We start from the raw sequence: 72,089 nt of genomic DNA, 5'->3' as shown, positions 1-72,089 counted from the left end.
GTACAAAGGTTCAGTAAGAGGCAAATTCATTCAATAAGTTTACAAAATTTAATGTGAGGTGTTGTTTTCCATTCAGCAAGTCTCTACATTTGTTGCTAAAAAAGTTGGGGGTCGGAATCCCAAGACCCCCCTCTGGGTCCACCACTGATGATAAAGTGAGAAAGTGACTAAATGTGTAACGCACGTCCCGTATATGATGGAAATTTATTGTTATTATTATTATTATTATTATTATTATTATTATTATTATTTGCCAGTTTGCTTTCTTGTGAGTAGAGGAAAATTATGCATATTGTGAGTGTCCTTTTTTTTGCTGTAATCTACCGGAGCATAATTAGCCTTTGAGGATTTATAATTACTGCACCGGTAACCGTGGAGATTCTGCATTATTTTTTTTTCCATAAGATATTCATATTTTAGTGTATTTTAGGTCTTACTATTGCCTTAATTACGTACGTCTGGGTGTCCATTTATCTGTGTTTATAATCTCTTCTTGATTTATCGGTCTGCCTATCTGTCCTTGTGTGTGTGTGTGTGTGTGTGTGTGTGTGTGTGTGTGTGTGTGTGTGTGTGTGTGTGTGTTCTTTTAATAGACCTTGTGATATTGTTAAGAAAGAAGAAAATAAAGTAGGAGTTTACTGATGAGGAGTAGTAAGGAGAGGGAAAGAAGGAGGAGAAAAGAAAAACTAATAAAGAGATGGAAAGGAAAGAAGAAGGTGAAAGGTTGAAGGATGGGGTGAGAAGATGAAGGGAGGGGAGAAAAATGAGGAGAGGATGGAGAGAGAAGGAAGGGAAGGAGGAAGAAGATGAAGGGAGGGGAGAAAAATGAGAGGATGGAGAGAGAAGGAAGGGAAGGAGGAAGAAGGTGAAGGAAAAGAAAGACGAAGGAAGAGAAAAGTAAGGAAAGGAAGAAGAAAATGAAGAGAATGTTAGAAGATGAAGGTGAAAAGGATGGAGGGAGAAGGAATGGAAGGAGGAAGAAGATGGAGGAAAGTATAGGGAGGGAAGGAAAGGAAGGAGGAAGAAGATAAAGGAAAGAATGAGGAGAGGAAGGAAGGAGGATGAAATTATGCGGTGGGAAGAAATGAATGGAGGAAAATGAAGGAAAAGAAGGAAGATTATGAAGGATGGAGAGGGAGGGAGAGAGAGAGAGAGAGAGAGAGAGAGAGAGAGAGAGAGAGAGTGAGAGAGAACTATAGGAGATAAAAAGAACAGAGGAGAAAGAAAGAGTAGGTGAAAGGAAGAAAAAGGGAAAGGGGAAGATGTGAATAGAAAGATTTGAAGGGATAAAGAAAACTGAATATAAAGAGGAATAAAGAAAGCCACGATGACCTAGCCGCGGACCCCTACGCCTCTTTATTTATTCATTTATTTTTTTATTTATTGTCTTGTTTATTTCCGGATCCTACCCATTTTCTTTCGCTCCCTGTTTTTTTTTTTTTCTTTTTCCTATCTCCTGACGAGTTTATATAGATTTTTTTGAGGGGGGGGGAGACATCTAGCCAAAAAAAAAAAAATATATGAGATAGCAAGAAGATATAGAATTGACGTACTTGGAGAGAGAGAGAGAGAGAGAGAGAGAGAGAGAGAGAGAGAGAGAGAGTTGGAGGGAGGGTAGCCAAATGGTATGGAGGACAGGTCGACGTGGAGGCGATTTCCTTGTGGTCACCCGTTTATGGGATTAAGGCGGCTGGTGATAGATATAGATAGATAGATACATAGATAGGTATAGCTAGATAGATATGTAGATAGATAGACACACTGTATATAGATAGGTAGGTAGAGATAGACAGATAGGCATGTAGGTAGATGGATAGAGAGAGAGATGGATAGGTAGGTAGATATATAGATAGATGTGTAGATAGGGTTAGATAGATAGATGGAGAGATAGATATATAGTCTGGGGAGTTAGATATATCCCTCAACCCCTTCAGTACGAGAAGTCTGTCCTACGCTAAAATCGTCTGAAGGCAGCGAGAGTACCCCCCAAAAAATCCCCTTTGTGGATTGAAGGGATTTATGGCGGAAAAGACGACGATTAATCCCCCCCTTCAAGACGGATTTATCGCCTTGTTCAGAGAGAGAGAGAGAGAGAGAGAGAGAGTCATCAACGTGAAGAGGTTCTGTGATGATGATGATGATGATGACGGGGAGTAGATTTTAATAAGTTCCCTATCTTAACCCTCTCACGGTCGTGCCAACTCTAGTACTCTACTCCAGACGATTTTATTCAGCTGAGAGTGGGTCACAGGAGCTTCAGAGTTAAATGGCACTTAGTATACTTTGAGGTGTATTTCTTGTTAACTTGATTGATTGATTGGTTGGTTGATTGATTGGTTGGTTGATTGATTGGTTGGTTGATTGACTGGTTGGTTGATTGACTGGTTGGTTGATTGATTGGATGGTTGATTGATTGGTTGGTTGATTGATTGACTGGTTGATTGATTGGTTGGTTGATTGATTGGTTGGTTGATTGATTGGATGGTTGGTTGATTGATTGGTTGGTTGATTGACTGGTTGATTGATTGGTTGGTTGATTGATTGGTTGGTTGGTTGGTTGATTGACTGGTTGATTGATTGGTTGGTTGATTGATTGGTTGGTTGATTGGTTGGTTGGTTGGTTGATTGATTGGTTGGTTGATTGGTTGGTTGATTGATTGGTTGGTTGATTGATTGATTGATTTTTATGTGATTTCCCCCCTCATTTTTCGCCATTTATTATTTTCGTTTTTCTTTGCTCTTAATTTCTTTGTTTTGTTTCTTTTCTTTATCACAACATATCTCTTCACATTGTTTACTTTGAGCACTGACACGCCGCCTTGTTTACTGTTACTTTGTCTTTATTTCAGTCCTTTCGTCTCTTATTTCTTCACTTATTTCCTTTACTGTTTTCTTACTGCATTTACTACATCATTATTTCCATTATTTTATTTATTTTATTGACTTTTCTCCCACTTACGTAATCTTTAATTCTTGATATTCCGTTTTCTTTGTATTATTTTATCTTTTACTGTGCCTGTATCTCTCACTTAAATTTTCTTATTCCTATAATTATTTACTTATTAGACGTTATTTTTATGTATTTTTATATTTTTCGGCCTGACCACTGCCTGGCATGGTGGTCAGGTCACGGGCCACTTATGACTAAATAAGGTGTTGACGGGCCTCTCCGCCTCAGTGCCTCTCTGTCAGCGGGGGGTGGTGCACGTGGCCCCTCCCCGCTAATTGTTTTGCCCCCCCCCCTCTCTCTCTCTCTCTCTCTCTCTCTCATGGTATATCCGCAATTCTGTGTTTTTTCCGTTACTGGTTTCTTTATTATTATTATTATTATTATTATTTAGTGATTTAAGGACACCGGTCGAGGTAGGAATCACGTGTACACTTAGGTTCGAATCACCAAAAAGTGTGTGTGTGTGTGTGTGTGTGTGTGTGTGTGTGTGTGTGTGTGTGTGTGTGTGCTCTAAGTGTGTTTTTAGTGTGCGTGAGTGTCTGCGTGTGTGTGTTTGCTTTTGTGTTTACGTGTGCGTTTTTTACGAGTGTCTGCTCTCGCGTGTGTGTTTATATTGTGTTTGAGCGTGTTTGTGTACGTATTTTTTAGTGTGTGCGTGTGTATGTTTTTGTGTTTACTTGTGTCTGAGTACCGGTATGTGTGTGTGCGTGTGTATCTCTCTCTCTCTCTCCGTTCACCCCTCCTTTCCTCACCTTTCCCTTCTTCCTCCTTTCTCTTTCCTTCACGGTATTGAGTTACAAGGAGAGAGAGAGAGAGAGGAATAAAATGCTTCACTGATAAAGTTGACCTCCATACTGTACAACCTCACTATTATTATTATCATTATTACTATGGTTGAAGCTGTTATTATTATCAGTAGCAGTAGTAGTAGTAGTAGTAGTAGCAGCAGTAGTAGCAGCAGCATTATCAGTATCACTAAATTTGGCTTCAAACGCTAATCCTTCATTTCCCTCTCAGTGCGTAGGGTCCTGAGGCTAGGCTATCTTACACTAGTGCACCTAAGAGCTGGATACCGACTTGCCTTTTCCTTAGAACGGTACTATTGCAAACTCTAATATCAGTCCTCTGCCGAACGATAAATTGCAGGACAGTGAACGATAATTTTGGAAACTTAGTGGTCTTATATTTGAAACCTGTCATTCTTTCCAGAGTATTGTGTAAGAGTATCGTAATTCATCGACCAGAAAGCGAGCGATAGTACTCGTTGGGGGAGTTTGACCGTTGCGAGTATGCCAGGGTCCTTACTCAGACCTCAATTTTCAACCACTAAGTCACTAGATGTTGTAATATAACAGTTTATATTTTATATACTGCGATTATACTGGGTATATTATAAGAATGTTTGCTAAAAAAAATATATATATATATAGACTCATGTAGATAGATAAATAACTTGGCTTTCTCTGTATTTATCTTTCTCATAACTTATTTATCCTCAGCTCAACGCCCTGCCACCTTACCACTTGACCCCTGACCCCTCCGTGACCCCCTTTGACCCCAGTTCCCGCCATACGAGAAAGACAGACGATACGCGCGCGCTTTTCCTCATGTGCCGTACAGGAGACTTCGTTGCACATGTTCACTAGCGATTTTCTTTGCGTTTTTCGCATTAATATTCTTTCGTATGTTATAAATATCGCATACATATCGACATAATTTCTTTCAGTATCATAAAGCAAGATATGAAGGTAGAATTTACACTATATAACGCCGAAAAAGAACTGGCTCGAAATCTCCAAAACCAACAAGAATCCGACCCAATGTAAACAAACACTTTCGCACCGGCTCTGGAAAAGGCGGGAAATTCGAGTTGATGATATAATTGTCGGATTTTTTTGTTTGTTTGTTTCTTGTTCATATTCCTGTTCTCTCACTTGTTTTCTTTATTTCTCCTTTATTCTCTTCCTCTTTCCCCTTTTTTTGTTTCTCGTTCCTGTGTCACTATTTTTCAGCCATTAACATTTTTACTTGCCTCTCCCTTTGTATATTTCTAACTTCTTTTTCTCATTTTCTCTCTCATTCTATATATCAGTCCATTTATCTATGTCTGTGCCTATGTCATTCCATATTTCTCTTTATTATCCCATTTTCCTTCCCTCTCACTCTGTCTTCGTTCCTTTTGTTTCCGTCCTTCCCTCTCTGTCTTATGTCCTTCATATGTTCTCCATTCCCCCCCCCCATTCTCTTTCTCCCTCCATCTCTCCATGACCTCTCTCCATCCACCTCATTTATTTTTTTCTCACTACCTCTCATATTCTATCCTTTTCTCTCTCTGTCTTTTCCTCTCTTTCTTTCGCCCTTCCTCGCTCCTTTCCTGGCTTCTTTTCTCTCCTTCGATTCTTCTCCCCTCTGCTTCGCCACCTTTCTCCCCTCAATCCATCCCTCCTTCCCTCTCTCATCTCTCCTCCCCCTCGCTCCTTCTTTTCCTCCCTCTCTCCTTCTCTTCTCTTTTCCCTCCCTCCCTCCCTCCCTTCTTCCCTCCCTCTCTCAGACACATTTAAACTCCCACGACAAAGCGGAAGAAAAACCATTAAATAAACAAACTTCTTTTATGTAGGGAGGGAGGAGGGGAGGAAAAGAAGGGAAGGAGGGAGAAAAGGGAGATAAGAAAAGGAGAGAGAGAGAGAGAGAGAGAGAGAGAGAGAGAGAGAGAGAGAGAGAGAGGGAGGGAAAGAAGGGAAAGATGGAAGAAGAATAAAGGGGGAAGGAAGAAGGAAAAGATATAGGGAGAAAGGAAAACAAAGAAATGAGGGAAGGAAATGATGGAGAGAGGAAAGAAGGAAAAGGGAGAGAGAGAGAGAGAGAGAGTTGAAGAGAGGGAAGGAAGGAGGAGAAAGGAAGGAAGAGGGAAAGGAGTAGTAGTAGAGAGGAAGGGAAAGGAAGGAAAGGAGAGAAGAGAGAGAAGGAAGGAAAACCAGAGAAGGGAAGGAGGAGGAACGGATGGAAAAGTAAATGGAGGAGGAAGATAAAGGTAAGGGAATGGAAGAGGAAGAAGAGGAGGAGGAAAGACAAGGGTGTGAGGGAGGAAAGATTTGGGAAAGAGAGGAGGTAGGGAGGAAGAGAAATGGAAGAATGATGGAAGGTTAGAGGAAAAGGATACACAGAAGGAAATAAAGAAGAAAAATATGAGGAAGATATAAAGAGAAATTAGGAAGAAATAGAAGGAGTGGATGAAGGAATTAAAGATGAAGGTGAGAGAGAGAGAGAGAGAGAGAGAGAGAGAGAGAGACCCTTCCTGTACCTAACACAACCCACCTGGAAGACAGACAGACAGACAGACAGACGGAAGGAGAGCAAAGATGGAGAAACAAGTAGGGAGGAAGGTGTTGAAAAGCAGAGAGAGAGAGAGCGAAAAAAAAAAAAACGTTATTATATTTATTTTCAGGGGAGACGTTATCAAACTGGGTAGGTTCGATACAGCCTTCATTAACCCTTTCACTACTGAGGGAAATATCAACCTCAGTACCCCTCTCATTGTAGGAACGACTCTAGTATTCTTCCTCCTAACACCAGACGATTTTATTCAGCTGAGAGTGAGTCACAGGAGCCGAATAAAAAAAAAAAAATCCTCAGGCAGTAAGCAGAGTAGGATAAAATGACGTTCCCAGGCTGAAGGGGTTGTTCTATCCCCCCTCCCCTCCCCTCCCCTCCCCTTCCCTCTTCCCTCACCTCAACCCCCCTCTGTGCTTAAATTCTTACCCCTGCCAGACGATTTTACTCAGCTTAGGAGAGAGGCTTAGTAGTGCAGAGAGAGAGAGAGAGAGAGAGAGAGAGAGAGAGAGAGAGAGAGAGATTAAAAAGAGTACGATGTTTTTTTTCTTTTTTCATTTTTAGTTACTTTTTTCATTTTATTTTTGTTCATGTAACCTCCAAACGATTTTTTTTTCAATTTAGGGGAAACTCTTCAAAATCGAGTTCATTTACCTTCACTAGAGTCTCTTCACTTCATATACGTTTTGCATTTTAATTTGGCCCAGATTTTTTTTTTCTTATTTATTTATTTACCCGTATTTATTTTTGCAGCTTATTTCAGTTATCCCAATGACAGAATACAGTAGTGCTGGCCTACATCCTTTCCATCGCACTTCTTCGTGACTAGCATCATATTCTAGGGTTAATCTTCTGCTGCACCTCTGCGTTCTGCATCCTTTCCATCGCACTTCTTCGTGACTAGCATCATATTCTAGGGTTAATCTCTTGTTACACCTCTGCGTTCTACATCCTTTCCATCGCACTTCTTCGTGACTAGCATCATATTCTACGGTAAATCTTGTTATAACTGCATTCTACATCTGTTCCATCACACTTCTTCGTGACTAGCATCATTCTCTTGTAGTGTTAATCGTTACAACTCAGCATTTAAGATGGAGAGATGGCAGTTTTAGGCCAAGTCAGAGTAAAAAGAGTAAAAATTGTCATCTCTGGAATTTGTGTTGAGCTTAACAGTAGATTGAAGAGTAGAATATGGTGCTAGTCACGAAGAAGTGCGATGGAAAGGACGCTGGGCTGGAAAAAGCTGGAAAAGTACGAAATTTCCGCCAAGTTAGAGTAGACGAACCATAGGCGGGATAAAACACCACTACAGCTGTACACCCTTTCCACAGCACTTCTTCGTGACTGGCAACTTATTCTGGCGTTAATTTTTTCTTACACCTCCGCATTCAAGACGGAGAAATGCCAATATTATGCCTAGTTAATGTGAAGAGAGTATAGGTAGAGATTGGAGGTAAATTTCAGAGCATAAACAGACATTAGATAGATAGATAGATTAGATATAGATAGACAGATAAATTTTAGAGTATAGATAATAGAGATTAGATAGATAGAAAGATAGATATGTTGTGGAGTATAGATAGAGATGAAATAGATAGATATATAGATAGATATAAATTTTGGAGTATAGATAGAGGTTAGATGTATAGATAAAGATTAGAAATAGAGCATAGATAGAATAGATATAAATTTTAAAATATAGGTTAGATAGATATAAATTCCAGATTATAGATAGAGATACATAGACAGAGATTAGATTTAGAGTATAGATAGAAGTTATATATATATTTCTCTTATCTTCTTCAGTATGAGTTTTTCTGAATAAATATCGTATGGAGGTCGCAAGATTAAAATGATAAAGAGTAGAAGGGTCATATTCAGCCTCTTCTTCCTTTCTCTTCCTTCTCTCTTCCTCATCTTCTCCCTTTCATCCTCTTTTCCTCATTCCTCCTCCCTTCCTCATTTTCTCCCCTTCATCCTCTTTTCCTCCTTTCTTCTCTCTTCCACTTCTTCTCCCTTTCATCCTCTTTTCATCCTCACCTCTTAATTCTCCCTCTCATCCTCCATCCTTCTTCCCCTCATCCACCCCATTTCTCCCTCCTTCTCCATCTCTTTTCTTTCTCCCCCTCATTCCCTTCCTTCTCTCCCCTATCCTCCCCCCTTCGTCCCGTATTCTTTTCTCCCTCTCATTCCTTTTCTCTCCTTCATCCTCCTGTCATCCTCCCTTTTATTCCTTCTTCACCCTCACCCTTTCCCCTTCACCCTCACCTCCTCCCTTTCCCTCATCCCTGCATCCCCCCATCCACTTCCCGCTAAGGAGACAAAACAAATAACTCTCGATAAACAGGAAAAGCGGCAAGGAAAAGACAGAAGAGAAGGGAGGGGAAAAAAGGGGGAAATAAAAAAATGTTCACACGGGGTAAAGTGACATGGCGGGACCCTTTTGTTGAAGGCTTTGTTTACATTCGGATTTCGCGCGAGAAATCTGTGTCGCGGGTTATTTGGTGTGTGTGGATGCTGTGATCCCGACAACAACAACAACAACAGCAACAACAACAACAATAATAATAATAATAATAATTTATTATTATTGTTAAATTGATAATGGGAATAGCAATAATGGTGATGATACTACAACTACTACTACTACTACTACTACTACTGCTACTACTACTACTACTACTACATTATATTACATATCCTCGCTTCATTATGGCACATTACACCGTTATTAATTGCTTCTCTGATTTTCCTTTATATATATATATATATATATATATATATATATATATTCCTTTTATGATTATACAGCTGATACCATCTGAATTAATCAAAGAAAGTGGCCAGTTACTCCACCAGCTCCTCCATGATCTCATACTGACTATTGGGACCGAAGAACTAATTCCATCTGAATGGCTTATTTCCGATATTGTTACTATTTAGAAGAAAGGGGCCACTCAAATTAAAATTTATTACATGACCCCCCATTATAATAACGCCTTTTTTTTTTTATAGTTGTCCCTAAACTTTCGGCCCCTTTAGTGCCCATGGAAAGCTAACGTGTGTATATCCTTGTAATGTCCATCAAACCAGGCACCCTGTTAGGTCTTTGGTGCCGCAGATAAGCTATACCGACAACGGTCTGGGGACATTGCTCCTCATCCTCCAATTGTAGCGAGGCTGCAAACTCACTCTGTAGCTGTTGTGCAATAAAAATGTTGATTGGTTGAATGATCTGGATTTCACAGGTCCTCTGAATGGCTTTCGGGAACTTACTAACATGTGGGCGTCTGCCTGTGTTGATGCGGTAGGGTAGCCAAAACAGGAAGTAAACTGTTAGAAGGAAAAGTCACCTCACCCAGCACCTACCATATATTGAGAATATTAAGAGAGATGACTGTCACGTTAACATCCACTGGTATTTTATTTGTGCGGTTTGTGTTTGTTAATAATTGTTTGGCTTATAGTTGCATAAAAAGGCGTAATATGCCCAGAGAAATAGCTCTGAATGAGGTGTGAGAAACAAGGTTTCCATGTGGTATTTTTCATTACCAAATCTGGGCCAGTTTGGTAATGAATATGCATGATTCATTACCAAACGGATTTTTCATATGTATGAAAATACAGAGGATGGAAACGGTGGATTGTCTTCTCTCTTTGATTAATCTGCCAGCCTGCATTACGGGAAAATAATCAGCATGCCGCTAGTTAAAAGGTGAGTGATTATTTCCATCTGTGTATAATTAGTGAAGAATAAAATCTTGCTTTAAAATTTGGTAAGGAAATGTTAAATTTGGTAATGAAAACTGAGAAGTTTGGGAATGTGGCCGAGTTCAGATCTGGCAACCATGGATTAAGAAAACTAGAGCTTAGGCAACACTGCATTATCTGTATAAGCCATAAGGAAGGAGAAGACCATGGCCGCCTCGTGACTCCACTTAGCCAGAGGATTGTTTACATAATTAGTATCTTTTTAAACGGGTTATCCATTATTTAAGATGACCTTACCAACCAGAATGATGCCCAGCAAAAATGGAGTGGGGTCATGCTCAGGTAAGTCTTAAGGCTTCGCAAATATAGGCCATATAAAGAAGTTGGCTTAAGATGGCTGCAGGGACCACTTACGTTGTCTCAGACCAACTGGTAGAACCTGGTCTTCTGTTCAGCACCTTTTGTATATTATCACTCCAGATTTGCAGAGTATGGCCAAACTTAGCCTTGGAGTGGGTAATTAGATTATTTACTAAGTTTTAAAGAATACTGATAGGTCATGACGGCAATATTGCATTTTCGTAGTGGAGAAGTGTGAAAATTTTTGTTGCAGCATGCTTTTATGTATTTAATATTTGGGTGCCCGTTGGTCAGGTGAGGTGTTCCATTCACATATGACCCATGAAGGTAGATGTGATGGGTGGTTGGCATTTATTGCTCATGTAATGTTGCCAAAAGGTGAGCAACTGGTCTCTCACCATAAATATATCTCCCCTGAATAGTCTAGTCCTGGACACCAGTGCTCATGATAGGATAGCCCTGACCAGATTTGATATTTTAATGCTTGTGTATTTTTGGATCTTAAGCCACCCCATCCTTAAGTTGGGATAAAAGGTCAAGGATGATGTACTTATTTTATATTTTTTCCCCAGGAACTGTACTGTATGCTTCAAATGACAGGATCGAGACTCATGAACTACTGTTAGGTGACCAAGGATGACACAGGCATGTTGGAGTTTTTATTAACAAAACTTATTTGGAAGATGGGCATACCTGATGCTGCATTGATGACTGGTGACTGCATGACTCCTTCATGTATTATTTAAACAGGTGGTAAGGATATTATTTGATTTTTTCTGTTGCTTTTATAATTCAACCAGAAGTTTGGAATACCTGTATGGAAATATATCTCTAAAGTGCTTGTTCCCCTCCTTTTTTTATGTCTTCCTGAATATGTAATACTTTGAGGCTGAGTTGAAAGGATAAGCTCTCCTTGTGCAAATGCTGAGGGGCCCCCTGAAGTTCAAACTGCTCCTGGTTTACCATTGGGAGAACCCCCAGCATGCTGGGAGGAGAACCTTTGGGTTGTTTGGAAGAGTAAACCCAGGGTCTGCCTGACCACACACTGCTGCTTGTACGTGGCAGGATTCTTTCCCCCCCCCCCCCTCCCACCACCACCACCAGCGTGACAATGACGGTTGGAGCAACCTTACCACCTGTTTCCTTCTGCTGGTTGACAATGTCCTGAGCCACCCTGAGGGCATGGAGGACTGGGTGGATAATATAAAAAATGGTGTACCTGTCTTTGAACACAACGTTGCTCCGTCCAGCCATGGATCATGGCATCGTTGCAACATTCTGGGCCTACTGCCTCTGCTGCACCATGGAGCAGATGGTGAGGACAAGTATTTCAGGGACAAAACGCAGTGCAGCAGTTCTGGAGAAATTACATCAAGCACACCATCGATAACATCACAGTGGTGTGGAAGGAGGTACAGTCGAATACATCGTTTACCACCAGGTACAAAGTATGGCTGGAATACTTGCACTCCCTTACGAGGTTTCCGACAGTGAAGAACATCACCTAGATATCCTCGACCTCTCACACAAGGCAGGATTTTAGGAGGCCGATGAAGAAGATGTGCAAGAGGTCCTGGACGACCACACTGAGCACCATTCCACAGAGAAGCTCATTAAGCTAAGGGAATGAGTGGTAAAGGCACAGGACGGTGGTGAGGACAGCGGTGAGAACAGGCACCTTCATGTTCTCGATATAAATTCCTTGCATGAGTTCCCTGCGATGTTGGACAAGGATATTGCATTCATCCAGGATGAGGACCTGAACTCGGCAAGGAATGATGCATCAACGCATGGCATTGAACAACACTAGAAGGTATACAGGGAGCTCCTGGCAACTATGAAAAAGGCTGCATGGCGGACCACCATCGCCTTCTTTTCCCCTGCCAGCAGCACTGAGGAAGAGCCAAGGCCATCAACAAGTGGTGTGCAAATGCAACATTCTGCATCACCTGCCTCTGTCATGCCTGTCTCGTTTTCATCGCCGCCTGGCACCGGTAGGCCTTACCGCCATGATCGTCCTCACCCTCACCACTACACTCTCCATTGGCCTCACTGCATTGATCTCCATCAGCTTCGGCACATCACTCCCTTGGCCTCACCGCATCACTCTCCCCATCTCTCTTCACCTTCTGCTGAGGACCTGGAGCAATCATCTGGGGCCTGCAGCTGTCCCCCTGTCTTGGGGTGAAATGGGGCTGGGGACCATTGGTGACAACTTGGACTGGCCTAGGACTTCAGGTAGGTGGCAGATTTTTGTGTGTGTGTGTGGGGGGGGGGGGGGGATTTTTGGTTTTGTGGTCAAGGGCACCCTCCCGATCCCCAATCAGATCATGATAAATCATTGTGGTAGGTTTTCACTTGACGTAACCCAGTGGTATAACGAGTCGTGACTGTACAGTATATATTACGAATAGATAAACAGCATTATGTTATGTATATGTATAAAGTTAAGAGCTTGTGAAGTAGCAGATACTAGAGGGAATGTAAGTTGTGTGCTGTCTCCAAGAAGTTTAATTGAGAAGAGATAGGTAAAGAATAAATTTACTTCATAAACCACAACATCCAGTTGGAAGGAATCGTTTGACAGCAGAGAGTTACCTATAAGGGTCACTTGTTTGATGCTGGAGATTTCTTCTTCAGACCGGATGATAGGTTATGTGGCAAACTTTGTTAAGTCCATAGGCAGAACATAAGTGCAAAGTATCTGGTTGGGTATTTAAACTTGATTAAGTTAGGATAGTTGTGATGCATGTTGCTGGTGTTTAATTTCCTTGATAAATCCAGTTGTGGCCATGCTGACCACTAGGCTGATAATCCATGAGTGTGATCTGTTTTGTATTTGATTATGGTTCTCTAGTGCGAAGAGATTAATCCCTGTGGGTGACCACCCTGTTGACTCCAGTGGTGGTGGGTATACAGATGAATTTGAACTGGGACTGGAATGTAAAACTGGGACTTCTAGAGTGCATGCGTGTCAGTTGTGTTCTAGTAGCCACCATCTGTTGCCATAAATCCTGATGTGTGTCTTTTACCACCACAGATCTGCAAGTCCAGATCTTTGGGAGAATATACTGGCTGCTCTGAAGAGCTTCTCTTGACCACCCTAGTCTTCAGATCAGCTACCTTCCAGCTCCTGCAATTACAGCTCACCTTCACAACAACAAAACTACCACCACCACCACCACCACCCATCTGAGATATGTGAGTTGCAGATATGGTTCGTCCACCTTAACTTGGCTGAGATTTTGCCATTTGGCATCCAAATTCATGTAGCTCAGTTGCAGATTAAGACAATACTGTGACTCTGTATCCTTTCCATTGCACAATTAGGTCAAGTTGAGGTGGACAGAGTATGTTAACAGTTGCTCCCCTGCTCAGGAAGTTTAATCGAGAATTCCTCACCCCATCCTTGGGTGGGAAACAGAGGTCTCTCTGATGTTAATGTATAATTAGGAGATAGTTCCCATTTCCATAACTTAGATCTTTGACACTGTAGTAGATTATTTTGCCATTATGGTATTCAAGGCCACATCATCTTGGTCTCTAAAACTCAGGCCTTTGACTCCTATAGTGGATTATTTCACTACTAAGGTATACAGGGCAACAGCAACAAGGTTGTTTTTCTTTAAGGTACTCTTGTCTTACCTACAAATCCATGGAGGGAGAATAGACACAAGCCAAGTGGTGTCAGCTACCGGTACCAGATTCAGACCCTGGTTCTATCAGGCCGGCAGCTTCTAGCCACTTGACCAAATGATGATCTGTGATGTTAATCTCCATAAATTAGGCCTTTCATCCTGTGATGGATTATTCCACCACTGTGATATATAAGGCCATTGCATCTTGAGCTAATGATTGTAGTAATAAATATGATAAGTTGCTTATGAACCCAAAGTGTGGATGGACACTAGCCTAATCCTGCCAGCTGCCGGCACCAGATTCAAACTCTGGTACTATCAGGCCGGCAGCTTCTTCCAGCAATCAGCATTCCTAACCACTTGGCTAAACAAAAATTTAATAGGTATTGTTTAGATGACGACAGCGATGGTGATGCAGTTGGTGCTGTGCTGAGGAATCTACCCTCTTGACCTATAAAATCTTAGTCGGTAAATACACATGTAAACAAAAGTTCTCGACAGTTCTTAAGTGGGAGTGCAACTGTGTTTGTTCCAACTAACACCAGATGATATTCAGCTGAGAGTGAGTCATAGGAGCTTAGGGGTTTTTAAATGTTCCTAAAAGTTAGGCTAGTAATGAGGACCCCCCCCCCTTCCTCTGTCTGTCTGTCTGTCTGTCTCTCTTTTTCTCTCTCTCTCTCATTTTACACATCAGTTCGTTAGTGTATTTGGTAGCTTGGTAATAGAAAAATACTGTACTATAACTCTGCATCCGTTCCATTGCTCTTCTTTGTGGCTAGCATTTGTAAATACATGTCCTTGGTGTTACAGTTCTTTCACCGTACCTTTGCCCTGGTTTGTCCATTTTGGATCTAATTCATTCTACTCAGTGATAGAGTAACACAGTACCAGAGTTCTGCTCCCTTTCCATTGCACTTCTTCGTGACCAGCATCATATTCCAGTGCTAAGCCATTGTTCAAACTCAGCATTTGTGATATCGATGGAGTGATTTTGTCAGGTTAGAGTAACAAGAGAAGGCAAATTCCCATGTATACCTGTTGCAGATATAGAATTACTGCAGATAGTATTTTTGCCTCTGTTAGTATTTCTCTCAGATGTAGATGCCGGTAGATACACACAACATTAGCAGATAGATTGATACCGTAAGTGCTAGATAGATTTTTTTAAGTATATGGGTGGATAGGTTGATAGAGATAAGGAGATGGATTAATGCCATGGTAGACGGATAAATTAAGTAGACAAGTAGGCATATACATAGGTAGATAGTGATAAATGGCAGGCAGATTGGTATTTGTTGATTTATGGTGGCATTTAGAAAGATACACATAGTTAAGGAGACATATTTATTTAGGAGATAGGTGGATAGACAGATACACACAAGTAGATCAATTGATAAAGAGACAGACATCTGCACAGATGTAAGTAGATTGTCATTTTAGGTAGGTAGATATTTTAGGTTGAGTGGTATAGACAGAGACACAGATGTGGAGATAGGTAGATATAATAAGACAGATAAATGGATAGACAAATACATAGATGGCAGGTAGACATGTTGACCAAGTTTTAGATGAATATGTAGGCCAAGGTTTCTTGGGTTATTTATTTATTTATTATTACACTTCCTCTTCTATCTGTCTTTCATTCTTTCCTCTTCCTTCTGGCTGTGGGTGACTCTACATAATGGTTTCCTGTACACCAGGAAACCATTTACTATGCTGGGTGGTAACAGTATAACCAAATTATGGCGCCTGGTGGTTTAGTGGGTAATTACAGCACTCCAGTCGGATTGAGTTGGTGAAGGTTTATATCCAAGGGGTGGTTGGGGTGTATTGCTCACGTAATACCACTCAGGGATGAGAGGCTGGTCACTCACCTTAAATGTCAGGACCAACTTGCCTAGTCCCGGGCTCCCACGCTCCTCATGGGGAAAGGTAGGATTGGATGATGGATGGATGGATTTATTTTTATTTCTCAATTGAATAAAATCTAGTGTTTAGTTCAGTGAAAGTGGTGTGTATTCTTTGTCATTTTGGAGATTAAATAGCATCAACCCTAAGCAAGCCTCCTGTGCCACTTAAAAGACACCCAGTGAATTATGCATGTGTTTTGTTATTGTTATTATTATTATTATTGTTATTATTTTTAGTTTTATTGTTATTATTATTAAAAGATGTACAGTTAACAGGGGAAATATTATAGTATATGGCTTGTCAAATTCTTTCAAACACTCAGATTACAGTAAAATACCACATTTAGAAACCATAGGAAGAGTGAGGAAGACACAGGCAGAGAACCAGACAATAGGATGAAATTCGGAGATTTGATGGAATAGGATGGAATTGGCAAATAGTTGGTTGGTTAAAGTAGAAAAATTATGTAAAAAGATGGAAGAAGCCTTTGTCCCGTAGTGGACTCACACAGGCTGAAGATGATGATGATAACGATAATGATAATACATTCATTGGTTTTGAAAATGATGTCTATAATAAAGGAAACAGATGGGAGAAGCCTTTTTCCTGAAGTAGAATGAGGCTGATGGTGGTGATAAACTTTTCATTGGTTTTTATGATGATGATGGTTGGTTCTTTTAAAAACACTCATTTATTTTGACGATACGATGACAGTAAATCCTCTCAGTGGTTATGATGATGATTGACAATTATAATAATTGTTGTGATATTAAAAACACTTACTGATTTCGTAGAGTACATGAAGCCCAGTGGATTACCTAGCTTAGCCCCAGGTCCCTACTATTCTACCAATGGGGCAGTAAAGGACTGAAGGATGACTGGATGATCGTGTACAATCACATCACGTAACACGACCTTTCATTGTGTGCCATTCAAATATCGATTGCACCATGTGCAGGGGTGGTGCTGGAGGGCGGATGTATTACAAACATTCAAGTCCAAGGAGCCATTTTGCAAATTGATTTTCTCTTGGTACCTGAAATTGTTTAGTACCTAATTTCTTTCATATTCACAGATAAAATGATGATTTTTCTCAAAGTGAGCATTATCCTGGCTGTGGACCCAAGTGGGTTATACTGGATTCGCTGCTGCGAAGGTGTTAAATCTGCCCATGTAGGAACGATGAGTTGCACACGTGGAGGATGATCAATGTCTTACGTGCACTCAGTCACTTCATCATGCAACCACGTGCACTGATGTGTGCTGGTTGGTTGGACTCAGCTGGGTATGCTTTTGAGGCTTGGGGTACAACAGCAACAATAACAGTTATTTGGGCAGATGCGTAGCTTGATGAAGGGCTGACATGCCCATATCTGGATGCATGACTTGGGAAGCTGAACATGTAGTTGTTCATCCCTGGGATGTTGGATATCCATTTCACAGCCACCCATTCATTAAGCAATTCTATATTTCCCCTTAAACATTGGGGCCTGGGGATAGACTACTCAGTCCAGACATTTAAGGCAAGAATGACTTTAATAAACTCCAATCTCAGATATTAATCCCTCATGGGATATGTCTGATTGGAGTGCCTTAACCCACTAGACCACCAGTTGTCCACTTATTATCACCCAGCGTACTAAAGAATCTGCTACTCAATCCAGACACGTGCAGTACAGCTTATCCCTGAGTGACAGTATGATGTGTAAATTAACCCCAGCCTATATAATGTAATCTCTTATGGCCACATCTCGTTCGAGCACATTAACTTACAAATCAGGTGCGTGGATGTTAGGTAGTTACAAATCAGATGCGTGGATGTTAGGTAGTAGTAGTAGCACTGTAATAGTTACATACTACTGAATGCTGCCACAGACTATGATATTGATACCTAGACCCTTGTTTACATGAGCAAAACTCTGTAGACAATTCTGTGCCAGCTGTGATAATTTAAGTTGTTAAATGAATTAGAAGTATTAATAGTAGCAACCCTAAGCTTATCTGAACATGAACCTAATGAACAGACTTGTTACCCTTTTGCCATAGTCCACATCCTTGTTTGTGGGGACTGTAAGGGAATTTAAGGTCATTTGTATAACCTGGTGGCATTGTTACCCAGCCATAACGGAGCTGCCACATGGCAGTGTCCCTCTGTAGCACCAGCAAAAAGAGATGAGAAGGAATGTTACGCTCTGTCATATGGGGATGACTAGGAAAAAGAAAAATGAAAGGTAAGAATCAAAGCTGGCAGAGGATTGCTGGCAGACTTCTGCACATGCCTGTACATCACAACCAGATACAGTTGTCCTTGTTATATGTCACATGTATACAGGGTGGTCCATATGTTGTCTATTGTTATGTATTTTTTCCTTGTTTTCTGGATTTTATGCTTCACCCCATCCTTCGATGGGAAAGAGAGATTGGAATGATGATTATTGTGTCACCCTATCCTTAACCCTTTCATGCACAGACTCCAATCGAGTCATTAAATACCATCCTGTACAATGCACCATGATACAAATTGTGTCAAACAAAGGAGGACACAAGTTTCCTGCCAATGTGTGTCATATTTTGGTATGTTTTTTTTTTACCCGATTCGTGTCATGGTGCGTTTTACAGGTTGTTAAACAATCTAACGACTCAAAACACCTATGCCTGAGAGGGTTAAGTGGGAAGAATAAGTCTGAGTGATTACATTTGTGATTATATTTATGTTGTGTATAATGATTAATTCGATCATACTTATTATGATCATTATGACTGTGTGGAGAGTGGCTCAGTCAGCATTTACTTATCATTTTCTATTTCTCATTGTTTAAACAGTGTCCCTGCATCTCTTGATTGCATTGTTGATTTGCTATTTAATAAAGCAAAAGATCTTGCTGTTGCAGATCAATTACATATAGTTCTTTTATTTTAATTAAACATTTTCATCTTAGTGAAGATTATTTCCCATACCTCGTTGGCAGAGTAGGATAATAATGTATTGTGGCACAACATCCTATGTGTAGAACATAACGACTAGCTTTGTATTTCATTGTTGTTTCAACTCCTCATTTGCAAAGTGAGACGGTTATTTAATCCCCACTTAAAGTAAGCAAAGTACAGTATAGTTGATTAGCTTTTTGCCAAACTGTCAAAATACCAGCATTCCTCTCTAATGTAGACTGAGACATTCCCACAACAAACCATATATAAATGTATGGACAACCCTGTATTGCACATCAATAAATTTGGTTCTGTAAACTATGGGTTGCTGTTGCTGTGGTCCGGGACCCATGAAAGTAGTGCTGTAAACAAACCACTTCTCCAAACTTATATCATCAACCTCAGCAGTATTGCCGATATAATATTTGTACCCAAACTCAGCATATTGGATATAAGGAAACAGTGTCAGTATTCATTCGCTTTTACACTTGATCATTGTCTAGCTTATCTGTGTGTGTTGATGTTCATTACTCATGTACTTGTATCCCCTGTTGAGTAAGGTTTTCACAAATGAGCAGAAAAGTTTTTTTTTTTTTTTGAAGGATACATGTAATTTTTAAAAGTACAATGTTGATGATAAGATGCACACATGCCTGATACTTATTCTGATAAATGACAGTGTAGTAAAGGATAAACTATGCGATAATCTATGCTGTAAAAATAATTTTTGAGTGTATGATCTCAGCCATAAAAGCCCATACTGCTTGTCATCTTTTCACTAAATTCTGGTAATTAGTTTCTGTGCCATTCACAATGTTTCTCAGGAATAATTGATAAGATGAGCTGGGGGCCACAGCAAAAAAAAAGGGATTAGAAAAACCTTAAGGAGTTGGCAGCCCTGTAAAAATCATGTGGCATATAAAAGGACTTCGTAACAGTCATAGTGTCTATTTAGCCAACAATAAATGTACGTGTTTTACATTCTTATCCCAAGTTTTGTTACATTTTTATTCCTGTTCATTTGTAAAAGTGGATATTATTTTTACATTCATATTTTTCCCTTGTAATACAGAAGTACTGTTTGGTTTGCCACAGGAAAAAGTATACTTGTAGAGTCCTTGTTTAGATTTTATTTGGAGACTCTGCCTTTAACAGTACAGAGAAGCAAAATGATTAACATCCAGAGTTGTTTACCTTCATTAATTTTTTAATATGTGTCAGGAATATGTTTAATAGTTTTTTGTGTTTTTATATCATCCTGTGACTGACTTAAGATTTTCAACATTTTTATTTCCATTTTGTAATATGAATATAATTTTTACTTTTCTGTGTTATTAGTTTGTAATAGTGTGGGTTATTACTTAGTGTGGGAAAGTGTGCCCTTTTTGTCCTGACATGTTCAGCTTTGTTGTGAAAAAATCTTCAGGTGCCCCAATGGACTGAAATATTTTTATATACTGTATGAGTAAAAAGACACGTTAATCACAAACCGCAAATTCCTTTTAAGTTTGAAATTTACATTTTTTTTTTTTTTTTTTTAAAGCAATGAAAAGACTTAAATTGCCTGTCAAGTCCCTTCCTATCTTCGCTCAAGATAGCTCAGAAATCTTCGTTATTATATGTTAGGTAGATTATTTTGTATTCTGTATTACAGTTATGCTAGGCAGAACTTATTGTATGAAGTTGTTAAATCTGTATCATCATGGCCAGTTATTTAAGCATTTTAAGAGTAACTTCAGTACAGTCTCCCAGATCTGAACAGCCAGTTTCCAAAATCCTCCACTTTCAAAATATTTTTCGTACTGTGGGGGGCTTGTTGATATCTGTCCTCACACATTTAGTGCATATTTGAAGACAAAGTTTATTTGTGGACAAGCATAGCAACATTCATTCATTCATTGCCAGACGCCATGTATCCCAAACAGGGTGGCCAAGGGCTTAGAGTTAATTGTTTTACAGGGAGGGGCACTAATCCTCCACCAACCCCGCTTGACACGTAGGGAGATGCCGTCGGGTGAGAGTCGAACTCCCGTCATTGAGATTATTCTCATGCGCTGCCAACTGCGCTACCGAGGCGTTCCTAAATAGCTCACTTGCAATTTACGCATTTGCCCGCGGGCACAAGCGGTGAGCCCGTCAATAGGCAAACTGCTCGCTTGTGCCCGCGGGCATTGCCCGCTCGTATGGACAGGGCTTTAGGCTTGTAAGTGTACTCGTGTCTTTCCAAGTAGAGTTATTTCTAAGGGGTGAATGCCTGGTGATGGTTTATGAAGGATGCTGTTTTGCTTAGAGATTTTGGGTGGCAGTTTCTAGGTAGTTATTGGCTATGTGCAGTGTGGGGGGGGGGGGGAATGATGGCTGATCACCACAGCCATTGATGGATGATTGGGGCAAATGACCTGTGTTTTGATGTGATAGCTATGTTATTCATAACACATTTCCTTGGATGGTCATATATGTAGGGAAAAAATTGAGATGTGTTGGTGGAGGAGGCAGGATGTAGTTTAGGAACTTAGTAGAGTTAGTTGACTGTGATGGCTCACTTGGTAAGCTGCTGTACTCACGCAGTTGCTAGCGCTGGTTCGAAGAACTAAGTACATTAAGAAATATTTAATAAAAACGAAAAATATAATCCATAAAAAGAAAAAAGAAGTGGCCACTGCCATTGGCACGGTGAGGTCAATTGACTGTAGAGTGGAATTGTAATGCATTCATTTCACAACACAGTTCCATTCATGCTATATTCGTTATTTGCATCATATATATATATATATATATATATATATATATATATTTTAAGGTTCATTTGGAATAGTGCCCAATTATGTAGTGTGTGATGGTTTTTCTCTTTCTGTCTGGATTTTCTTTGAATATATGTGATACGTGAATGAGGCAGCGATTAGAATGCCATGTATTCCGAGGTTTTCACTTTGACATGGCTGAAATTTTAATCCCTTTGAAGCTTGTTTTCCATAGCTCCATGGCAGAATCTTCAAGTACTATTGCTCGATATCCTCTGTATAACATCGTAACTATCACACATTATCATCTCTGGTTTCAGCTTGGTATTAAAGAGGAAGAAAGAGCAATTTCAAGCCTAATTGAAAATGTTTCAGTGACTAGAAAAGAGGTACTTAATGTAAGGATGGGAGAGAACAGTCTCATTTAGTTGTGTGGAGGTCTTGTGGTGTGGTGGTGCTTTAGGATGTTAACAATTTTGGGTTGGTATGTAGAAGAGCCCTGCTTGTGTCAAAGGTTCATTCTGTCAACCAGAGGGTAGTGACTCTAAGTGTCTTTAAGGCATCAAGTTTATGAGTTGCCTTTACACTGATGCTTGTAGGTTAAAAAGTGTGGGTATCCAAAGTAAGTCCAGGATTTTGAGATGTCAAGTTTAGGAATGATTGAAAAGGAAGACTCTAGGTGCATTGAGATTTTTATCAGGAATGAAAATAGTGATTGCTGATTTAGTTGGTGCATCAGTCATTATCTCATATGTGTGCTAGTGAGTAACTGTTGATACCGTTTGACACGGGCTGCCGTTAAGTGTGTGCGTTGCAAAAGTGCCGCTTGGTCATCTGCATTGGACAGTACTGTTACTGAAGAAGGGAGGAAGAGGCAGGTTTGTGAAGAGTAAAAGTGATGGTGAGAGGAATTAGCAGCACAAAGACTGACTAAGTGAACAGCACTGGTGTGCGAGTAGGACCTTTGACCTGTCAAGTGTTGAACTGCTCTTGCAGTGTGATCATCCACTCTGAATTTCAAAGTCACTGGGGCACCTCAGAATACATACTTAGGATAAAATTGATTTGTTTAAAACTTAAAGGCACTTTCTGCACATTATTACAATTGTATTTTTAAAGTTATTTTTTACTCTTGTAAAATGCCAACAAAAAGTATCTTGACTTAGAAACAGTAATGCCTCATTTAACAATGAAGACATATGGCTAAAAACTATTGTATTAGGTGAAAATCGATCCAAGTGATGGTTAGGTTCCAGCAGTACAAGTTATTCCGTATTAAAAAATACCAGTGTATCTGCCTAATAAATTTTAATGCATAGACAAGGAGGTAAATTTTTATATAATTCAGCTAAAAGCTTTTGTTATATTGTACTAACCTCAATCCTTCACTGCACATCTTTACAGCATATTACGAAGTGTATATTATATGAAAATTGTTCATAATTTGGCCAGCAGTTTTGTTGTGAAAATATGTTAAGTGAAAGCTTGTTAAATGAGGAATTTACTGAGATCTGTAGTTTCACAAAATATGTGTTGTTTATGTATTTATTTATCTTTAACAGTTATGGACATAAGTTTCAGTATGATTCCACAGTTTACTCTTAGGGCAAGTTTCACGGTTTCCACCCCGACATCTTGCATGAAAAATAGGATAATTAGTAATAAACAACAACAGTTGCTTCACACTTTAATCATGTTTCCAAGTCTCTACACTGATGCATCACGGGAATCATTTACAGTAATAACATGAAGAGAATGATAGTGGTAGTATTGATAATATTGATTAAGATATGAAAGTTTAATTTATTTATAAAAAAAAAAAAAAAAAATTCTACCATTATGTTTAATATTAGTAGCCAGCAGGAAGTTAATGAACTTACCTAGTTAAATTTGTCCCTGACTTTCAAGTGTATTTTGTAATTCCATAATAATATAACAAAGCTAAGCACTTAGAGTATAATAATTTCACTTAAAAAAAAAAAAAAAAAAAAAAAAAAAAAAAAAAAAAATTTTGGGCATTGTACCTCGATTAACTCTTTGTGGGCATTGTACCTCAATTTAAGAGATTTTTGTTTGCATTTTATTTTTGTCCTATTTATTGTTATGTATTTGATCTATAATGCATGCTTCCTACCCTCATCCTCTCCTTCCATATCTTCCTCCCCCACCCCTCCCCTTCCTAACTTTTTATTTTTCCTCTTCATTTTCTACATCTTCCTTCTCTTTCTTCACCCATAGTCTCCACTTCACCTCCTCCTCTTTGTCTATCTCTCATAATTTTTCTTCTTTTCATCTTCTCCCTCTTTCTTTCCTAATACTATTTTCCAACTCATCTGTTTTCTTTCCTTCCTCACCCTTGGTCTCCACTTCACCTCCCCCTCTTTGTCTTCCTCTCCTAATTTCTCTTCTTTTGTTCACGTCCTTCCTCTCCTACTACTATTCTCCAATCAGTCTCCCTTCTCTTACTTTTTCTTCTTCCTCCTCCCCCCTTCCCCTCCCCAGTCTTCTTAACTCTCTTCCTCTCCCTCTCCCTTTCCTCTATGTTCTTTTCCTGCTTATCTTCTGCCACTCCTGTGTCTGCTCTTCTTCCTCCATCTCCTTCCCTTCCTGTCTTTCTTCCTCCTTGCTCTCTTCATTTCCTCTTCTACCCCTCCTTCCTTTTGGTCTTCATCTTTTCCTCCCCTTCTTCCTCTTTCTCATCTTTTTCTCCATCTTATCCTCCACATAACCCATTTTCTTCACCCTCTTCCTCTCCTTTCCTGCTTCTCTCCCTCTTCCGTTCCTCCAACTTTTCTCCTTCCAGCCCTCTCCTTTTCCTCCTGTCCCTCTCCCCCCTCCCGATCTCCTCCATCCTCTTTACTCTTTTCCTGTCATTTCCCATATTTCTCCTTCCCTCTGTTCTTCCATTACTCTCTCATCTGGATCTTCTCCTTTTCTTCTTCTACCCCTCCGTACTTTCTCCCTCTTTGTCTCCAATGTCCCTCTTCCTCTAATACTCTTCATCCCATCCCTCTCTGTTTCCTCTACCATTTCTCTTCCTCCCTTTATTCCTTTTCTCCTCCTCTCTCTCACCTTGTCTTCACCACCCCTATCTTCTTTTCCTTTTCCCTCCTCCATTCTTCATTCTCTTTTCTCCCATTTCTCCTTCTTTTTCTCTCTTCCCCCTCCTCTTTTTTCACCTCTCCGTCTTACTCCCTACTTTTCCTCTCTTCCCTTGCCTTTCCTTTTTCCCCTTGTCATCTTCCTCTCCTCTCGTCCTACCTCTGCCTCTACCCCTTCCACTTCCTTCTTTCCTCTTGCACCTCTCTTCTCTATACTATTCTTCCTTCCCTGTATTCTTTTCATTCTCCTGTCTCCTCTTCTGTCCTCCTTCCACATCCTCCTCCTCCCCCCTACTCTTCCTTTTCCTCTTTTCCCATCCTTTCCTTATCTCTTGCACCCCTCTTTCTCTTCCCCCTACTCATTCTTCTTCATTCTTTTCCTACCCTGGCTTTCCTATTCCATATTCCTCTTCCCCCCTTCCTTTCCTCTTCTAACCTCCCTTGCTCATCTCTTCTACCCCTCCCCACTGCTTCTTTTCCTCTTCTACCTCCTCTCCTCTTCTACCCCTCCTGCATTCCTCTTCTCCTAACCTCTTCACTTCCACCATTTTCTTCATGCTTTGCTCCTATAACTTCTCTTCCTCTCCTCTTCTACTTCCCCTTCCTGTCCACTTCCGCTACCCCTTCCTCCTTCCCCTGTCCTTTCTTCTACTTCTTGCCCTTTCTCCTCTTCTACCCCATTTCCACTCAATTTCTAACCCTCTTTCCTCTCCTATTCTACCCCCTCCCCTTTCTCTTTTACTCCTCCCTTTCTTCTACCCTCTTCCTCTCCACCTCTTCGCCCCCCCCCTCCTTCTACCTCCCCTTCCTCTCCTGTTCTACCCCCTCTTTTTCTTCCTCTTCTACCCCCCTTCCTGCCCTCCTCTTCTGTTTAACCCCCCATTCCTCTCCTCTTCTACTACTCCCTTTCCTCTCCTCCTCATCATCTTTTCTACTCCATGTCTTCTCCTCCTCCTCTTCTACCCCCCTTCCTCTCCTCCTCCTTTTCTACCTCCCTTCCTCTCCTCTTCTACCCCCCTTTCCTTTCCTCCTCTTCTACTGTACTCCCCTTCCTCTCCTCCTTTTCAACCCCCCCTTCTCTTCCTATTCTGCTCCTCTTTTTCTACTCCCCTCCTTGCCTCTTCTACCTCCCCTTCCTCCTTGCCTCTTCTACCTCCCCTTCCTCCTTGCCTCTTCTACCTCCCCTTCCTCCTTGCCTCTTCTACCTCCCTTCCTCCTCCTCTTTTACCCCCTTCCCCCTTCTACCTCCTCTTTTACCCCCCTTCCTCTCCTCTACCCCTCCCCACTTCTCTTCTACCCCTCCCAACCTCTTCTCTTCAATCCCCCCTTCCTCTCCTCGTCTTCTACCTCCCCCCATCCTCTCCTCCTCCTCTTCTACCCCCTCCCATCCTCTCCTCCTCCTCTTCTACCCCCCTTTCCTCTTTTATACCTCCTTACTTTTCCTCTCCTCTTCTACCCCCCCATCCTCTCCTCATCTTCTACCCCCCCTTTCCTTTTTTATGCCTCCCTAACTTTCCTCTCCTTTTTCTACCCCCCTCCCTTATTCTCCTTGTCTTACCCCCCTCCCTTCCTCTCCTTGTCTTACTCCACTCCCTTTCTCTTCTACCCCTTTGTTTTCCTCGTCTTCTACCCTCACCTTCCTCTCCCTTTTCTACTGCACTTCCCAGTTATTTTTTATCCAATTACTTTCATGTAGCTTGTGCTGTTTGTAGACAAAATAAAATGGTATAGACTTATTAATCCATTTTATTCTTGCCAGCACGATAATTTTATTTAATTCTTGCTGAGAGGAGAGAAGAAGAGGGAGGAGGGAAGAAGAGGAAGAGCAAGAGGGAGGAGAGGAAGGAATGGAAGGGGGAGGAGAAGAGGGAAGGAGAGGAGGAGGGGGGCAAGGAGGAGAGGAAGAGCAAGAGGGGAGAGAGAAGAGGGAAGGAGAGGAAGAGCAAGAGGGAGGAGGAGGAAGGGGGGGAAGGGGGAGGTGGGAAGGAAAGTAAGAGCAAGAGGGGGGAGAGAGAAGAGGGAAAAGGAGGAGGAAGGGGAGGGAAGAGGGAAGGAGAAGAAGAAGGAAGGAGAGGAAGAGCAAGGAGGAGGAGAAAGGAAAGAGAGGAGGAGGAAGGGAGGGAAGGGGGAGGTGGGAAGGAAAGTAAGAGCAAGAGGGGGGAGGGAAAAGGAGGAGGAAGAGAAGAAGAGGGAAGTAGAGGAGCACGAGGACAAGAGGGAAAGAGAGAAAGAACAAGAGGGTAGGAGGAGGGGGGGAGGGAAGGAGAGGAAGAGCAAGAGAGTGGAGGAGGGGGAAGAGGAAGGGAGGGAAGGAGGAGGAGGAGAGGAAGAGCAAGAGGGAGGGAAGGAGAGGAGAAGCAAGAGGGAGGAGGAGGGGGGAGAAAGGAAGGGAGAGAAGGAGAAGAGCAAAGAAGAGGAGTGGAAGAGCAAGAGGGAGGGAAGAAGAAAATCAAGAGGGAGGGGGAGGAGAGGAAGATGGAGGAGGGAAAGAGAGGAAAAGCAAGAGGGAGGGGGAGAAGAAGATGGAGGAGGAAGGGAAAAGAAGAGGAAAGGGAGGAGGAGAGGGGAGGAAAGGGAGGAGGAGAGGAAGAGGAAGGAGGGGGAGGAGAGGTAGAGGAAGGAGGAGGGAAGGGGAGAAGTAGAAGGATGGAGAGGAAGGAGGAGGGAAGGGGAGAAGTAGAAGGATGGGGAGGAAGGAGGAGGGAAGGGGAGGAAGGAGGAGAAGAAAGGAAGAGGGAGGAGGGGAGGGGCGGAAGGAGGAGGAGACAAAAAGAGAGGAGGAAGGAATGAGCAGAAAAGGGAGGAGAGGTGGAAGAATGGGAAGGAGGGGAGGAGAGGAAGATGGAAGAGGGGGAGAGGACAACAGGAAGAGGGAGAAGGGGAAGAAATAGGAGGAGGGGAGGAAAGGAAGAGGGAGAAGGGGAAGAAATAGGAGGAGGGGAGGAAAGGAAGAGGGAGGAGGGGAGGAAGAGAAAGGGGGAGGAGAGGAAGAGGAGGAGAAAGGAAAGAAAAGGAGGATAGGATGTAGTAAGAGGACAGGAAGAAGAGGACGAGGTAAGGAAGGGAAGAGAGGACGAGGTAAGGAAGGGAAGAGAGAAAAAAAGAGGAAGGGATGAGCGGAAGAGCAAGGAGAGATAGATGAATGGGACGGAGGGGAGGGGAGGAAGATGGAGAGAGAGAGCGAGAGGGGACAGGAGGAATGAGGAGGAGGGGACAACAGGAAGAAGGAGGAGAGGAAGGAGGAGGAGGAGAGGTAGAAGGATGGGAAGGAGAGATAGAAGGATGGGGAGGAGAGGAAGAGGGAGGAGGAGGGGAGGAAGAGGAAGGGGAGGGAGAGGAAGGGGGAGGAAGAGGAAGGAAAGAAAGGAAGAGGGAGGAGGAGGAAGGAAAGAAAGGAAGAGGGAGGAGGGGAAGAGAAGATGTAGCAGGAGGAGGGAAGAAGAAGGGTAAGAGTAAGACAGGAAGAAGAGGGAGAGTGAAGAGGAGGGGAAAGAGGGCAAAAGGTGGAGGGAGAAATTGACAAAGGCATTTTTAATACATCAAGAATTAATTTTCTTTAACAAAATCCATTCACAAATACTTGGAGGAAATAAAAATAATAAATAAATAATGCTTTCTCTACAACTATCAACCACCTGACTGATGATACTTTTTGAAGTTGGTGCACAATAATGTACAAATGCATAGTTTCCTTTTTTCTATTAAAAAAGCTGTCCTATACTGCATTATTGGCATTTGAAAGCCATTGCTGCATCATTATTACCTTAATTAGATCAGTATTTATGTCCGCGTATGTACAGACATTTGGCTATCATGGAAGGTGCGAGCCATAAACTGCATTAATAATCCAATGTGAAACTTACGTTACAACAAAAATGATATCTACATACCAGTGAACCATATTAGTTGAAAGATCAACTAAAACAATTTTTATTATAAATATTAACCCACTGAGCAAGATGATGTCATTTTCATGTTACAGTACTATTATCATTATTATTATTGTTATTATTAGTCTTTTATAAATCTTCGGATAAGCTCTTTAAATTGAAGGAGTTCAATGCAGCTTTGGTTAAAACTTTCATAATTAATCCTTTCCTAAGTTGAATAAAAACAATATGGTGTTGATAAAAACTTTCATAATTAAAAACATTCCTCAGTTGAATAAAACAATCTTGTTGCAGCAAGAACAAACTGAAAAGGATATTACCAAGACTCAAAAGACTGACACTCTAAAAAATTAATCATTGTTACTATCCCATACTCTTTTTTCCCACTTAAGGTTAGAGTACAGTGAGGTCCAGAGTGCAAGGACGGAAAACATAAAAGTGGAATAAATGATCAACAAAATTACTAACGAAGAGAGCCAGATACTAACACACTCACCATTCAAGCCCAAGAATCCTATATTAAGCTTCACAGGCAGATGAATACCATACATATATTTTTAAATAGATGCACTTCACGTTACGATGAAAACAACTCATTCGGATAACTAAAGTTTAATAAAGTCAAATATGGGACCTTAAACTTTAATCACATGCTCCTCCATTCATACTTCATCCAACCAACTCAACCCTGTCCATCCCCTAGCCCCACCATCTTTAACTGTTTTTGTAAACAGTGCTCGTTCATCGTATCCATCCGCATTCTTGACCTACAATACCTCCTCTCACTTTCACTCACTCGAGTATGTTTTTTCACCATCTAAAAAATAACGAAACAAAAAATAAATTGTCTCAGACATAAAGGATCCAACATGCTTGCATGTGTCACCCTTGGGCACCTAATGTCAGCTCTCCATGCTGCTTGATCTCTAGCAACTTCCCTATTCAGTCCCAGTAACCTAGCAACTGTTTAATAACACAAACTCAACAGTTAGCAGATAATCCCCTACAGTACCTATGGTACACTTATTTAACACACACTTACATAAAATGACTGTTACACTAACCAGATTAACCACCACTCTCCCAAATCCAGACAAACATCTCAAACACACCCTCATGTTACCCTACTCAAACAACCAATCCCAATGGAAAGACACCTAAAATTCTAAGATCTACTACGGGCACACGAGACCTTTTCTCAATACACAGATAACACCAGAGCAAATGCATATCATAAACTCAATGTCTTGAAAACAATAATAGGTACCACCTTCATACAACATAAATTCTATGAATAATTCCTTAGAACAGTAACTTACACTAGCACAAGATGAGCCCCCCATTTAACTGGCACAAAAATGGAAAAGCTTAAGACAACACAAAACAAAGCCTTTGGAATAAAATGGCCACAAATTCAGATCACATCTATCAAAAAACATAAGTCCTACCACACAAGGATCATAATTATGAGAGACACAGCTCATCACTTCAGGTTAACACTCTTCTCAACCCTGCAACTGTATGTTGCATCACCTTCCACCACAGAGAAACAAAGAGGAAAACCACCAGACACTATACAAACTGCTTCACCAACATTCCTCTTTCTCCACCCAGCACAATATTTCACACACACACACACACACACACACACATAAACACCCTTCACAAACCTCCACTAGACTACACCCCTAAGAAACTACCCAACCCAGAAAGACAGACTACACCTAACCAGAATGCAACAGTCACCACCTGTCCCTGCTACAATGCCAACACAAAATACAACTCAGAAAATTCAATATGCACAAAATGCAATGCAACCTCACACCACAACACACTTTCTCACATCAGGTACCACACACAACACAAGCAATCTTTAAACATAAAACTCAACAAAACATCTATGAGAATGGCTACAGTATGCATTTACAGGTTTTCTAAATTCTCCTCTCAATTAAGACATTCTGGCAGAGTTGCATCCTGTGTATTCCACAAGTCTGAATACTACTCTTAGCAAACACTTCAGACTTCAAAACAGCATAACCTACAGTGTCATAACAGCCAACCTACACAAAGCCAGAAATCAAGAGTTGCAATGCTGCAAGCACTGCAAATTTTGTCCGTAATACAGATAAATAATCCACACAGCTATGTTCATGAGACTGAATTCGTGGTATAACAGGAAATATATCAAAAGAAGCTATCTGAAATGAGACAAAATATATCTGAAAAATATAACATGCATAATGCCAGACTTGTATAAATGAAATATACTAAAAGAGGCAATATGAGGTATAAGACAAAATATGTGATAAATATAATAAGCATAATACTGGATTTGTGGTATAACGGGAAATATACAAAAATGTGCGATGAGGCATTAACAAGGCAACATTTATCAAAAAAAAATATAACGAGCATAATATCAGACTAGTGGCATAACATAACAGGAAATATACCAGAAACAAGTATGTGGTATAACAAGGGCAAAATATATATATCTGAAAAATATAACAAACATAATACTGGCCTTGCGGTATAACAAAAAATACCAAAAAGAAGCAATTTTTTGGTATAACAAGACAAATACTGTACCTTCATACTGCCCTAGAAAAGTCCATCTTAAACATGTACATATAAAATACATTATTATTACACTATGCATTGCTGAATGGTGGAGTGATTTTTTTTTTTAAAATATGAAACTTATTCGCTTTAGGATGTCACCATTATTTTTGGATGTCACCAAACCACAAAGTAATCCAAGTACAGTACCTCTTCATCATTAAACCTCTATGTCACAAAGTAATGTCACCAAGCATATATGTTAATGCCAACAACCAAATTTTAATGCCACTAAGTAACTGTGTGTTGCTAGACAAAGTTTGTCAATAAATTGCAGCTTTCAGCTAGAGTGATCTTCATTCATGTGCTTCTGGTAGCTCTAATACATGGTTGTGGAGAGGGATGAATTCATGTGGTGGCACTGACATACTGGGTGCTTCTACTGCCCACCTACACAAACATCCCTCGATTCATCTCCCAAACAAAGGTTGTGGGCTGCAGGAGGACAATTTAAACATCCCTCGACTCTTCTCTTCCAAATGGGAGTCGTGGATTGTAGGAGGACAATTTCAACATCCCTCAACTCTTCTCACCAAAAACAAGGGTTGTGGGCTGCAGGACAAACATCCCTCGATACGTCTCCCAAACAAGGGTTGTGAAATGCAGGAGGATCATTTCAGGCTGCACTCACAGGGTTCATATTTCCAATCAACCTGAAGCCAAAGCAACAATATATACATGAAGATCACTCTACCCAGGTCCACCACGAGGAGGTAAGCTGCTCGGACCCACACCATGCCCATCCCAACCACCCTACCATTGGACATGTTGCCATCATCATCACAGCAAAGGCCTTGCAGTTTTACATGTTAGTCTGTTGGTATGTTGACTGATGGCAGTACACGTTTGATTTTAGGAGAAACGTTTCAAACTGGAGGCATTAAATATAGCCTTCACTTTCTTCTTGACCTTTGTCTTGATCTCTAGAACACACCAAGAACAGGAACTGGTGTGTGTGAGGAGAAAACACACCCACAGGAACTGGTGTGTGAGGAGAAAACACACCCACAGGAACTGGTGTGTGAGGAGAAAACACACCCACAGGAACTGATGTATGTGAGAAGGAAAAAACACACCAACAGGAACTGGTGTGTGTGAGAAGGTGAAAACACACTAACACAGGAACTGGTGTGCCTGAGACGAAGAAAACACACCAAGAACTGGAACTGGTGTGCATGGAGAAAACACACCAACAGGAACTGGTGTGCCTGAGACAAAGAAAACACACCAAGAACAGGAACTGGTGTGCATGGAGAAAACACACCAACAGGAACTGGTGTGCGTGACAAAGAAAACACACCAAGAACAGGAGCTGGTGTGCACAGAATGGTGAGCTCACACCGCGAACAGGATCGAACGCCAGCCGCAAACAAATTTCTGGTCGTGCACGCGTAGCACCTTCCACCCAACTAATCTACATCGAGGGTTCTACTGAGCGAATCATGCCAGCCATATCACGGCCTTTGTGCAGATACTTTTGTATGGTGTAGCTTGGTGACATTTTGGTGACATCTTACTTTTCTAATACAGAAAAGTTTGTCCAATTTGGAAACCTACTTTTCTACTGTGGAAAAGTTCGTCCAATTTGGAAACCTTATAGTTTGGTGACACATATTAAGTAGGATGGAGGATGTTTTATATTATATATAATATAAAACAATTTCACCCATTAGAAACCTAAAAGAATGGAGGCACCCTAGGATTATTATGTCGAATATTCAGATGCTGCATGTACATGTGAACGAAACAGATCTAAATCATGACGGGTGGTTGGGTTTCTTGCCCAACTGTGTAAGGGAACGTGAAGACTGAGAGGATGTGCCTATGTATCAGCGTCCCACGTGTGACATTCAGATAAGTGCTGGTGCCCTGATTAACGAGCAACACATCGGCCCAGACTATACTCAATTCAACAAGTCCGACACCATCAGGAATGACATCAGTGCCTCAGATGTTGATGACCCCACAGATATGGTGCCAGGCAGGGTGAACATGGCATATAGCCCGATTGTTTGCTGTGCCCAGGGGTTATGGCCTCAAAAGCGTCCTCTCAGGTACATCCAACACCCACTCGGCATATAATAAACATTTTGGATAAAAATTATTAAAATCAAAATTGAAAAGACGTTATTCAATGGAAAAAAATAAAAAATAAGCAACCACGTGATTGTCACACGAAAGGGCCGAGTGCATGTGATGGCTGGAACGTCCCGCCTTTGTGACATCTCGCCGTTCACCTTACCTGCCTGTTGTGGGTTCGCGCAGTACATCCTAGGGCCAGGGCATCACGTTTAAGACCCCTTCTTAGCGACCCCCTCGTAAGAAGACCATCCCCACACAACAGACATGCATGGCGATACGACATCAATTTGACAGAAACTGGCGGGATATGTATGTGTGGACTATTCTAAGCGACCCAGCCACCCAGACTTCACAGGAAGAGACAGTCAGAGATATCAAGCAGGGAGGGAGGGGGAGACATTTACTCAATTTAGCCAGTGAAAACACCTGATATTCAGTACACTAAACGGTACGGTAATGAACCATACCGTGTCAGGGCTTGGCAAATTTTTACGGCCGAATGCCCAATCCTGACACCAACCCTCCCCTATTTATCCGGGCTTGGGACCGGCATTGAGTTGAGCTGGCTTCCTCCTGGGATCAAACGCAACTCAATGGCTGGGTTAAAATGTCATATGCTCATTTCAATCTAACTTGGTCTAAAACTGCACTTTTACTCCCATCCATCCATAAACAATAAGAGAACTAGGACATAACTTCGATAAATTAAAAAAGAGTACATGACGGAAAAAGAAGAAATGTACCATGAAATTTATGACAGAAATAAAAGGAGGGAAGAAATCCATGGAGAGGTTACCTAAATACCTCCATCTCCAAAGACTCTCACTCTGACGATGAGGAGTTAACTTAAAAGTCAACAATGCCAACAACATGGAGCTTGATCGCAGGAAGCAGAAGTTTGATCTCACTAATAACTATGGAGATTCTAAAGCATGACTGCAGAAAACAGAGGTTTGATTTGACTCGTAACCATGGAGATTCTATATTATGATTGCAGGAAAGAGCTTTGATTTGACTGGTAACCAAGGAACGTCTAAAACCTGACAGCAGGAAACAGAAGTTGGACTAGTAACATAGGAGATTCTAAAACCTGACTGCATGAAATAGAAGTTTGATTTGACTAGTAACCATGGAGATTCTAGAGTGTGATTGCAAGAGAGGTTGTGATCTGACTAGTAACCAAGGAGATTCTAAAGCTTGACTGCAAGAAACAGAGGTTTAATTTGACTAGTAACCAAGGAGATTCAAGAGTATGACAGCAGGAATGAGTTTGATTTGACTAGTAACCAAGGAAACCAAAGTATGATAGCAGGAAAGCGGTATGATATGACTAGTAACCAAGGAGATTCTTAGTGTTACCTAACTCTCCAGTACCTTCAGTTAGTATTCATCTGGCACTGCTTCTTTCTCAGCTTCTCCACTTGTTTCACTCAAAGTACTCCTCTCTGCCTATATTCACCACACTCCTCTCAGTTCTACAATGCATACCACAGTCATATAATCAGATAAACCTCTACATCCCTCTCTCTCTTTGCTCTTGTGTCAGGAAAATTAAGTAAACAGTACAGTGTACTACACTTCACAAACATAGCTACCAAAACATTTCAGTACCACAATTAACAACTATAAAGGTAATTAAACCTTACTCCATCCTTAGCTGGGAAAAAGCAATTCGGATGAAAAAAAGTTAACAGAAAATTATACATATAATACTGGAGTGCTATTACTCTAAGCAATGGTTTGTCTTCAACCTGGAAAAAAAAAAATGACCGAAAATGGATACTGCATGATTATACAAATGCCCTTCAACTCTCTACCAATCCCCAAAAAGAAGAATGGTGGACTGCAGAGGGGACCATTTCAACCAGCAATACACTGGGTTTATATCGAATGATGCTTAGGCCACAACACTAACAAATGGTTAGATGTCAGCTGTGCATAAAATGGAATTCAAGTGGAAATTAAAATGTAAAGCCATAAGTTTTCTATAATATGCAGCATTATTCACTTGAGCAATGGTATAATGTATGAGTATAACAAGCCAGCCAAGTGAAATCCAGTACTGATAACCACTGATTTCATACATCCCAGTCTTCATTCATGCCTTTCCATGATAATATACATTTTATGAAGATGAACAGATGCTTCAGAAATAATATACTGGGTACATACAAATGCTTACAGAACTCCTACACACAAAATATACATTTTATGATAATGATGCACTACAGAATCCTCTGAAATATACTGGGTTCATACAAATGCTTACCGACCTACACACATTGATGAATTTTTTTTAATATGTAGACAACTATTTTTTTTTTTAACATCCTGTACAGTAAGACCTCAATGCTCAATGGATACATTAACCAGGAGGCTCCACTGCCTGGTTATACTAACATCCCTCAACCACTTTCCTACACACATTGATGAATTTTTTTTAATATGTAGACAACTATTTTTTTTTTTAACATCCTGTACAGTAAGACCTCAATGCTCAATGGATACATTAACCAGGAGGCTCCACTGCCTGGTTATACTAACATCCCTCAACCACTTTCCTACACACATTGATGAATTTTTTTTAATATGTAGACAACTATTTTTTTTTTTAACATCCTGTACAGTAAGACCTCAATGCTCAATGGATACATTAACCAGGAGGCTCCACTGCCTGGTTATACTAACATCCCTCAACCACTTTCCTATCCCCAGAACGAGTTATGGTGGGCTGCAGTAGAAGAGCAATTTGAGCCTCCAGTCCACTACGTTTATCTTCCAAATGAACCTGGGGCCTCAACAATATGCCAACAATATGTATCAATATTTCACACCTTTTTCAGACATCTAGAACTGAAAACTTGGTGACACTGCCAATTCAGCATTTATATGCACCAAATTTGCTTAAATATCCAATTTTTCTGTAAAGAAAATAATTAAACAAATAAATAAATAAACATATGAACTTTCAGTATTACCTATGAAATGTCAATCATTTTCAACACCCTTTACCATCACTCAAAAATGCTTTAAGTTCCTCCACAACCAGCCCCTCCACCTATCAGCTGTGTTGGTCTGGGAAGTGTAAACCAGTGCTGGTGGGGGATGCCTTCATGTGGTGGTACTGATACAACAGGGAGGCTCCACAGCCACTGATCTAGGGGAAACAAGCTGCAAGACGAAAATCCCTTGCCAAGTAAAGGCGTACAAAGAACTGTTGGGTCCCAAGGTGTAACAGATCTGAGAAAAGTGTGCTGTGAGAGAACTGGCACAAGTTCCATTGGGGAAGAGATGTAAACTGGTATGTTTGGATATGATACAAGGAAGGGGGAGGGTGACTGGCTGAAGAGGGTTGCAGGTATGTATGCTGAGGGTAGTATACTAGTAGCAGTTACAACTCAAGGCTCATCTGAAATACGAACCTAGTAGACTGCAGGCTTAAGCTATCTTACTCTTGCAGTCCACCTTTCTCCCTTTATGGGGCAAAGAAATATATGTAGGATCTTTGTATACGTAAAACTGCTACTGCTTTCTCTAGCATACTGCCACTGTACACAGTACTACAGTGAGTGAGTGAGAGAGAGAGAGAGAGAGAGAGAGAGAGAGAGAGAGAGAGAGAGAGAGACCCAATGTTAAAAATAGCTCCAAGGAAGAATATAGGTCCATGAAAGATACAGTTGCCTCTCAATGGGGAGAATAGGTCTATGTGGAATGTAGGTCCAAGAAGGGAATATATGCGAGGATGAAGCAGGTCCATGGGTGACAATAAATCCATGAAATAAAATAGGTCCATGGGAGACAATAAATCCATGAAATAAAATAGGTCCATGGGTGACAATAAATCCATGAGTGAAAATAAAATAGGTCCACAGGTAACAGTAAAGACCCTGAGTGATAATAAAATAGGTCCATGGATGACAATAAAACCATCAGTGAACTAAAATAGGTCCATGGCAGACAGTAAAGACCTTGAGTGGAAAATAGGTCCATGGATGACAGCATGACCTTGGGTGACAATAAAATAGGTCCATGGATGACAGTATGACCTTGGGTGATAATAAAATAGGTCCATGGATGACAGTATGACCTTGGATGATAAAATAGGTCTTCGGATGACAGTATGACCTTGGGTAATAAAATAGGTCTACGGATGACAGTATGACCTTGGGTGATAACAAAATAGGTCCATGGATGACAGTATGACCTTGAGTGATAACAAAATAGGTCCATGGATGACAGTACGACCATGGGTGATAATAAAATAGGTCCATGGATGACAGTATGACCTTGGGTCATAATAAAATAGGTCCATGGATGACAGTAAGTCCTTGGGTGATAACAAAATAGGTCCATGGATGACAGCATGACCTTGGGTGACAATAAAATAGGTCTATGGATGACAGTATGGCCTTGGGTGGTAATAAAATAGGTCCATGGATGACAGTAAGTCCTTGGGTGGTAATAAAATAGGTCTACGGATGACAGTATGACCTTGGGTGGTAATAAAATAGGTCTACGGATGACAGTATGACCTTGGGTGATAATAAAATAGGTCCATGGATGACAGTATGACCTAGGGTGGTAATAAAATAGGTCCATAGATGACAGTATGACCTCGGGTGGTAATAAAATAGGTCCATAGATGACAATATGACCTTGGGTGGTAATAAAATAGGTCTACGGATGACAGTATGACCTTGGGTGGTAATAAAATAGGTCTACGGATGACAGTATGACCTTGGGTGGTAATAAAATAGGTCCATAGATGACAGTATGACCTTGGGTGGTAATAAAATAGGTCCATGGGTGACAGTATGACCTTGGGTGGTAATAAAATAGGTCCATGGGTGACAGTCAAGACCTTGAGTGGAAATAAAATAGGTCCATGGATGACAGTAAGTCCTTGGGTGGAAATAAAATAGGTCCATTGGGGTACAATAAACCACTGGGGGGGGGGATACAGAGGTATGGGGGAAAATGGATAAATGGGGAAAAAAATAGATCCACTGAGGGAAAATAGGTTTAACTCCATCTAAATCAAGGAAAAGGGGGATAAAAAGCAGGATAAATATCAACATTATCATTACTCTGACCTTTATTCCCACCTACATATGGAGATAGGTAGAAAGGAGAGAGATACTGGCTCATGAAACTGATCTGAAGCTTCAGGTAAAATGAATCCCTGTTCAGAGTGGCTATTTTATACGGGGATTATGCTTCACTGACATGGAACTAAGAATGAGTGAAGCATCAAACCTGAGTGCAACGAGGAAGGCAAACCATTTGGCTGTTGGCTCTCACAGAGTGAAGTGCTGGTGCGTGGGAAGCCTTTATCTATGCTCTCCCCTGTAACTGTGCCTAAAACTGCTATCTCTCCATCTTGAAAGGTAAGCTGTGACAACAGATTAACTCTAAGGTATGGTGAAAGTAATGAAAAAATGTCTTATTCTGCCAATGACCAGTAACATATGGTGCTAGTGACTACTGGAAGTGTTAAGGAATGAGATTTAACCTATAGTAACATGCACTCTTAATCTGGCACAACTTGTAACATATGGTGCTAGTGACTACTGGAAGTGCTATGGAATGAGATCAGATCCATAGTAAAATATATTTTTAATCTGACAATGACCTCTAACCAATGGTGTAAGTGACTCAGGGAAGTGTTACTGAATGAGGACAAACCTACAGTAAAATACAGTACTCTTGTTCTGGCAATTAGCTGTTACTGTGCAAGATATTAACACTAGTTTATGGTGCTAGTCACAAAAAGGATGTAGAGCCACAGCACTGTCTTAATCACAATTCACCCAGGGATAATATGCTGAAAATGGACAAAATAATGCTGTGAACTATAAATGAAAACTGCCATACAATTTCCTTCAAGCAATACTACAAAAAATGACTGAATGAAAGGGAAAGTCTAGTGAGTAGTCCTGTAAGTACAACCTAACCATGCACCTATGAGTCTTAAAATTCAATAACTAACAGCAATGTGCTATGTCTATTGTTGCAACAGGTACACCAAACAGACTGGGACAACATCAGTGTGACACCAGGGACAAGCAACTGATCAGAAAGGCTGCAAGAATTCAAGCAGCGCAGAGACTTGCCGTCAGGTGACCAAGGCCGACGCATGCATGATGAAGTTTTACAAGCAAACAGATATCAGCATAAGGAAACCATGACATTAAGATCTGTGCCCTTTAGGACAATACAACAACTTGAACTGCAACCCTATGAAGCCAACAAAAAGGTAGAGTACTGCTGAATTTTACACATTTACATTACCTAAACTCCTTTTATTTTTAATTGGCCTAAATCTGCCATCATTTCATGCTGAAAACAGTTGCAGTAACAGAATAAGACTACAATACAGTCAACCTTACCAAGTTCGAATTCCTTGGGTTGAAGCTATTTAAATTTCAGAAATAACTGAGAGCTTTAGAAGGGTGTACTCTAGTATGAATTGAGACAATGCATTTTTTTTTTTTTTTCAATCTATCGACCAGCATGGACAGCTGCCATTGAGTGACTAAGGCTGATGCATGCAAGCATGTTGGAGCCTTTATAAACAGATGAAACTAAAGAATGAAATGCACCCAGCCTTTCTATTCATATTGACACATAGTCTCCTTTTCAATCAAAATTTCTTGTTTCCATTTTCCTGAATAAGGATAATCAAATTAAAGTGACTGAAAAAGGCAAGGAAGCATTTATCAGAACAATAAAATTATTTTACTTTTCTTACAATACATTTAAGTTCAAATCTTCAGTGGGGCAGGGAACAGTTTATGGTTCTGAATTTCATAAAAACAGGCTTTATTGATCTACCTGCTGACATGTCATAATAACACCCCTGCTAATACCAATACACCAGTCCTGTATGAGACAGCCCTAGCATGTATTCAATATGGACAGTGGGTGTTAAGTGCCGAAGTGGTGACATGTGGTGCTGTAGGAGGACTACTGGGCCTTGGGGATATGCCCTGAAGCCTTTGCCCAGGTTGGGGGGGAAAAAAAAAAATAAATAAATAAAACCTGGGGACATAATCAGTTTACTTAACACTTTGCAATGACTTTCATCAGACAATTCCCTAATCTGATTAACCATCAACTAAAAAAAAACCTTTTCATTACTGTTGTAACATATTACCTCCAACACCATACTGGATTCTTGGGAACAGGTTGCACAGCCTTGTCTAACTTCTGTAACAACGTACTGTCTTTCAACTTTTTGTACGATAGTAAGTTTAACATTCTTCTATCTTTGGAGCACCGCATTCAAAACTAACAATAGGTTGCATTTTGGTGGCCACTCTCAAGAATTAAAAATTCAAATTAGTGTAGTCTAAGAAAAACACATGCACTGTCAGCCTGCAATTAATTCAGGGACTGCATGTAGATTGCTATATGTTGTCGAAGCATCAGCAAAACTCATATAACAGCCATATTTGGGCAGTTAGTTTAATGGACTTGAACACTGAACATATTTCATGCAAGGTTGCCTGCATGATGATAGTCATGAAGAAGTACTATGGATAAGAGGTTGAGCCAAAACAATGTCGTTTTCTGCCAATGAGCTACAGTATCTAAGCTACATGATAATCACTGGTACTTCGGCCAATTTAAGATAAAAGAATTACCGGGTATAATACAAAAAGCTATCATAATCACCCACAAACTCCAGCACACAAACACACATGATGTACACTCACAAAGGTTTTAACATTGCCTATACAGTTGCAACCCAATTCATAAACATTCATGTTCAAAACTTTTGAAAGTACATGCTTTTTAGGAAGCCTGCTGAATTACAGTTAGTGCACTGTATCTACCAAACATTGTACTGTACAGAATACTAGTGAAAAAAAAAAAATAATAATAAAAAAATAAAAAAATAATAATAATTGGTACTGTGGTTCAATTGCTACCAGAGTCCACTTCTTCACCAATGACTACTATATTTTTGTCAAGAGTAAACAGTATTGGCAATTTTCATGTTCTAACTTTATGAATTATGGGCCAACCCAGTCCCAATTAAGTTCATAAGTACTTGTACAGAAGCAATTGTATTATGTATGTCCCTGCTTTATTTTTTACGGTTATTTATTGTTTTCTATTATTTTATGACTTTGTTCTCTACTTATTATGATTATTTGTTCTTTTTTGTATTTATAATTATGTTCTTATTTTGTATTTATGATTATTTGTCCATGCTCTTTATTATTGTATGACAGTTGTTCTGGCTTTATAATGATTTTGGAAAAGGCCTCCTTCATGTCCTGAAACTGATTATAACAGGATAACTGCATTATCCAACTATACACAGATCCCCCAACTTCCTCCCTATCCCTCAGTGGTGTAGGGAACCTATAAAACAAACCCTTAGGGGCAGTTGTTTCCCTGTGGTTGAAGGGTCTGTTCAGACAGTTAGACTTGGATAAAGCAAGAACAAAAACAACAAAGCTCATCACCCACATTTAAAAATTCCTCTACACAATCCAATACATATTTGCAAAGTCTATCCTGACATGTGCAGCCCTCTTTCCTTGTTCATCTATACACATAACACAAACTCTTATTACATCCTACAGCCTACTTCTGACACCAATGTACCTCTCATGTATGCCATTACAAGCACTCTGTCAGGTTTAAGTAACTGTAATGTGATCCTCTTTCCTTGGCCACCCATACATACTGTACAATCATTCCATCCATCCATCATCCATTCCTATATTGCCCCATGAGGAGCATAGGAGCCCAAGACTAGCTAAGTTGGTCCAGACATTTAGGATGAGCGTGATCAGCCTTACTCATCCCTGAGTGGCATTACATGAGCAATAAACCCCAACTACCCCTTGGATATAAACCTACACAGGCTCAATCCGACTGGAGCACCTAAATTACCCACTAAACCACCAGGTGCCATAATTTGGTCATGTGGTTACCACCCAGCATACATGAAACCATTTAGCTTGTCACTCCATGCAGAATCATCCATAGGAAGAAGGAAGGGGAAAGAATGAAGAGGGAGTGTAAAGTCACCCTTAGGCAGAAGGAAGAGGAAAAAAATGAAGGAAAAACTCTGCCATATACCACAGCTTACTTCTGATATCACTGTACCTCTTGTGCACCTTTTTATTGCAAATATTACATGCGTGCTGAAGATGGATGTCTTCATTTAGTAGCACCAATACAACCATTTGGCTGACCAGTGATATGTCCCTCAACCTAGTGGTGTGTCTATCATTTTTTCTTGAAAGGGGGGAGGGGGCGTTAAGGGTCTAAAAAATTTACAGAACTGGGCACCTCCGCAATCACTTCTACAATAGTGGACCACATGATTTCAGTTGGGGAATTGCAGTTGTGGCACACTCATCCTAAACTTGCGGTATTGTGTTGCGGAAGTACTTCCGCAATCACAATCCTGTCCACAATCTCCCATGTGGCGGTCAGTGGCGGTTAGTACAGGCTACAGCATGACTTAAGAATATCATGCTTGAACAGGATTCCCGGCCACCAGCAGTAGCAGGCAAGGAGTCGCTGTGTCAGTTAGCAGTAGGGATGGGCAATACCAGGAGAAATGATTTGATACGATATGATATAGTATACGCCAGCATGGCAGTAATTTCTGTGGCACGCATAGCTAATCATGCTCAGTTATGACATGTGGGTGTGAAGAAGTGTCAAGTATCATAAGTGTTAACTTCTGGGTCAGTGAGGACTCTGAGAAGTGGTCCGAGTGAAGTTAAGAACGGAGTCACTAGTGAGTAGCAAAGGTCAGTGTGACTGAGCTAAACTTTTAGTTTAGCTCATAATTCCAAGATATATATCTTATTCTTGCTACTACAAGACTATTTAACTGTTTGTGTGAGAAAGAACATGTAATCGGGTACCTGGTGGTTATTAACTGGGTAGGGAAGTGGGGGTACTAAAAGTAGGTGCACAGCACTCACTCTGTGTTATCTTGAAAATTATTAAAGCTACAATAGACCTACACACATCACTGGACAACTTGTGAAAAAGTGATGGATGCTGCTCAATATACCTCTTCCAGAATGTTAAGGATGATTTGATAGGCATGGTTAGTGGTATGGACATAATGAAAGGATATGATGGGGTGCATGTATGGTACAAGGAATGAGGAGGGCAAAAATATACTAGAGTTCGGAGAAGCTATGAAAATGACTGTGTTCGACACTGTTGTGAGGAAAAGAGACAGTAGGATTATTACATGTGAATCCGAGAGTAATAGTATCCAGACTGACTACTTCCTGGGAAGGAGGGCTGATAAGATGATGATAAAGGATGTGAAGGTTATAGAGCACAGAGAGTGTGTCCAGCAACACTTGTTACATGTGACATAGTACAAAAGGATTTGGTACCAAAGATGGGACCTATGCACCCAGGAGGAAAAATGTTAGTCAGAAAAAAACAAGCAGCAAGGGATTCCTTCTACAGCAAGATGAGTAAAAATGTGGCCAAACAGTATGCTGTAGACAAAAGTGTTAAACAACATTATGGAGCTCTCAAGAACAATCTCTTGAGAGTAACTGATTCAGTGTGTTGATGAACAACGGGTCCACCATGACATAAGGTAACATGGTGGTGGGGTGAGGGTGTAGAAGCTGCAGAGGAGAAAAGAAGACTTTTCCAGGAATGGAAAAGGGGTGGTAAGAGAGGAAGACTTGGCTGCCATGTGCAGGACCAGAGGGGAGGTCTGTGAGTATCACAGACTTCTACTGGAAAACCTAAAAGTGTCAAAGGGAAGAATGTGGTAATTAAGGTGGCAATGGAGATGAAGACAGTAAACAGGGGAGAGCAGTGTGTCAAGAATTATGAAGGAAGAATAGTGATGGACAACAAGGATATAAAGATGCTTGGAGCACATTATAACAAGTTGCTGATTAAGACTGTCTGAAGTCAGCAGAACCAGTGTTTGGCCCTTGGCCATTCACTGATGCTGCTACTGTGAGCAGGGCAATTTGTAGGACACAGTTGGGGAAGGCAGCAGGTGTGTCTGGGTTGACTACTGAGATGTTGAATGCCTCAAGAGATATATGAGCGGGTTTAGTTCCTGATTTGATAATATCAATTATATATGAGTGTGTTGTTCCAGATGACTGGCTGAAGACCACAACTGCAAATGTGTACTGTATAAGGGATACAATGTTTCCCTGCAAAGATGAAATTATACAGGCACAAGAATTCTGGACGATAATTAAGGTAATGGAGGGTCTTGGTAGGTGTAAGAAAGAGTGTGAATAATGATAAAATGCAGTTTGGGTTTATGCCAGGCAAGGCGACCACTGATACAATATTCAATGTCCGATGCTTCAAGAAAAATATATAGGATGGGAGAGAGCTGCACTTTGTTTCTGATGATTTGGAGAAGGTCTACAACAGAGCTTCTATGGAGCTGGTGAAGTGGGCAATGAGAGTGGCTGGGATCAAGGGATGGCTGGTCGTAGCAATGTACTAGAGTGCTCGCACTCACGACAGAGCAAACAGAAGTTTGAGTGATGAGTTCTCTGAGGCTGTTGGCATGCACTTTAAGCCCTTATTGTTTATCATAACATCTAAAGCTCTCTCACATGACTGCAGAACTAGACTCATTGGAGGTGTCATCTACTGATACTGATGACTTGCTGCTGACTGTGGAGACTAAGATGGAGGTGGAGGAAAGATTTAGGAAGTGGAGAGATGGAATAGCGTACAGGGGTTTGAGCATAAACGTGGGCAAAGCAAGTGATGGTATCTAGGGGTGGTGGCAGTGGTCAAAAGCAAAGAGAGTGTGACCATGTGTAGTTTGCCAAGTGTGGGATGCAGCTCCACCTTATGCAATGTTTGTGATGAGAAGGTGCATAAAGATCTAATGGTACTGATGGCAGACTGAAAAAATCCTGATTTCATGTGTGTGGTGTGCAGGAGAGATCATGCAGAGACTGAGAGGTGGGATAGGATTGACCTTCCTGGAGAGTCTATTGAATGTATAAATGAACTTTATTTGTGGGATGTAATATGTACTAGTGGTGGGGCTGGAACTAGCTCTTTGTCTACAACGAAGAGCGGTTGGAAGTTAAGGGAACTGGTACCTCTCCGGACACTCAGATTTCCCTCTCTACATGCTATGGGGTCCTTATATGCAGCATGTTAGGAGTGTAATGCTTTTCAGTAGTGACACAGGCAGTAAAAGAAACAATACTTGTAGGCTCAAATGTACAGAGATGATGATTAGATGGATGTTTGGAGCGTCTTTGAATGACAGACCAGGGAGGCTAGGATTGCAAATTGATAGCCAAGAAAAAGATGGGACTTGAATGTATTAGGACTGCAATGAGAAGAGGTTGATTGAGATGGACTGCACATGTGAAGAGTAAGGAGAATGGTAACTGGATGCAGGAGGTCAAGAAGTGTGAACATTGAGGGTAGGGTTCAAGAGGCAGACCAAAAAAGACCTGGGACAAGGCCACACTAAGACTGAATAGAGGCTGCCACAGATCAAGCAAATGGATAACCGCCACTTGGTGACCAAGGCCAACACATGCAAGCATGATGGTGCTTTTACCAATGATACAAACCAAAGGCTTCAAAAACTACTTTATCTTATGTAACATATTTCATCACTGGTCTGTGTATCTGTGACCAAATCCTTTTTTACTCCTAATTTTGGTGATATAAAGTAATAGAAGCCAATCCCATATTACCTCTTTTGAGGTGTAAAGGTCAACGGTTAAGCTACCACAGTAGAGTACATTATTAGTAATCAAACAACTTTCCTAGATAACATTACTGAAAAACCTTCAGTCACCTTTTCGGATCTGAACCCATGCACGCCATCACACTGACCGGGGTATTGTGACCACATGATCACCAGGTGCTCTAGTGCATGTAGAAATTTCTTTAGACTAATAACAAAGAACTGTCTGAGATATTACAGCCGCCAAAAGGTTGGCAGATGAATGTAAAATGAAATCTAATAAAACTGATGCCATGATTCCTCTTGATGACATCCCCAATTTAAGGTAGCCATGGTACCGCTGATGTTTTCACTGGACTGGAAGATAAACAAAGTGCTAAAACCAGTTTTTGTTTATTCCTAAGTATGTGTCTCAAATATGGGACAAATAGGGGAATAAAATAAATAAAAGGCATGAAAGGATCTTGAATTTGGCCGTTATCTTGGTTTTGTTTTTTCTTTGAGGGAACAATATTGTGGGCTCCTGACCTTCGGTTCTTTATTCCTTGCATTAAAAAAAAGTCTGCCAAGGTACAGCTGATGTTTTCTATGGCCTGGATGCTAAATCAACTATCAAATGGACTTACAATGAGGAATTACTGCATGGTGCTGCCACACTACTGACCTGGAACAAGTACAATCAAAATTTTGCTGACACTTCCCCGCCAGTTGTTGAGTGGAAGGTGATACTGTGTATGGTACTATGAGACAGCAATATGAACCAAACAACAAAGGGGACTGAGAAGAAAGGACACTCTTCTTTTGGGGAAAGAATGAAAAGTTAATTACATAAAATACTGATGTGCTTGGCAAAGAGAGAGAAATTACTTACAGAAAATAGAGTATTATGATGTGATAGCAACATGAAGGGAATGTGAAGAAATATTAGTCTCTGATGCTTGGGAAGGAATGAGAAATCTGATACATGAAATACTTTGTTGTGAGAAGCACATGACAAATGGGTCTGAGGAGGAGGGACACTGACAGTCAGGGAGGAATGACATAGGGAAGGCAAAACACAATGCTGGAAGAGGACTGTCAGTGAACTTTTGCTTGCAAATGTTAATCAGGTCCATGGAAAAGCAGTGATTGACTTACCTTGGGAAAAAAAAAAAAAAAAAAAAAAAAAAAATACTACTACTGAACACAAGCATCTACCAGTGTCAATGGTGAAGACAGGAGCTGACAATATAAATGACCCACAACTCCCTCCCCCTGCAAGGAGGATGGGGGACTGCAGGGTGAGGTAGGGTCCAAGGCTGTACTTACACTTAATATGCTATGGGTACAACACCAATTTTCCAGCATCAGACGGACCAGCTTTTAATCTGGACAATATCATGAGAAGAAACTTGAAATTCCAGCACCTGCCAGACTAGTTTACCAGGTGGCCATAAATAGTGCTCAGTGTAGCGCGTGCTCACTGGAATTTCTTACGCTGCATGTCTTGGTGGTGACATCTGTATTTTGTCCGATTCTTATTTTACTTACATTAACCCTAGCTACGGCTTCTATGAAAGATGCAGGTGCCAGTGGTGGTGTCATGCACAAACACCAGTCTATTCCAATACAGTCAAACCTCCTTCATCATGGTTAAGTGGTCCGCCACACTACTGCAATGACAAAACCCATCAATGACCAACTAAAGCAATTAATGATTCTGGGCCCACAGTTCACATTCACTCTTTTGCCTAATACCCAAATAATAATCCCTATAATGACTGGAGGGATTGAATCAGCAATGTCTACACCGATTCTGCTACTCTCGACTGTGAACCAGGCAGTCGTCTTCTCGTTTCTCTTTTACTTCTAATTAATTTTCTGAGCCACCAAGTTATCAATGTATTTTGTGAATACGAAATTCTCACAAGTAACCATTCCTAACCATCAGTTTCTGTTTTTGTGAATACAACACTTCAACAAATTTCTCATTCTTTAGCTAAGTTTACCTTTACGTAATACTGTATATCGCCAATTCAGTTAATATTCTTAATGACAACCACAGTAAATTCAAAAGATTATTTTCATCACTGGTATCTACTGAAGCTTTATAAATGTGGGTGGAGCATAAAGCATTATTAATTTCAGAGTTGTTTTGCATGTGAAAGCCATTTGCCACGACGCAGGCCATACTGTAATAACCAATACGTAGCTACCCAGTGACCTACTGCATTGGCCGCCCAAACTCTAAATTATATTTTCACTCACCTGTCTGGCCATATTAGTGTACTAATAGCTATTTGCAGAGATTCAATGAAGTATGACATTTTGTCATGCTAAAAACAAAAACAATATACCAGGATAAGGTAGAACTGTTGAAAACTCTGGACCGTTGTATTCCCGCGTGGAAGTTGTGTGAACACATATGGTACTGGTTCCTCAACTGCTTATGGTATCAAGAAGCAAAGGGAAAAAATAATGACTTTTTGGGAAGACAGTGCTTTGAAAAAGCAAATAAACATGAGAAAAACCATGAAAGATGGTAAGAGCACTCAACATGGTAAAGGAATGGTTTCGACAGTGTTGGGTGAAGTGGACTTGTCAAGTAGCTTGACAACAAACCAGGCTCAGTTCTACCACAAATAAATTAAATTAGAATGTGCATGTGATTACTCTGAAGGATAGTGGGTCAGAGGTGTATTGATGAATTAATATACATGAAATCTCCAATGGTCCCAGATGAATCAGTATACTGTATGTGACATACCCGGTTAGTAGTCTCGGTTAGTCTAGCAAATGGTTCATCCAACATGGCTCTGGAATGAAGGGTGCCAGAAAACTGGTGTTGTACCTGTATTATAAAAAATGGGGAAATGAAACACAGAAGCCTAACATTTATTTTTGTTGATAAAGTGCAATTACTAAGATGGGTGCCTTCACGTGGTGGCACTGATACAAAAGGGCAAAGTATAGGAAAGCCCTTCAGCTATCTTTTTTCATATATCCCATGAGGAGGATTTTGGACTGCAGGAGAATGAATATTTCAGCCTGCAGTCCAGTGAGTTCATATCCAAGAGCCTCAAAAACAGTTTAACTGAATGTGGCCCAAATCATAAACCTATAATCCTATGTCAACATGTCTCAATCAATATTAGTAGTAGCCAAATTCTTTAATCCCATGCATTCTTATTGGCAAAATAGGAATCTCAGGTCAGACTTAAGTGAAATGAGTACATGTATAACCAAAAACCTTTATACCAGATGGGGTGGACAGAACTGGCAGAACCATTTTTGTACTAATGCAACAATTAATGAAAAAATATGTTACTCACAGAAGCCCACAAAAGGCAGCACAGGCATTGGTGGTGAGGGGTGATGATGGTCGTGGAGGTGGTTGTGGTTGTAGTGGTGGTGGTGGTGGTGGTGGCGGCAGTGGTGGCTGACACTTGTAGTGGTAGTAGTGATGGTGCCTTTTTTGTTTTCATTTGGAAGATGAGGACACTCCCTGAAATCCAATAATATGCCTTAGCGCTCAGGTCTGAACATAAAATAACCTTTTTACTAAGGAGGAGTTACATCATAAATCTCTAGTTTACAAAATCAATGTAGAAGTAGTATGCCCTCACAAGCTGGCAGTGATATAACCTGGCAGCTCTACTACCCAGCTTTAAGAACCTTCAACTCCTCCCTGTTCCCCCAACAAAGAATCATCTGCTGCAGAAGGAAAACTTCAACCGGCAGCCCATTTAGCCCATATCTAGATGAGGTTTGATCACAATAAAATAATAACAGCTAATAATAATAATGGCTCAGTGATAATTTACAATCAATTTTTACAAATATCACCTACTGTAAATGCAGATATGACAAATGAACTTTACCAATGGCAAGGGAATTTTAATACAAAAATTCTGTATACCATACTGAGGATTTCACAACAAACAGGGAGGCACAAAAATGCTACAAAAAGGGCCTAACATTTTACATACAACTACCAGTACTGTGAATTGGAAGCTAATAAATTTATGACCAGCAATGGAACTTCATTAAGCAATTTCTTTTTAATGAGGACTTTCATCTACCTAACACTGAATAAAAATAATAATAATAATAATAATAAATAATGGCAACAATTATAATAATATCATTATTAGTAAATATACCATATATAGTAAATGAACTATGTAGCTACCATAGTCAGACAGATTTTCATCAAGGTAGTGGCCAAGAACAAACTGTTTCCATTTCTCCATCCATCTGCCCTCCCACCATGTCACACCGCGTGGGAAAAAAAAAAAAAAATATAATGGTTTGAAAACCAAAGGTGCTTGAGGGCGTGAAAGTGGATGTATGTGGATTAACTGAAACTACATGGAGAGGTGACAGTGTGAGAGAATGGGAGTATGGATGGGGTATATGTGCAGGAGTAGGTGACTATGAGAGGGCAAAAGGAGGAGTGTGTATTGTTGTGAGTAACAGATGGAAGGAGAATATAAGAGAGTATGGATCAGTTGGTTCAAGGATTGTGTCGGTAAGACTGAAAATTGGAATACAAATGTGGGCGATTGTGTGTGTGTATGTGCCAAGGCAAGATCGTGCAAGCAGAGTAAGAGAAGAGTTCTGGATAAAAGTGGAAGTGTGCATGGAAAAGTTTGAAAGGAATGAGAATGTTTTTGATTGGTGATATGAATGGTAAAGTAGGGAATGTGAAGGTGGATGGAGTAGTTGCTGAGTGGGGTGTGCCTGCTGAGACAAATGAGAATGGCAGTGCTTTAGTGGACACTTGTGCTGGGAGGGGGTTGGTGATAGCCAATACCCTCTTCAGGCACAAAATGATCCACATGTATACATGGCGAGTGATAAGAAGGGTGGATAGTGAACTGAATGAAAGGAGGGCAATGATTGATTATGTGTGCGTGGATGAAAGGATGCGAAGATGTGTAATGGATGCAAGAGCATGTAGAGTTTGGGGGAGTGGACTTTCTGAAAAACCACTTGATGGTGGTCCGAATCAAGGTCCAAGTAAAATGCAGAAATAGAAGAAGGGAAGGACAGGAGGAAGGAGTAGTTGTAAGGAAAGTGGAAGGATTACAAGAGGAAGAGAAAAAGGCAAAATATATGAGAGAAGTGGAGGAACGATTAGGTAAATATGAATTGGAGCAGATGGGGGATGTGGAAGGTGTGTGCAAGATATTCACATAGGATATATGTGCAGCATGTGAGGTGGTACGTAGGATGACAAGAAGACGAAAGAGGGTGCAAGGAACAGCATGGTGGAATGAAGAGGTGAGACAGGCTGTGACACAAAAGAAGAAAGCATATAATGAATGGAGGGAGAAATAGGGGCGTGGAAGTAGTTGAGAGACGGAAGAGAGAGTTATATGTAGAAGGGAAGAGAGAGGTGAAAAGCTTGGTACGAGAGAGTAAGAAGAGAGTGGATGAGGAATTTGGAAGGAATTTGAGTGTAAAGTGGAGGGAATGTACGAAAATGTTCTGGAAAGAGGTGAAGAGAGTTAGACAGGGTGGCAATGAAGTTAGTAGGGAAGTGAAAGATAAAAATGGTAGATTACTAGTGGAGAAGGGAGAAAAAGTGAGCACATGGAGAAAACACTTTAATGAATTGCTGAACACAGAGAAGGAAAGTAATGTGAGTATAAGTGGCTGGGGAATGGCTGGGAGGAGGAGGGAGGTGAGAAGACAGGAAGAAATCAGTAGGATGGAAGTTGTGGAAGCAATGAAGAAAGTCAAAATGGGGAAAGCCCCAGGAATTGATGAAGTGTGTAGTGAAATGCTGAAACATGGGGGAGAGATAGTAGTAGAATGAATGTGAAAGATGTGCAGATTGGCCTGGGAGGAAGGTAAAGTCCCGGATGATTGGAAGTCAGGTATCATTATTCCCTTGTACAAAGGGAAAGGGGAAAAAGAAGTGCATGGTAATCATAGGGGCATTTGTCTTCTTAGTGTAATAGGAAAAGTATATGGTAGGATACTTATTGACAGAGCTAGGGAAATAACAGAGGAATTAGTTGGAGAAGAACAGGGAAGCTTTAGGAAGGGAAGAGGTTGTGTAGATCAGATGTTCATTCTTAGATCCTTAGTGGAAAAGTGTCTAGAGAAGGGAAAGGGAAGTTGTATGCGGCCTTCATGGATATGGAGACAGCACATGACAGGGTGGATAGACAAGGATTGTGGAAAGTATTAAGAATATACGGAGTAGATGGGAAGTTGTTGAATGCTGTGATGAGTATGTATGAGGGTGTTATGGCTGCAATGTGTGTGGATAGTAAACTGAGTTTTTCTATTTGAAGGCTGGGTTGGAACAGGAATGTGTCATGTCCCCATGGTTGTTCAATCTTTATACAGATGGGGTTATAAAAGAGATACAAGGGCAGTGGATGTTGGAGTGGCCCTAATGAGAAAGGGCAGTTTGGAAACTCCCTGTACTGTTGTTTGCTGATGATACTGTGTTGTTAAATGAAGATGAAGGGGAGCTACAAGGCTTAGTGGATGAGTTTGGGAGAGTGTGCAAGAAATGGAATTTAAAGGTGAATGTAGGAAAGAGTAAAGATACGGTCTCTGAGAGAGGTGAAGTCAGTGGATGTACAGTGAGGCTGGATGATGAGGAAATGGAAAAGGTGAGTACATTTATGTACTTGGGTAGTGTGATGAGTAAGGATGGAAGTTTGGAGGGTGAAGTGCTTGAAAGCGACCAACAAGGAAGAAAGGTTGCTGGTTCCTTGAAGGCAGTGATAAGAAATAGCGAAATGAGCATGGAAGTGAATAAGTTATTACATGACAGTATTGTGATACCAACTCTGACTTATGGAAGTGAAGCATGGACGTTGTTGGAGGGACACAAGTCAAGAAAGAGAGCAGTGGAAATGCGTTATTTGAGAGGAGCCAGTGGAGTCACATGGAGAGAGAGACTGACAAATGAAGATGTGAAGAAGCGTTTTGGTGTGGATGTGGATGTGATAGGAATCATTAGGAGAAACACACTGAGGTGGTTTGGCCATGTGGAGAGGATGGAGAGTGAGAGACTGACGAGAAAAGTGTGAGGTGGAGGGGGAGAGAGGGAGGGGGAAGTCAAGGATGAGATGGAGGGATGGAGTGGAGAGGTACATAAGAGAGGGGTGTGTGAATTGGAAGCAGGGCAGTGAAATGGCAGGGGACAGGGTGACGTGGAGGTGATTTGTTTGTGGCCACCCTGTATAAGGGATTAAGGCATCTGGCAAAAGACAGATAGGAAACAAAAGGTGTATCCCTGTGAGCCTTTGAGGCCTTGTAGCATTTCTTCCAAACCAATTTGAATATTCCACCTTAGCATTCTCTGGTATGCTATTTATGTCTGTTTCACAGAGCTGGAGAGGAATGACTGCATAATAATTCCTACTATTATGATACCTCTGCTCCTGTGCTTCTTCACAGTAACATTCAACTACTTCCCTATCCTTCCAAAGGAGGACTGCAAACTGAACAAAAATGGCAACTTCATCCTGCAGTCCACTAGGTTCACTTTCAGATGAGCCTGGGTCCACAACAAAAGCAATATCTTAATGTTCTATTTATTAACCTTGAGAATGTTTTGTAGTAGTGAAGGGTTTTATTAATGCTCTGTTTAACTCTTCCAGTCTGATACCTCTCTCTCCTAAGCTGAACTAAGGCTTCAGTTCAGAAAGTTTAAGCTCAATGGAAATAAAGAGCATAATAAGCATGTCCCTACACTAGAGATATGGTTAATTTATTATCTTTTTTTATGTAATCAGCTATAGTCAGGCTTGCCTTAGCTTGCTTCAGAAATGGCTTCGTTGATCCACCTCCCCCAGTCCTTGGCTCAAGTTGCTACAAGACTGTTTTTTGTGATACCTGTATCAAGAATGGAGATATGTTTTCCTGTATCTATATTAATGTTTACATATTAATGTTTACCGTACATCTACACGTGTCTTCACACTGCCCGAGGACTGAACATCATTATCCCAACCTATTTACTTCTTTTTCCCACCTATTAATGGGGTGAGGTAGAGTCCAAAGAAAAAATCCAATACAGGACAAACATCAGTCGGTTTAGGTATTTAAAAATATAATAATAATAATAATGATAAATAATAAATAAACGCCTACAAGTTTAAAGTTACAGGGAAGGTATTTCAACCTGACATGCTGCTGAATGGAAACAGATAAACAGGTGAGAGTTTTATAAGTGCAGTAACAGAAAAGTAAATACTCAAAAATAAATACAGCAATCCTCTGATTATCCATAATAACAGCCAAAGGCATGACTGGATACGGACAACGAAAGGATACGGAGTACCCTCTACTGTACCCACACCTTACCTATATCCATACCTAACTTATATACTGTATATATATGTACAGTACCCCTCCTTATTTAGGCAGAGTTCTGCAGTCTTTTGTCTGTTTTTAGACACCAAAACACACACTGCAATATGCCATGTAATCCTAAACACAAAGAAAACAATGCAATAAAAAATAATAATAATAATGTAATACCGGTACTGTGTTGCCCCATGTGAAGCGCAGGAGCCCAGGGCTAGGCAATTTGGTCCTGACATTTAAGATAAGAGTGACCAACCTCACTCATCCCTAAGAGTGGAATTATGTGAGCAATAAACCCAAACTACCTCTTGGATATAAACCTGCACTGGCTCAATCCAACTGGAGCACCTTAATTACCCACTAAACCACCAGGAAACCATTTGGCCTGTCGGTCAGTATACAGTCACCCATAGGCAGAAGAGGAGAGAATGAAGGAAAAGAAGACAAAAGAGGGAGTGTAGAGTCACCAGCAGGCAGAAGAGAGAGGAAAAAATGAAGGAAATATGGAAGGAAGAGAGGAAATGGCAGTCAAACAAGCAGCAATACATCGAGAGTAGATGGTTAATGGCCCCCCCCCCCTCTCAGAAAATGCAAAACCATACCAATATGAAATGTACCCCTCCTAACTGGCAGTGCTCTGCAGTCTTTCTATTGTTTTTAGCCATCAAAACACACACACTGCAAGATGCTATGTAATCCTTATATATATATATATATATATATATATATATATATATATATATATAAAAATCCTAATTTTAGCAGTGTTCTGCAGTCTTTCAAATGCTTTTAGACATCAAAACATGCATTGCAATATGCAACATAATCTTAAACACTAAGAAAACAATGCATAAACGAAAAATAAAAAACCTACCAAAATGCACAGTACCTCTCCCAACTTTGGCAGTGTTGTGCTGTCATCTGGCGATTTTTAGACATGAAAACACACACACACACGCACACACACACGCACACACACAAAAACACCCCCAGGGAACAGCAGGCAGGAGTCGTAACCCGCCGATTGCAGCAGGTGTGCAGGTATCCCATGTGGTCTAGTGGCTAACAGAGCAACCCAGCATAGGTCAAAGAACTCCTCCTCCTCCACCTGGTGAACCCGAGTGATGAGCGGCGACGTGTGGCGAGGCATTGGGGCCCTACCCATCTCAGGACACTCTGAAAACAGCTGCAAGCTCACGTCTAACAGCAACTCAACGGCTGCTGATGTGCTCGTTTGTGGATCTGAGGGTGAAGATTGGGGTCAAGCAGGCAGTGGTGGTTGTGAAGGGGAGAAGGAGCTGGCACTCGTGTGGGTGGAGGGCTTGCAGGAGTCGATCTCCTTCTGATGATAGGTGCAGCAATTTTGTTGGAGGATGACGGTATCCCTGACTGCTCACAGATCCATGGCCAGCTTGTGTGGCACCAACTCTCTGTCGCATTGATGGTACTCGGCACATTCGAGCATCTGCTTAATACCGGCCCGCAGCACACCCACATGAGGGAGTGTTGGAGTGGCAGGATGGCCTGAGTCAGGGTCCTAGTCGCTTTCCTCTGTCGGCCCTGCAGAGACAGCAGCAGCAATCTCCTCATTAGACAACGCCTGATAACCTGGATCACCGCAGTTGACTTCCACATCCTTGCTGCATTTTATAGCCGAAAGTGGAAATCGTCCAAGTCAAATCCTTCAAAGTCGTGCACAGCCTCACATCCCTGAAGGAGACGAGACCAACCACTTTCCAAGTTACTGATGGAAGCTTCCTTCTATGCACTGGCCCAGTAGAAAATCACAGACTTGATGTAACGCCGCAGATTCTCCAAGGTCTACTCCCCAAGTGTGTTGACCCCTTCCTCGTCCTCAAGCACCACCAACACCTCGTCAAGGAACCTCCAACAGTACAGTCTCTTGGCCACCGTGATTACACCCAGGTCCATTGGTTGACTGAGCGCAGTCGTATTAGGTGGCAGAAACAGGCACCTAATCCGCCTGTCATCAGTAACCACATCCTTCTCCGACAGGTGCGCAGGGGCAATGTCTAGGATCAGGAGAGCCTTCACCTGACTGCTAAGGATTCCAAGTTCCTCCATCTGATAACAGATAACCTCCTTGACAAAGTGTCTGTGGAACCAATCTCTGAAGACCTTTGCAGTAATGGTACCACACAACAGGCAGACTATCCACCAACCCACGGAGACATCCAACAATAAAGGGTTTGAGGGAGTGCATCCCGTTAGCACTGGCACAGCACAACATCGAGACACGTTGTCTGGACAACTTACGAACAGGCACAGCCTTCTCCGCTTCTTTTGCCAGGGTGTTGGTGGGCACTACGCAGAAGAACAGGCTAGTTTCGTCTGCACCATACACCTGACCAAGAGCAAGGCCCTCCTTCTTGATCACGTGCTGCACTTTCCGGCGAAATGGCTCAACATCCTCCACTGCCGCAGCCAAAGCCTCACCATGTGCCTTACAGCCAGTAAGACCATGTCAAAGTTTGAACCAAAAGAGCCAACCCTCAGATGCCTTGAAGTCATGCACATTGTGTGCGTGCAAATTTCTTGGCTGCAGCCTTCAACTCAGGCCCATGTACAGGCACGCCGGCACCCCTTTGCAGGCAGAACCAAACCAAAGTTGACTGGTTGATGAAGGCATAGCAGGGCTGGGACATCACCTTCCAATCACCTTTTCGAGTGGTATCACCATAGTCGTCTGTACTAACACAGCTTCTCCCATGATTTCTTGATATCAGACTTTTGAGCAGGGCATGTTAAATTTATGCAGAATGCGTGAAGTTGGCCAGCCCGCACCAACCTTGGCCAATATTTCCCGCTTCTTCTCCAGAGTCAAAACCCTCCTCGAGTTTCTTGGGTGGTGGTGGGGCCATCATCAAATACACAAGAACACCAAGGATGAGAATTAAGGCCTGCAGAAGGTAGGGTACCACCACAAACGCTACAATGAAAGCTGCCATTGTTTAACCTCAGCCAAGCACGTCCACATGCGGAAAGACAAAGGTGGGAACTGCGGTGCGCTTGGGAGCGTCCAGCATTGCCGTGTCTCTACCCACACTAGGCTACAAGCATGCAAGCAAAACGCGGCATGTTGACCCATGAGCGCAAAGGTCCTTTTTGCTTGCCCAGGCAAATGTCGCAATGTGGCAGAAACACTGGCTTCCTGTATATCATAGGGCCTATGGCGTGGCTGAGTAATCCGGAGGGCGATGTGACTTTGACCATTCAGTAAGTAGGTAGATGGCCGTGCGTGGCCAGGAGTTTCCGACTAATCCCGGCGGCTGGGGTATTTCAACCATACCATAGGGAGCCGTACAGCCATTCTCTCCCACCTTGTGGATTATGTTCTGTCTTCCTCATGCCCCAACGGAATGTTACCAGTGATCAGGGTGGCTGGGGGATTTCCACCATTCAGTAGGGACCCGTACAGCCATTCTTGCTCACCTTGTGGTTTACGTGTTTTCCTGGCGTGCGGCCAGGATGTTTCTACCGGTTGGGGTGGCCTGGTGATTTCGACCACATGTTAGGAACCCATACAGTCATTCTCGCTCACTTTGTGGTGTCTGTTTTTCTCACGTGAGGATGGTGCTTCTGTTGATCGGGGTAGCCGGATGATTTTGACCATACGTTATGGCCCCATACAGCCATTCTTGCTCACCTTGTGGATTAGTATTTACTAGCCACACATGCACACTGAAGCTGGTGAGCCAATGAATGAATCTTTTTGGCCAGTTGCCATAGCCGGAGCTTTTATGAACGGTTACAGACAAATAAATCCGGTTACGGGTACAATATAGCCAAGGCCTAATGAACAGATACGGACTGTATGGATAATCAAGTGATTACTGTATTGTATAAACTAGTTGGTCGGGATGCCTTAACACAGAGTCAGTTATTTAACTGAGCAGCTTCAGTGCCCTGTTGTGTGCATGTCCCTATATTCTCTCCTATCCACCATAACGAAGTTGGTACACTACAGAACAACTACAGCCTGCAGTTCACTAGGTTCCTATCCAAATGAACACAAGGCCACAAAAACATGAACAGGAATAATGCAAGTTTCATAAATCGAGGTTTGATACAATGAGGGGTCTAGGATAATGTACTACCAGCTTTGTAGAGTTGGAAAATGAGACATGGGAAAGAAATGATTGCCTAATTCTTGGGCTTACTGAAGTAACATCTTGCTCTGTAGTGGATGGACAGCAACACACTCAATCTGAATTTATAGTAGGATTGGCTGTGCTGCCAGCAGCAGTGGGACAACATATTATTCTCTATTTTCACATGCCACAGAAACTACCCTTTATACCTAATTTTGGTGGTAAGCAGCAAGAAAAGTGAAACAACTACCAGTTTAGATGGGTTCCAAACTTGTGTTTAGACTTCATGGTAAAAAATGAAGGAATTCAAGAAATCTGTTTGGGATAATGTGAATTGTTTTCCTGGGGAGAAAAAATATATATACATACGGGTTTTTCTCCTCATTTGGTGACTATCTGATCTAACTTTTGGTACCCAAATTACTGCATGTGATTTTTTTATAGGGATGGCGGTGGTCTTTGAAAGGACCAGTTTCACCCCAAAAGAGGCTGGCCTACATTATATATGGAATTACACTCCACGTCTGCTGTGAAGGGTGATTTCTTGTGTCGCGGGGACAGTTCTCTCAGTGTTATCAGCACTATATTTGCCCTGCATCATTTACTCATTTCCTACTCCAAATGCCACAACCACCTCAGTTTAGCCAACTCGTCCATCCCCGCACCACGGAAGATACCACTACCTGTTTTGTGTGGACTGCTATTTATGCAATACCCATATACTGTACATCCCCATCTCTCAGTGTGATGTTTGCTTCCCACTGAAATCGTTTTCCATGTTAGGATAAAGTAGATTAAACATTCTCCAGTTAAGATAAACTAGGTTAGTTATGAGAGCTTGTTAGGTTAGGATAAATTAAGTTAGGATGGGTTAGGACAAATTAAGTTTGATACCGGTACGGGTAAGACAGAATAAATGAGGATAGGTTTAGATACACCAACACTGATGAAGATAAACCAGTACCGTAATAAAATGACACCAACACTGATGAAGATAAACCAGTACCGTAATAAAATGGTGTTTTAGGATGGCGGCTGTCTGTCTTTGGCACTGCTGCGACTGTAAACAAAGATGCTATTCACTACTTACAAAACAATAAAAGCAGCATTAAAACTTGAAAACATGCACTGAAAAAAAAAAAAAACATCAAAGATGAGGGAGAGCTGCCATGTGTGATCTGCCACAAGGGTGTGGGAAGTACTTCCATCTTGTGCAGTGTTTGTGATAAGTGGGTACATGAGAGATGTAGTGGTATTAGACGTAGACTTTGAGGAAACGCTGATTACACGAGTGCGGTATGTCAGGGAGAGTATGTGGAAATTGTCAGGCATGAAAGGACTGAACTTGCTAGTGAGTCTCCTGAGAGTTAGGAACAGTTTTTGTATTTGGGAGACATGTTATGTGCTGGAGGTGGGGCTGGAGCTAGCTCTGTGGCTAGAGTAAGGAGTGGTTGGAAGATCAGGGATCTGTTGCCTCTCCTGACACTGAAAGGGCACTCCCTCCATGCTCTGGGATCTTTGTACCCAGCATGTTCTAGAAGTGTGATGTTGTACGGTAGTGAGACCTGGGCAGTAAAGGAAGAGGGTATTGGCAGGCTCAAACACTCAGCAATGAAAATGATTAGATGGATGTTCAGTGCTTCCCTGCGTGCGAGGATTGGGGGGTTAGGTTGAAGACTGATGAGTTGGGAAGTAGAATGGGACTGGAGTGTATTGGTGTTGTGATGAGGAGAGGTAGATTGAGATGATTTGGGGATGTGGTGAGGATGAGGGATGATAATTGGGTGCAGAAAGTGAGAAGTGTTAACATTAGGGGCAGGGTTGCGGGTAGACCGAAAAAGACCTGGGATGAGGTCACTGAGTGTGACCTCAGGGATAAGGGACTGAATAGGGAAGCTGCCAAAGATCGAGCACCAAGGAAAGCTGCCGTAAGGTGACCCAGGAAAACACATGCAAGCATGTTGGAGCCTTCAATAATGAAACAATAAAGACTTTAATAAAGAAAAACTGAAGAAAACTGCAAAATAAGACAGTCCCACGTCTCCTTGAAGAGTACCAAGGAAAAAAAAAAATACAGGATTAAAAACAATTTATATCACTGCCACATTACCCTGGAAACTAGTATTTTTTTAAGGTGAGGAAAACTGCATGATAACATTGTCCCATGCCTCCTGAAAGTTAAAAAAAAAAAAAAAAGCATAAAAATGACTTGTAATTCATATATGTTTCCTTGCACCATGTTTGGTTTGACATCTATGGTTTTCTATTTTTTTTATTGTGCAATACCTGGCTTTACTTCACATGAAAATATGTTTATCCCATGATTATAATGTTCATTCATTCATTGCCAGATGCCATGTATCCCAGACGGGGTGGCCAAGGGCTTAGAGTTAATTGTTTTACAGGGAGGGGCACTAATCCTCCACCAACCCCACTTGACACGTAGGGTACTGATCGATTTTTACTTAGAAAATCGTCCCCCCAATCCCTAATTACTGTGGCTGGCATGTCAAAAACTATGAAACTAGTGATTTGCAAACCATCTGATGGTCAAATTTTTCAAATCAAACCAAACCATACAATTTCATGTCTATAATCCAGAGTTATGGTTTTCTAGTAATTTAAGTACTGTATATAGATTTATAGGTCTACCTTACCTCTAACACCTCAATCCAAAAACTTTTTTTTTTTCATGCTACCTCGACAATTCTAAATTCTTGAAAGCCAAGCATGTTAAACAACCGGCCTAAACTTTCTCACAATTCGATGCCACTCACAAGAGTAGACATTGTTGCCTGAGCGTAGCATGAATGGAAAACAATACAACTGGCAAAATATAATACATCACACTGAACCAGCGACCAATTAACGCTACTATTTTCGACGCCATTACCAGCGAAAGGAATTTAACCGGGTTTCACTTAAAATTATTTTAAAAACTTTATTGTTTGTTTCCAACTGATCTCGAGTCTTTCACCACACGGCATATTCTGCCTATTTCACGTAAAATGACATGAAAACAAACAAAACAAAGAACAAATAAAGACCACTCACCTGCGACAACTCATCCCCCCTCCTCCACGTCATCGTTCCAGTGATAATTCAAACCTGGTGAAGGACGAATAAAAGTACAACAATCACCGTAAAAAATCAAAATAATGCTTTACAGAATACGTAAACAGTTTATCCTACAATATTAGATTATTTTCTGGTTACTAATTCTAACAGAAATAATAACAATGAAGGCAAGCATCCGTTTTTGGCAGAATTTACTGACCATTTCGAGTTTTGGTGCCCGGCATTCGTATTACCAAAGTTAACCATTTTTCTACTCGATGTGGTATTTTATTTGGAGTCAATTTTGGCGTCTAGATGCAAGAGATGCAGCTTTTTCTATAATAATATAAAGGTCTAGCGGTCATTGTCAGGATTGCAGGTCCTTTTTTTAGCTGTTTTCTTGAGAGTACTGTATTTAGCATCATTCTAGTGTTTTTTGCTCTACTTCCATTTAGCAATTATATTAACTTTTAGGTGCTTGATATCTTTTTACATTATTGAAATTTCTACTTACTTATCGGTATTCCGAGGATTATATCATGTTTCTGCGATGTGCTAGAGAGTTTTGCTATTCACTATTCTAGCGGTGTTTGAGAACAGGGTCGAGCAACATTGGTAACACTCCTTCCTCTGACATTTAAAGATGGGCGGGTCATGAACTAGGTACATCGTTAACTAATCTTCAATATTATGGTTCATAGGAGGTACGTGACTTGAATATTTATACACAGATGTTTCCACAGGCGCCATGGACTTAATTACATGCAGAAATTCGTAGACATGTTAGCTTTCCTTGCTGTAAAGAGAACTGTTTATGGTCACTTGCCAGAGAATGCCGGTGGCCCTTTAGATTCATTTAACTAGTGATCTTCCATATTTGGGTGTCATGAATGAACTGTGCAATCTTTAGTAACATGAAAGATATTTCCACACGATCTGGGTGTCGAAAATGGATTTCCAAATGAAAAACCGATGCTCTAAACAGTGTTAATGGGAACTCCTGCAGATTGTCCCTATATTATTTTGTTATTTTCTTTATTTATCTTAAAATATAATTAAACATACAGAACCTATCCCATCTGTGAAAGCCGTGCATAGTAGGAATATTAACTTGAAAGTTTTATTACCACAGAATATCCTGATCTAACCTTACCTCATTTAATTAATGCAGGTTAGCCTAACCTAACCATATATAATGTTCATTAGAAAACATAGGCTCCATTATCCTCAAAAAAAAAATTTATGTATAGAAAATCATAAGGAAAACGATATTAACAAGAAACAGTCAGAAAATACAATTAAAAATCAGAAAAGGACACTTTAATCCCCAATTTAACAAAACCAATTTAGCATGCAGAATCCTTTCTAATATTCTGTCTGTCTATCTGTCTGCTGTTTCTGCTCAATATAACAACCATATACAGTAATTCCTTGTTATTTGCTACTTTTTTTTATGGTCACTTGTGTTTATTCAGATGGAAAATTCAGAAAACTTGCTTATCAAAGACCCATTCCAACCCATAATGCTTTGTCTCATTCTCTGATTCTGCAGTACCAGTCGTATGAAAGGTGTTTGTGATATTTTGGAAATTGCCCTTGATTTACAATGAGGACTGCATGTACAATATATATCTTTTTGGATATGTGTTTTCCTTGCTCTTTAAACCCAGCCTTACTGTGTACAGTATATGTGTTTTTCTTGCTCTTTAAACCCAGCCTCACTGTGTATATGTGTTTTCCTTGCTCTTTGAACCTAGCCTCACTGTATGTGTTGCTCTTTGAACCCAACCATATTGTGTGTGTGTGTGTTGCTCGTTGAACCCATCCTCAGTGTGTGTGTGTGTGTGTGTGTGTGTGTGTGAACCCTACCACAGTGTGTATATGTTTTTCTTGCTCTTTGAACCCATCCTCACTGTGTATGTGTGTTCTTGTTGCCCTTTGAACCCTGTCACAGTGTATATGTGTTTTTCTTGCTCTTTGAACCCCACCTTACTCTATTCATAGATGGGAAGTGAGCTGGAATGATGATGATACTGGTTTACATACATATATTCATCTCGCAGATCAGTTTTCTTGCCCTCATGGATCAGGGTGTCTTCATGCATGACTTTCTGTTTCAGGTGCCTGGTGGTCTGTTAGTCAAAATGCCTCAAGTTGGGGTGACAGCCTTGCACACTTTCAATTCCCAAGAGGTGGCTGGAGGTTTTTGATCAGGTGCCTGGCGATCTGTTAGTCAAAATGCCTCAAGTTGGGGTGACAGCCTTGCATACATTCAGTTCCCAAGAGGTGGCTGGAGGTTTTTGATCAAGTGGTGCCACTCGGGGAAGAACGGACTACAGGAACCAAGGTAAGGAATTGGGGCTGGATAGTCAAAAAGTCCTTGTTATATGTTGTTTGTTTGTGTGTGTGTGTGTGTGTGTGTGTGTGTGTGTGTGTGTCAGATGGGGGGGGGGGCGGATGGCAGTCTGAGTTCTGCTTGTATTGCTATGCTCAAGTGTTCACAGACAATCCTTGCCAAGACTGTGCTCTGCCTTTCATATTTCTCAGTCCTCCCCAAATGACAGAATACCCTTCCTTCTCATACTCTTTTATGTGCTTCATATTGTTATCACATGGTAGTCAGAAACCAGAGATGAGTGCTTGTTACCAGAAAGACTTATCCTCCAGTGTGCCTTTATCATTCTAACATAGGCATTGAGGACCCCTTCTTAAAATTAGCACTCCAGATACCAACATATACCGATTTTGTAATGTAAAGCAAATGGCACATGATGGCGAGTTGTGTATACTGTGAGATTACCCACCTACCCACACATCAGTAAAACCTTTACAACCCTACGAGGAGCATAAGGACCTGGAGCTTAGTGGACTACAGGGAGAACTACCCTTTTGTATTCCTCCAGTCTCCTTTTGGGGGATATGGATGGAACTGAGAAATGTTAATGTATGCAGGCAGGTCCACCCCCCAGTCCTACTGGTGCCATCACATGAACGTGTCCCTCTCCAGCACTAATACTGTGGGGGTTAATAAAGATCAGTACTGAATTCCTCCACAGAGAAAGGGTTAAATCATCAACATACCTGAGATATCTCCTAAAAACTTGTCATATTTTCAGAGGCCACCTGTGCTACTCGCTACTGCTGTGGTGCTGCCACTGCTACGATTGTTGCTGTCACTGCTACTGCTGCCACTTGGGTTGGTTGGTGCTGCTGCTGCCACTGGGCCTGTGACATTGGACTCCAGCTGCTGCTTCTACTACAACAGCTACTACCATCCTCCTTAAATATGTGAGTTGCACATTATTTGGTTTGTCCACCTTGACTTGGCAGAGATTTTTGTTCTTTGGTGGCCAAATTCCCCTAAATCAGAAGCAGAGTAAGGCAAGCATAGCAATACTGTGGCTGTGCATCCTTTCCAAATCACTTTTAAGCTAAGTTGATGTGGACAGGATATGTTAACAGTTGCTCCCCTACTTAGGAAAGTTTTCTTGAGAATTCCACACCCCATCCTTAGGTGGGAAAAGGAGTTAGGGCTGATGATGAATATAACTGTGATCAGCAGCAGTGCCAGGCTCCATAACTAGATCATTCCACCACTGAAATATACAAGTCCAGTTACTTCATCTAGGTACTCATTTTACTTGCTAATGGACAACAGTGATGATGATGCAGTGGCAGGAATAAATTCTCGGCATTATCAGGTTGACAGCTAAGCAGTAAAACAAACCACAAGGCCTAATAAAATCTCAAGCTAGTAAATCGTTAATCTTGTCAACAGCAAAAGTCCATAGCACAAAATAATGTTTGTAAGTGAGAGAGCAACTGTCTTTTTTCCATCTAACACCAGATTTTCTTTTTTTTAACTGAGAGTGATTCCTGGGGGTCTAAGGATGATTATGATCTTTAGTTTATAACCTGTGTATTCATTTATATTAGTCTGCAGGTCTACATCATTACCATTACACTTTTTCATGATTAGCATTATTCTTTTTGATAAACTATAACTATTGTTGAGAAGGTAATTTTATGCCAGGTTAGAGTAACAAGAGTATACTAAGCAAATTCCCAGGTATACCAGTACCAGATAGTTTTGAAACCATTCCATTGCACTTCATCATGATCAGCTTGTTTCCTTACTAAACTGTTGCATGAACTTAGCATTATTTGAAGTTAATAGACAGACAGAAGACAAGTACACAGATAGATAAACATTACACAGATACATATAGATAGTAGATAGACAGGTCCACAGATAGGTAGATAAACATGACCCAGATATACATAGGTAGTAGATAGATTCTTAAAAGTGTTAGCTATAGAATTTTGAGATAGAAAGGCTTCCCATGTTATTTTTTATGCCTTTGACCGTTAGTACAGTATTTCTCTCAGTTGAACAATGCCTGGTGTTAGTTCAATGAAAGTGGTTTCTCTTCTTTGTGGCTGTGGTGATTTAATATCATAATTTTTTAGCAAGTCTCGTATGCCACCTATAAGACACCCCAGTGAATCATGCACGTGATTATTGACTGATTATTATTATTATTATTATTGTTGTTGGTGGTGGTGTTGGTGTTGGTGTTGTTTGTGGTGTACTAGCAAGTTGTGCAATGGACAGGTTTTTCTAGCCTGTGCTTTGCCCAATTGTTTCAGTTCAAATGCTTATGATTAGCATACTGTACTGGTATATATTGTAAGCTCCCAAATCAGATGATCAATTTTCCAGAAACCTCCACTTACCAATATACTTTTTCATGTAAATTTCCCTTCAGCTATATCTGTGCTTGAGATTATTCCCTGAACTTTTGGAGGTACTTGCTGTTTTTACCGTATCACCTACACCAATTGACCTTGTGATGTTAGCAGTTCTCTTTGTATACAAACCTCAGCCCTGTCAATTCCCCCTTCTCTGTAGTTAACCTCATCATTACATCCAGTGTGTGTGGAAGGAAAAGCAATTGTGGTATACTTAACATCAAATAGAAACTGGATGTACTTTTTAAAATGTGCTAAAAGTTTGAGTAAAGGTTAGTAACACGTGTGGTAGAGTGTTGTTGGCATACTTTTGCACATGCCTGTACATCACAAACAGGTGCAGTAAGTCCTGGTTATATGCCACAGGTGGTCAAAATACAGGGTGGTTCATATGTTACGTCTGATTTTTTTTTTCTTTTTTGTTTTTTCTTTTTACCATACCTTCCCAATCCTGAGGTAAGAAGAAGAGGTTAGGATGATTATGATGATGATTATGATTATGACTGCAATGATGAGTATAATATAATGGGTGATGTTATTGTAATGATTATGATAAATGATTATTGATGTGGTGAACAGCTCAGTCAGCAGTACCAATGTCTGCTGTGCATGATTTTCTGTTCCCCATAACCTTTTCTTGCTTTATAGTGATTGCTTGTTTGCATTCATTGTTTGCATTATTTTTATAAAGTAATCAAATATCTCCTCTTGCATTTACTTCTACTAATTGCATAAAGTTCACTTATTTTAAGTAAGCAGAAATTTTTCCCCTCGTCTGACTATTATATGCCAGACACCTCAGTCTCATAAAGGGTGGCTACAAACAGATTAACTCCACATCACTCTGTCTTCTGCCATTTGACTTCCTTCTTTCCAACTTACTCCCCTCCCTTGTGTCTCCCCACTCCATTCTTCCATGCCAGCCTTTGTCTCCCCCTCCTCCTCTACCCTGCCACCTCACTCACATACACTTCTCGAGTCAGTCTCTCATTCTGCATTCTTTCTATGTGGCCAAACCATCTCAAAGTATTTCTCCTAACAGTACCACAACACTTCCTTACTTCCTCGTTTGTCTTTCTGGCTGTTCATAAAACTCCACACAATTCTGCTTCATTTCTACTGCTCTCCTTCTTGATTTGTGTCCTTCCAACAGGACCCAAGCTTCACTTCCATGCTCATTTCCCTATTCCTTGTCACAGCTTTCAGTGATCCAGCAACCTTTCTACCCTGCTGTACCCTTTCAAGCATTTCCTTCCATCTTTACTCATCACACTACTTAAGTACTTGGATACACACTCACTCTCAATTTCCTCACCGTCCAGTCTCAGTGTGCATGTTGTGACTTCTTTTCCCTCAAGACCATAGCTTTACTCTTCTCTAAATTCTCTTTAGATTCCATTTCCTACATACACCCCCATACTCATTTACCAAGCCTTGCAGTTCACAGTCATCCTCGCTTAACAATACAGCATCATCAGCAAGCAACAGCAAGCAACAATTGAGAAAGTTTCCACATTTTTCACTCTCTCATTAGGCACTCAGTATATTCATTTCCCTACCTACTGTCTCACTTAAAGCCCTACCCATATACAAACTGAACAACCACAGACATGATACACAGAAACATGACATGAGGAGACACGACACATAAAAACCTGACATAAAAAACATAACACAGGAGATATGACACACACACACACACACACACACGGAGACATGAGATTTTTGTCTTTAAGCAGATTTACTTCCCATACCCCACTAGCAGAATAAGATAGCACTGTGGCCCAACATCCATTCCATACCATTTTTTCATGACTAGTACCATATTACAGTGTTGTTTCAAGTAGCATTTACAAAGAAGAGATGGTAATTTAATGCCCTCACCTTAGCCAGAGCATAGTTGAATATCTGGTAGCAGTTTCTAAAAGTCGTCAAAATACCTGCATCCCCCATACTAGCAGACTGAGCTGACAACACACAATATATATATGGGCAGCCCTGTATTATGGTTCAGTAGATTGTGGGCTGCTGTTGATGTGGTCCTGTATTCTTCTGTAGTAGTACTGTAACCAAACCACTTCTCTGAACCAATATAGCATCAATTTCAGCATTTTTACAGTATTATACAGTATTTGCTCACTGACTAAGTGAAACAGTGTCAGTTGTTTGTGTAGCTTATATGTGTGTGCTGATCATCTAGCTTCTTGAATGAGATTTTGCTAAAGGAGCTGTGAAATTTTGTGAAGGATATATGCTTGACATTTTCCAAAGTAGACTGCTAGTAGTAAGATTCACACACATGCCTTATTATGAGAGGATAATCTCTGTTGTGTAACTCTTCCAAAAGGTCATATAGCCGCTTTTCTTTCATTAAATTCCATTATTTAGCTTCTCTATTATTGAGTGTGTTTTTTAGTAGTTAAAATGAGTCTAGGACCACCACAACAGCATGTATTATCAGCCCAAAAGATCATTAAAAAAATGTGGCAGATAAAAGGACTTCTGGAAAGTCATAGCGCTTTTTTACCCAACAATAACAGTACCGGTAGGTGTTTTGCATATATTATTCTGCCTGAAATATTGTTTTTTGTTGTGTTATATTTTTATGAATTTTCATGTATTGATCTGTTGTTTTTTGTATTTGTATTATTGCCATGTCATAGTGATGTACTGCACAGTCTGCCACAAGAAGAAATTTGCTGAAAAATGTACACCTGTAGTCCTTGTTTGGAAGATTTTAATTGGCAACAGGTCAGCTTTGAAACTGTCTTCCTCAGTCTGTATTTCCCTCCACCTGTGACCTCCAGTCTTTTGAACGCAATGTGTATAGGAATCTCAGAATTAACTGATCTTGAATTAGTCTCTCTTTTGTTTTTACCAGTATTTCTTAAAGCCTTCTGTTTGTTCTCAGCATTAAAAAAAAAAAAAAAATACTGCCCTGAATATCTTTGAGAAAATAAAAACTAATGAGCATCCTTAGTTAACTATTAATGAGCATCTTGAGTTGTTTCCCTTCATTTATATCCAAGAATAACAACCATTCTGAGTTGATTCCCTTCATTAAACATCCCCACTTGATTCCCTTCATTTATGTCAGAGATTAATTAGTTGAGATTTTTCCCTTCATATATCGAACATTTGTCGTTAGCACAGTTTATGTTTTTTGTTAACTTTTTCTTTTCCCTGTGGCCGATTGTATGTTTGTATATTGATGTGGGTATGTTTTTTGGTGCTTTTTTATCTCTCTTGATTTATTCTGTAGTCAGTTTGTTTTCACTTGACAGATTCATTACCTCTTAGCTTGGTTGGTGGCCAAGTGCTGTCAGACTAGAGAGTTAATTGGACTAGTAACCAAAGAGGCTCATCGCTACCTCATCACCAAGGCATTTTGAATTATACACACCCATGATTTAGCACTGATGTTATAAAAGTTGGCTGGCTTTGTCAGATGAAAATGAACTAATTATAGCTATGTATGTGCTGAACTGCTTTATGTTATTTTTACTTTTCTACTCTTATTTGTACTAGTGTAGGAAAATGTGCATTTATATAGTCATCTTCAGATGTTGTATGAAAGATTCTGAGGTGTCCCATTGGACTGAAGTATTTTGAGATACTGTTTAAAATTGGTCATTTGCCGTATTTTCTTAAGCATTTGCAAGAAGTAATTTGCCTATCAGGTCCCTATCGTTTATGAAGCCAGTGTAGCTCAAAAGTAAGCAATATTACAGTACAGTATTTGAGATTATTTTGTGCAGTATGCAATATTAGGTTAGGCAGAGTATGTTGTATAAAGTTGTAAACTCTCATACATCACAGCCAATTGTTTAGACTTTTTAAGAGTGAATATCAGTATGCTTTTTTGGAAGAGCAATATTCCCAAGGCTGTTCATTACGTATGCTGTTGATATTTGTCACGCACTTTGTTGCATTCGGTGTGTTTTGATCTTTATAGTTGCTGGTGATGGTGATTTTCATGCTTATAAGGTGTATTCAAGATTGTTAAGGCTATTCTTAGGCAGTGCTGTTGATGTTTCTCCTACTTTGTTGTCTTTTCTTGTCTGTGGATCTTTTTGGGTGTTTATGATGGTGTTGGTGTCTGTCTGTCAGGGTAGGTTGTGGTGCTTTGTAATTAGAGAGAGAGAGAGGAGGGGAGGAGTTAATATCAGTGTTGATGTGAGCAAAGGATGTGTGATGTATCCATAGTTGTGTGTGTGTGTGTGTCTGTGTCTGTGTGTGCTGAAGATTTTGGGATTTGAATGGTGAATGAATATGAACCATTTCAGTGGGCTTGCAGTTGGCTAGTTTCTCCCTCTATTGGCATTCCTCTTTGCTTTATGAACCCTGAACATTTCATCCATATGTAAAAAGAAAAATGGATAGGGTGGTGGTGGTGATTGCTAAAAAAATAAAACGGTATGATGATGAGTGAAAAACTAATTGGTTACAGTGATAATGATGATTAGTCCATTTCACTGGGCATGGTACTGATAGTTCTTCCACATAAATACCTGCCCATTCTTAGTTCCTACTTCAAGACTGGATGGTCATTTTAACCAGTAACCAAGGAGACTCATTCCTGTCTCGTAAGTAAGTTTGAGTTAAGTTTCTTGGGGGTGGTCCAGTTCTGCCAGATAAAAATGAACTAATTTATTGTGAAGAGGTACATAGTGAAGCTGGGAGAGGAGGTAACATAGTAAGTGTGTGTGTAGGTCTTGTTGGGATGTGATGGTCGTTTACGTGTTTGTGTTTTCCTTGACTGAGAGTCCCTTGGTTGTCCTGTGTCATTGTGTTTGGCACAAGGGATCCTCGGCATTGAGAACACCAGCTGGTATTGCACTGGTATTGGTGTGGAATGGAAAAGTCATGGAGCTGATAATTATGAAGTGCTTATGCAGAGAAAAATGTGGGATACTCAAGATTCCTGAGGCTTAAATGGTCAGTGAGTCTGGCTCTTGTCACTGGACATGGACTGGTTATATCAGTGCCATCACATGCAGGTGTCTCCCCAGCACCACGTTTGTATAGCAACTGGGTGCGGAAGGTGAGACATGTGAATGTAGGGGTTAGGGTTGAGAGACGCAGACTGAAAAAGACCTTGGATGAGGTCATAATATGTGACTTCAGGGATAAGGAACTGAATAGAGAGGCTGTCAGAGACCGAGCAGCTTTTAGGTGTCCAAGGCCAACGCAAGCGTGTTGGAGCCCTTATAAAAGATATGACACAAATGTTACGAAAGTACCAAACCGCCTCTACAAGCCCATCATATTCTCTGAATTTCAAGTTATTGCAGCACCTCAGTATATGCATAAGATAAAAATATATTTGAATACATCACCTGAGATCTGAAGGCACATTTTCCACATTATTACAAACTGAATATGCGTAAATTGTGAGTTTCATTTGTGTATAATGCCATCAAAAAGTAATTGCACATTAAATAATCGATATACATTACTGTAAATTGCTGATAGTTGAACATTGCTTGAAGTTAGGGTTAGGTCCCAGTAAGAGGGAATTTTTCTCAAGCATTTAAGGATCATCTTCAAGACAGCAAGTAACAAGATACTTCTATCTATCTATCTATTGCCAGACACCTCAATCCCGTTTGGGGTGGCCACAAACAAATCGCCTCCAAGTCGCCCTGTCCCCCGCCATTTCACTCCCCTGCTCCCAACTCACACCCCCCTCTCTCAAGATACTTTCATTCATTCATTCATTGCCAGATGCCATGTATCCCAGACGGGGTGGCCAATGCCTTAGAGTTAATTGTTTTACAGGGAGGGGCACTAATCCTCCACCAACCCCACTTGACATGTAGGGATGCCAACAGCATCTGGTGTTCCCAGGCGGTCACCCATCCAAGTACTAACCAGAC

Source organism: Coenobita brevimanus, chromosome 111 (assembly GCF_032717465.1).
Source record: "Coenobita brevimanus isolate Jiangsu-jjx chromosome 111, ASM3271746v2, whole genome shotgun sequence".
Taxonomy (NCBI): domain Eukaryota; kingdom Metazoa; phylum Arthropoda; class Malacostraca; order Decapoda; family Coenobitidae; genus Coenobita; species Coenobita brevimanus.
Note: the sequence above shows the minus strand (reverse complement) of the source record.